Here is a 60,948-nt window from a genome sequence, read left to right as displayed (position 1 = left end):
CCTCCCATTGCCTCAGCCTTCACCCTGGGTACCCACGACCCAGCTGTGGCAATTCTCAACAGCACATGGTACATCTTGTTTCATCTGCGTCCCATTCACTAACTCCCTCTAATCCCTCTGCCCCTTGGGTTATTTCTTGTTATCTATTTATCTATTTTGAGAGAGATCGAGAGCGTAAGCAGGGGAGGGGCAGAGAAAGAGAGAGAAGAGAGAGTCCCAAGCAGGTTCCATGCTGTCAGCTCAGAGCCTGAAGTGGGGCTCAAACTCATGAACCGCAAGATCGTGAACTGAGCCGAAATCAAGAGTTGGATATCTAATGGACTGAGCCATCCAGGCACCCTTGCCCCTTGGATTATTTTGAAGTGAATCTAAGACATGTTTCATCTGTAAAGATTTCAGTATGTCCAGGCTAAATTTTAAAAGTTGCCTAATTATTGCTACAAGGCTAACTGGTAATGGTGTTATTTTTGTAACAAGGTCAGGGATTTTTAAGCAAAAGTTACTCTTCTAGAGGTTACAAAGCCAACAAAAAATATAAATTTATCTCAACTGTACCATGAAAGTAAAAATGAGTAGTAAGTAGAGAAGTTACCAAAAACTTGGGGGGTGGGGGGGAAGGCCTTCTTCTGAGCTTATTTATACATTTATATATAATTCTACCAAACTTGATTATGGCTTCTCAGTCACAGTAATGACAAGGCACTAAGAAAGGAGACCACAGGACTCAATTATGTTCAAGCCCCAGTACCAATGCCATGCATCTCTTTGGTTCATTATTTCCAGTGTTGTTACAGCACAATGCAGTAGTTGGTCATTATGATGATTCTCAAGACATCCAGGAAAGGACATAATTTATTTAGTCAAACATTTTAAGGAGGCAGAGAAATGTATGACATTTTATATTCCTATACCAAGAAGTTAACATAGAAATGTTTGGGAGTTTAAAGGATACAATTTATCATTTACTGTTTTCTCTGTCAAGTCCTATGCCAGAAACTTGGAGAGTTAATGACATACTAATGACTGGGAGATAGGTTATTTCCCTTTTACAAAGAAGTTAGGACTCAGAAAAGCCAAACAAGCTTGTTTAAGGGTATCTCATGAGTAAGAAGAAAACCACTGATTCAAATTCAGGTCCCCTTTATACTAAGATTTTTGTGTTTTCTCCTACTGTGCTTCAGGTATGTCGGATTATGTTGGGAATAGCTTGTTTACCTCCTATGAAACCCTGAAGTAACCCGAGGCCTTCTGATACTGTTATTTTCTAAGGGGGTTTTCCTAAAAGTCTTTAACCAGATATGCCAATATTGAATAACTGAGAAGTAACTCAAGAAGTACAGAATATAAACTCCTCTAAGCCAGTTTTTAAAAAAATTTTTATTTAGTTTTTGAAACAGAGCATGAGCGGGGGAGGGGCAGAGAGAGAGGGAGACACGGAATCTGAAACAGGCTCCAAGTTCTGAGCTGCCTGCACAGAACCCGATGTGGGGCTCCAACCCACAAACCCACAAACCGGGAGACCGTGAACTGAGCCGAATTCCTATGCTTAACTGACCAAGCCACCGAGGCGCCCCACCGCTAAGCCAGTTTTATTTCTTGATTAACTTTATTACACAGTTAAATTGATCTAATTTTCTGCCATTTTCATTTTATTTACTGACATTTTTAATGAAATTAACAAAAATGAGCATTCCATTAAAACAGTTTTAACCATGTCATATTTTATTAATTATAGCTACTGCCTTGTGAATTGCCATTGGTTGCTATTATTTCTATCATACCTAATTCTCCTGTGTCAAATTTTGTAGATCTAAATTTTATCAAAGATTTTCTGTCACTCTTTGGTCAATAACAAATTTTGTGTGCTATTTTAGTCTTGGTCAGTTTTCGGTCTGATAGTTTTACTAGTAATATGCGTCATAGGCTGGACAAAGTCGTATTTATTTACAAGTGGGCATAGTTTTGTCAGCATGAATAAAGCATCCAGGTTTATTGTCTATCATTTCTTCCTTGCTACCTACACCCTAGTCCCAATATCTGATAAGGACAATGCTCCTTCCGAGGTCTCACCCCAAAAAATCATAAAATGCAGATCACATAATATTTTAATACTATGATTCTACACCACAAAATGAGGAACGTGTGAAGGCAGGGCTCTCTCTCTCTCTCTCTCTCTCTCTCTCTCTCTCGTGCTGAGCACAGCCCCCAGTAAGTTAGAGGCTTCAAAAAGACCTCAGAATTCACATGCAGAGACAAACTAGCCGCTTTAAGATGCCAGGCAAACAAGGTGCTACCAAACAACGGAAGACTGCCCCCAAAGAGCATGCTTGGATACACTTGTAAACTTGGATAAAGTTCGCTCTCTTCTCCCCATAAAATATGGCTGTGTGCGGAAAGAACTGCCTGATCCTTAAAACCCTGACCTTGTAAGTATACGGCGGTAGTTCTGGCTTCCGCCCCTTGCTCTGCCTTCCTCAGTGACAGCACGTTTCTCGTACCAAATGAACTGNTCTGATTCGTCGGCTTCCGACGCTCGGTCCTCGGCCGGCTGCAGGTCCACGTCTCGGCCTTCCTCCGGCTCCTGCTCCGTCCTCATGGCGGGCGCCCCTGGGCAGGGGCCGGAGACGGTGAAGATCTGCTCGCTGTCGCCGCCGCCGAGCTGTAGCAATTCCACCATGTCACTGCTGTCTCCCCTGGGCCACCAGAGCTTCCCGTTTGACTACGACGATGGCGACGGGGAGGATGAGGAAGAGGTGGAGGAAGATGCTCAGGATTCAGAAGCTGAGGTGGCGAACCAGAGAGGAGTGGAGTTACAGGGGTGCGCCAGGTAACCCCCGGGCCACAGGCCGATACAGCCCCTCTCAAGATTCCTTAAACCCTTGCAAGTGCCTTCTTCTGGCGGCCAAACACCCTCCTGGCGCCCGCCTCAGGCAGGCACCTGCATTCTGAGGTGCCCCTGCTTTTTACACGTAGAGTTGTGGGCCAGTTCTCACACGTGCCTGCAGATTTTCTAGGATTCTTAATCTCTTTTCCTGAGAATATGATCGTTCCAGTCTCCCTGTCCAGAAAAACGTACGTAGTCTCAAAAACACAAAATTTTACTACCATTTCAGGAAGTTTCCCTAATATTCAAAAGTCAGATTGTGGACAGCAGAACTCTTGTTCCAACCCATAACACCAAAAATTGTTTCCCGCACCTTGGTAGCGCCTGTGGTTATTTTGAAAAGATCTGATTGCCCGTGAAGGAAGGTGTAGGAAGCAGTATTACTTTGGGGCGGGGGGTGCATAAATGAGGAGCTGAACCAAAGCTTAGCAATGTCCATCTCCGCATCCACAGACAAGGCTGGGTCTGGTCTGATCACTCACTGAACAGAATAGAAATCACTGAGTCAGAGAGTGTTCAAACCAAAGAGATTGTTAAAATCATCTAAAATTCTTTTTTTTCCCTACAATTACTCAGAAAACATAGTTGGTGCTACATACTAATCTAGACACTGGGGACCATAAACAAGATAGACATGGCCTCTATTCTTATGAAATTAGTTTATTAATAAATGAATTTATTTTACACATTTGACAGATAACAAAACTGTGGCTCAGGATACAAATACAAAGTGGGATTCAGAGGCACATACCTAACTGTTAGAGCTGGGCCTAGCACTGAGCTATACCGATTAGGTTCTCTCTTGCCTGTGTGACATGCCTATTATTGGGTATATAGAAGTAAGATCAAAGGGCCTATCCCTGCAGGAATAACTTTCTGAGACAGGCTGAGTAATGCAGATTCCCTCTGGAGTAGGCTTATACATCATCTTCGGAAAGCACTTACACGTCTGATTGTCAAGCTGTGTAAGGCACAGTACAGGAGATCTCAGAAATACAGACCAGAGACCCTATGCTTTAGGTGTAATCAGCAAGGGAGCCTACTTGAGGGTAAGGCCTTCATACCCAGAGTGCATGAATGGAGTATGGAATCATGTGAGATGACTCCTGTACACAGTCACAGCAGCGAGAAAGTAAAAGTAAGTACATCGATGGGAATGGAGATCAGTTAAGTGTAACCAAGCAAGCCACTTGTCCAGACTGGTCGTAGCAACAAGAAACAGGCCTCTGATCAGCCTGATAGTAGTGCCTGATGATAGAGTTTCAGGAGTCCATTTTCATGTGGGTCATCATAGGCATTCTTCAGGATTGAGTTGGTCCCAAAGAATTTTAAAATAATTTTAAGGCTTTGGAAAAGACCGTCTTGAGTTGAATCAACAGCACTGAGCAGTGTCGACACAGTTTAGCAACCGGTGGAGGAGTGATGGCCATCAAAGCACAGAGTAGCTCCTGAGACCTTGTGTTGGCTTCTAAGAGCCAGACCCCTAATCACGTGGAGCTCAGGAGAGGAGGCAGACGTGTTTTATGTCTTACTTTCACCAAGGCCCAAGCAAGCTGGTAGTATCCCCAGGACTAAGGCTTCCCTCCTTATCGCTGCTGTATCACAGCTCGCTCCCTATGAACCAAAGGGAATAGGTGGGATATGGCCTAGAAGGAATACACGAGTTGCCAGGCCTTGTGGATTGCAAAGGGTAGATGCCCATTAGCGTTCAATACATGTGTGCTGAATGAATGCCTAATTCCCACTCCTAGAGAACAGGTAGATGCAGTGGTTGTCTGCAAGTGCTTCAGAAAACCTAGATTTTTCCCTTCAGGAAAGTAAGTGTTTACAAAATTTTCTCATTCGTCCTCCCTACCTCCAACCTTTAGTTGGTTCCTGGACAGTTTGGAGGTGAGGAGATGAGGAGCGCAGGCAGCCCGAGCGATAGCCCCAGCCCCAGCAGTGAGCATTCTCTCCAGGGACCAGGGAGTAAACCCAGAGCTATGCGAGATTGTATGCCGTGTGCCCATTGTTCATCTGCCATAGGGATAGACTGAGGTGTCCGGTGTGCTTGGTGCTTAGCTCAGCTAGACTGAGCTCCGGGTATTTTAGGTGTGCATAGAGGATGGCTTCAAGCATGTTGGACAGGACTGAGATGAAGCTCACAGTTGACTTCAGACAAGATGAGAAGTATTTTCCTTTCACAATATGCCTTGGGCCTTCTATTTATTCACCTTTATCCTGGTTTTTATATCACTCTCTGCATTAGGAAAACCATGCCTTAACAAATGTGTTTAGTCATACAAAGCTGCTTAGTAAGCCTCTCTTGATCATGGGTAGAGCTGTAGTGTATATGCTGTACATTTTGTAGTGTATATGCTATCATTTGTTAAAAATGTTAAGGCAAGAAATTTAATATTTTAAGTGTCATTTAAAAACAGCATCAACAACACTGATCTTNTATGCTGTACATTTTGTAGTGTATATGCTATCATTTGTTAAAAATGTTAAGGCAAGAAATCTATATTTTAAGTGTCATTTAAAAACAGCATCAACAACACTGATCTCACTCTTTCAACAAACATTTCTTAGGAGCTTACTCTATGCTAGGCCCTAAGCTAGACTCTTGAAATAAAAAATGAGTTAAAACATGCTTCCTGTTTGTAAGGAATTCATAGCCTATGGCAGAGGTGGACAAGTGACAGGAAGCCCAAGGTGCTCGGCCCAGAGTTTTTGCAGAGTTTTACTGTGAGGGAATAACGATTAATGCCTGAGTTAAATATTGTGGGTTTTATTATGTTTATTTTTTATTTTGAGAGAGACAGAGCGAGAGGAGGAGAGGGAGAGAGAGAGAATCCCAAGCGGGCTCCGCGCTGCCAGTGTGGGGGCAGACACAGCACTTTATCCCACGAACCTGGAGATCATGACCTAAGCTGAAACCAAGAGTTGGATGCTTAACTGACCGAGCCACCCAGGCGCTCCCGCTGAGTGGAATCTTGAACGGAGCGTAGGAATTAGCCGGACTCCTCCTCCTCCTATGAAATGACATGTACCAAATGCCTACTGAGTGCCCAGTGTCTGTGTTAAGTGGTATAGGATAGATTTTCTCATGCAGGGATGCCTGTGAGGGAGTCTCTGCTCTTATCTCCATCTGATAGTTGAGAACAGAGGATTCAGGGTTCAGAAATGGACTTAGCTAGGAGGAAGCAGGTAGAGATTCTTTATGTTTTACTCCCAGATCTAAGCTCTTGCATGGTCCCCCATGTAGAGGTGGAGGCATTTCAGTTTTAGACAAAACCACGGAGCACGGGGCATGGCACATCCATCGGTGCTTCAGTGCAGCAAGACTGTACAGTCCAGAGCAGCCCCTGGCAGAAGAGGCTGGGAAGACAGGCAGGAGCCAGTCCCTGGGTGTCAGGCTGTGGAGTTTGGATTTCATCCTGTGGGCAGGAGCCACAGAAGAGCCTTGAGGTAGGGAGGGACCGGATAGGAGGATGCATTGGAAGGATGAATCTGGCAAGAGTTGTGGAAAATGGTTTGAAACGGAGGCAGAAAGGCCGCTTATGTCCACACAGTGGTTGTAAGGTTGGAGAAGAGGAAAATGGCTTGAGAAAATTGAAAGAAGTAGAAGAGGCATGACTAGGTAATGATGTAGGTGTGGGTGGTGGGGGCACTAATGTGGACGGGGCCAGGAGGAGGAGACACAGGTCTGGGTTCTGGCACGGCTACCTGGGCCACTGTTGGTGCTTGTCACTGAGGTTGGGTTTTAAGAGGAGAAGTAAAATTTTCCTGGTGGAGAGGGTAATGGGTAGGGGGGTAGAAGAGGGTTAGACGTGTTTGTTACTGATTGACATTTAAGTGGCATTGTCTGTCAAACAGTTGGACCGAGGTGTGGAGCTGAGGAGAAAGATCTGGCCTGGAGTGACTGATGTGGGCACCATCAGCACCTGGTAATAGTTGAGACTGTGGGAACAGATGAGGTCTTTCTTCAAGACGGAGAAGGAAAGGTTCATATGAGAAATAAACAGCACATCAACAATGTCTCTTTCCTGCCAGAATACAAATTGTGTGAGGACATGGATCAATGAAGAAATAGCAGGAAAAAATTGAGTAAGCTGAAGCTCCGAGGTAGAAGTTGTGCAGAGGGGTGGGCAAGGCAGTTGGTTGCCTGAAGCAGGAATGTTAAAGAGACAGAGGTACGGAGTCTATAAACACCTAGTCTTTAGAACTGCCCTTGGGTCCTGAGCAACCTTCCTTTCCTTGAGTCCTAATGATTCCACTTTTGCTAAGTTTTATGAGGCTTGTGTATCTGGCTGAGGCCCAGTATTTCTCCTCCCTCCTCTCTTCTCTTCAGCTTGAATGACTACTTATTTTTCCATGTACCTAAAAGAGACAGACTGACAGAGGTGCATAGTGGAGATGGAGGTCGCCAAACTGGGGAGTCATAAACACTCTGTCTGAAGAATTGGCAAAAGAGAGTCAACCAGAACATTAAAGAATATAAGAACCATATTTTTTTTTATAACTTTAACAGAAAAGTTGAGAATTTCTAGGGTACCTGGCTGGCTCACTGGGTAGAGCATGGGACTCTTGATCTTGGGTTTCAAGTTTGAGTCCTACTTTGGGTGTAGAGATTACTTTAAAATCTTAAAAAAAAAAAAAATTCTGCTTATCCTTCACCCAAATAAAATCCTTAATTTAAAAAAAAAAAACAGCTTTTTGGTGTTTTTTTTTTTTTTATGTTTATTTTGAAAGAGAAACAGAGCTTGAGGGAGGGGCAGTGAGAGAAGGAGACACAGAACCCGAAGCAGGCCCCAGGCTCTGAGCTGTCAGCACAGAGCCTGACATGGGGCTGGAACCCACGAACCTTGAAATCATGACCTGAGCCGAAGNGGCTCTGAGCTGTCAGCACAGAGCCTGACATGGGGCTGGAACCCACGAACCTTGAGATCTTGGTTGCTTAACTGATGGAGCCACCCAGGCGCCCCCAAAATCCTTAATTGTTAACACATTTGGTTTATTATTTGTGTGTGTGTGTGTGTGTGTGTGTGTGTGTGTGTATACATAGTCTTTTTTTTTTTTCCTGGGACTATTTAAGGGAGGAAAAGGGGCAAGTCTGCTCCAGGATCTAATTAGGATCATGTGTTATAATTGTCCAGATGAGAGATGTTTTCTTTATGTTTTTTTAATTTTTGAGAGAGAGAGAGAGAAAGACAGCGTGAACAGGGGAGGGGCAGAGAGAGAGGGAAACACAGAATCTGAAGCAGGTTCAGGCTCTGAGCTGTGAGCAGAGAGCCTGATGCCAGGCTTAAACCCACAAACTGTGAGATCATGACCTGCGCTAAAGTCAGACATTTAACCAACTGCATCACCCAGGAGCCCCTAGAGAGATTTTTAAGAATTAAAAAAAAAAGTTTTCATTAAGGCAAATGGATTGGTATTCTTATCCTAATGGGTTTTTAAATAATGTGATTTTTAGATGATGAATTCAAAGGCAGTTTGATAGATAACTAATTCAAATATTGGATATCCTGTTTATGATTTTTCAAGTACATATTTATATATAAGTAAATTCATATATGTGTATTTATAAAAATCACAGTATTGTAATTAATACATAATATCAGTAATATAATAACACATTACATATAATTAATAATATGATACTATTATTAATATAATATAAATATATTATTAAGTTCTGTTTTTGCTGTATAGTTCCAGTGATTTTGACTGTTAAGCCAAAGACTTATGAGTACAGATGCTATAGTGTCCTCTCTCTTGTAGTAGTGTGGTTGCATCGGAAGTTAACCAAGAAGAACAGAAACGGGGGTGCCTACCAGAAAGCCACCTGACACCATGGGAAGTGTGGTTTGTTGGCAAAGAAAAAGAAGAACGTGACCGTCTGCAACAGAAAGCTCTGGAGGTAGGACTAGACAGTTTCCTTTTTACTTAATCTATGAGTTCACAAATTAGAGCTGCTGCCACAATTACAGTGTTAATATTATCCCTCAAAACAAAATTTTTCCATTTGTTTGTATCAGTTTGCTGTATCTGTTTTACCCTCTCTAATTGTAGAAATAATATGTTTATCATAAGAACATTTGGAAAATATAGCTAAGTATAATGAAGAACATTAAAACCCCTAATTTTACCACCTAAGATAACCAGTGTTCATATTATTGCACATAGCTTTCCAGATTTTCTTCAGTGTAAATTAAAAAAAAAAACAAAATAACTACAAGTGTGTATATTAAGACAAATAAAATGGAGCTTCACCATATATACATTTAACTAAAGTAAATGCAACTGCATTTACTTGGTAAAAGTTTTAAGAAAGGAGAGAAACCAAACTGAAATAGAGACAGGAATCTGCCCTCATATCACTCAGAGCATGTGTCCCGGAGTGAGTGTGTGGGGGCAGATGGGAATCTGCTGGGCTTCCTGGGTTTTCAGTTTCTCTGTGCCTCGCTGCCTCGCTTGTGGACGTTTCTGTGTGTGTGATTCTCTCTGAACTCTCACTCTCCAAACTCCTGAAATAACGTGAGATACATTTTCACATGAATCCTTTGGGGTTTTTTTTTGTTTTGNATTATTTAGTGCAGTAACTTTCAAAATATTTGTTCATGATGAGAAATCTACTTTGCTTCATGTCACACACAAATGCATGTATATATATATCTGAAATGATACCTTAATTTTGTGCAAAACCTGGTATTCTGTTCTTTCTTCCCTTTTATTTATTTATTTATTTAAGTTTATTTATTTATTTATCTTGAAAGAGAGAGTGTGAGTAGGGGAGGGGCAGAGAGAGAGGGAGAGAAAGAATCCCAAGCAGGCTCCGCACTGTCAGTGCCGAGCCCGACATAGGGCTCCGTCTCACAAACTGTGAGATCATGACCTGAGCCAAAACCAAGAGTCAGNTCCAGGCTCTGAGCTAGCTGTCAGCACAGAGCCCGACGTGGGGCTCAAAACCATAAACTGTGAGATCATGACCTGAGCCGAAGTGGGACGCTTAACCGACTGAGCCACCCAGGCGTCTCTCACATGAATCCTTTAAACTTCCTGTTTGCTCCTGAAAACCTAGCAACTAACCATATTTGGAGGATTTGGCATCCCCTAGTTACTCGCTATCTGAATCCTCCCTCTCTGAACCTAGAAACCAAGTAGATCTGAGTGGTAAGGGGTATGTCTTAATTTCTAATGAAACAGGATCAAACTCTTTTGTAACCTTTTTTCCACCTGTCATATTGTTAATATATTTCTGTATCATTCAGTGTGTTTATAACATCATTCCTAAATGGCTGGCTGAGATTATTAAAATGTATTTTAAATGTATTAGGTATATACTAGAATATAGTTAACTGGTTCACTATTGTCATATATTTAAATTTAATCTATTAGTAACTATGTTGCCATAAAAATCCTTGGATCTAAAGCGTTGATCCCTGTGATCTTCTTGCAGTAAATTTTCCATATCAATTTTGTAGCTAGTTATTTCTGTGATGGATTTTGAACCATGTAGGCAGTCACGTATTCAGGAGTCTTGGCATGATTCAATGATTGTAGAAACCAGTGCATTCTGCTATTTCCCTGTTGCATATTTGTATTTTAAAACACAAATCTATTCCTGGAGAAGTGCACAGTAGTACTTGTTTCCTCTTAGAATGCCCCAGGACTTGATAAAAGACCTTAAATTTGATGCCTGGCAGGCTTGTTTAAACTTTTTTTGCTTCAATTTCCTATCTATACAATAGGAATAAAAATAATACCCATGTCACAGGATTTTTGTGAGGTTTAAATGAGACAATATTATGGTGACTGGTATTGTTTTATTGGTGTTGTTACTGGTATCATTGCTATATTCATAGCCTTCCTAAAGCTTTTTTAATTTATTTTCAGAATTAGGATGTATTATTAAGACCCCAGACTCTTAGCTTCAAGTTTTAACATTACTAATGCCATTATTTAGTGCAGTAACTTTCAAAATATTTGTTCATGATGAGAAATCTACTTTGCTTCATGTCACACACAAATGCATGTATATATATATCTGAAATGATAGCTTAATTTTGTGCAAAACCTGGTATTCTGTTCTTTCTTCCCTTTTTTTATTTATTTATTTAAGTTTATTTATTTATCTTGAAAGAGAGAGTGTGAGTAGGGGAGGGGCAGAGAGAGAGGGAGAGAAAGAATCCCAAGCAGGCTCCGCACTGTCAGTGCTGAGCCCGACATAGGGCTCCTGTCTCACAAACTGTGAGATCGTGACCTGAGCCAAAACCAAGAGTCAGATGCTTAACTGACTGAGCCGCCGAGGCACTGCTTTATTTTTTTGTTTTTAAAGGCCAGTCATAACCCACTAGATTGGTTTTGGAATCAGTTTGGAAAACACTGAGCTAGTGAACCATTGTTAAAGTAGAGTTCGGTTTATAGTATTTAGCTTTATCTCTAACCTGGAGACTCACTTGTTACATTAAGGAAAGATGGATTACTTCAAGTTATTTTCAGAGTCAGTGTACAGTAAAAGAAGTTAATTAAATTACAAAAAATTCATAAGGGAGCCTAAGCTTTAGAGTCACATAGAACAAGGCTGAAGTTTTAGCCTTGCCATTCTAACTGTGACCTTGGGAAAGTTACCCAATTTCTCTGAGCCCCAGTTTCTTTATTTGTAAACCAGATGTTAGAGAGGCAGTAACAGAGCAATTAAAAGCATAAATTCTTGAACTGTATTTCCTGGATTAAAAACTTGGATCTTGGGCATATCCTTAACCTCTCACTGCCTCAATTTCTTTATCAATGAAAGGGAGGGAATAATATTTACCTCATAGTGTTGTTATGAGGACAAAGCAAACATAACGAGATACCCTGGTATATAGGAAGGATTCAGTAAAAGTTAGGTGTTATTATGTGTTAAAACAGATGATTATAACAACTGCTGAAGATTTGTTTTGAGAACAGATGAAAATAATGAATATGAAGTCCATACCACAACGATCAAAAATGTAGCAGGGTGTGCTTAGTTGAAAGATTAAAATCTCTTCATGTATTTAGTAGTTTGAAATTTCTTATGGCTACATCATTAACTCTAAAGCAATTAAAATATTTTAGCATGAATCTTGGTGTATCACTCATGCCAGCGATATAGAAAAATATAGGACAACTATTCACTTTATATATTTATTTTGTGCTTTTGTGGTATTCACATTTGTTTTCCTTGTTTTGGTTTTCTTTTTTCCAAAGATTTTTTTTTAAGGAATCTCTACATCTAACATGGGGCTCAAACTCACATCCCTGAGATCAAGAGTCGCATGCTCCGCTGACTGAGCCAGCCAGGCGCTCCATTCCATGTTCTATTTTCTAAGTGATGCTTTTCTTTTTTTGTCCTACTTAATTGCATTCTCTAATTTGTTTACAAGTCATATCATTAAAAGCACAGATTATTAGCCGTAAGGAACAATTCATTTCAGATTCCTGTTGAGGGCCAGAAAGTAACTTTGCCAGCATTTCAGTTCATGGCAAAGCTGAGACTGAGTCCTCATTCTTTCAACTTCCAATTTCATAAGTGTTCTTTCCATAGTATCAGGTGTATTGTACAAATGAATAGGTCAGACTTGGTATTTAATTTTGAACTTATCCTAGTGGTTTTATTTTCTTCCTTGAAATCTTAAAGGAAAATTTAAAGGATAATTGGGGCATTAAGAATCATATCTTCGCATAAATTTTATTTTAGCAACAGACATTTGTTTCAGACATGTCTCAAGACTGAGTTAAAAAATTATTTTAAAATTAAAAAAGTTTTCTTTTTCTAATGTTTATTTTTGAGAGAAAAAGAAAGAGAGAGAGAGAGAGAGAGAGTGCACACGCACACAGGAGAGGGGCAGAGAGAGAGGGTGATAGAGAATCTCAAGCAGTCTCCACACTGTCAGTGCAGAGTCCAATGCAGGGGTCAAACCCACAAAGTGAGATCATGACCTGAGCAGAAATCAGGAGTCAGATGCTCAAACAACTGAGCCACCCAGGTGCCCCTAAACATTTTTTAAAATTTAAAAAGAAATAGTTTTAATCTATCAAAATTACCTGCTTATAAAATTTGTTACTTTTGTAACTAATGTTGAATGAAAATATAGTAAATGTTAAACATTAGTATTATAGCAAACTAGCGTACTAGTTTTATAGATCATATACATTTTTTAAAAATTTTTTAATGTTTTATTTATTTTTTGAGAGAGAGACAGAGTATGAGCAGGGGAGGTACAGAGAGAGAGGGAGACACAGAAGCAGGCTCTGGGCTCTGAGCTGTCAGCAGAGAGCCTGACACCAGCCTGAACCCACAAACTGTGAGATCATGACCTGAGGCAAAGTTGAACGCTTAACTGACTGAGCCACCCTGGTGCCCCCATTTTATATTTAAATTTTTATTATTTAAAAAACTTACTTAACAGACTGTCCTAAATTCTCTATAACCTTTAGTTAATTCTAATTTTTAACATTTGCTTAAACATTTTAATATAATCTGTCCTAAATTATAAAAATGATCGTTTGTCAATAATCCAGGTGCTTTTTTTTTTCCCCCATCTTGCCTATGGCCGTTTCATTCATTAGCCCATAATGAAATAGGGCAGGATTTATTTAGAGTTGGTGAAACTCAAAACTGTGACTTTTCCAGATTCTTACCTTCAGTGGTCAAAAGTTTTCTGAAAGTCAGCAGAAGCTATTAAATAAAAATGTAACATTTAGGATCCTTTGTGGATTTTGTTTTTCCATATCAAGTGTTCACTCTGTGGGAAAATAACTATAATTCTGTTGAAACTCAGTGGTCTCCCAAAAGGCGTCCTAGGGTCCGGGTTGGAGAGGATGCTGGCTGTGTCTGGTTTAAAAGGAATGGCCTAGTAGTAAACTAAGGTGGGAGACTGTCCCACTGGGAATTCTGAGAGGGGGCTGCCTTTGTGTCTGTCGTGTGTTGGGGTGGTGTCTCAGAAAGGGATGTGTATTCTGGGGTAGCCGATGAGCACTATTTGAGTCAGTTACAGCGTTTTCTAGGTACTTTTGACCCTTCATCTTTAATTCTTACATCAGCTAAAATCTGTGAAGGCTAAGTCTGCTCTTTTTCTCTGATTTTTTTAACATAATTACATGAAGAATCTTAAAAGGGTACATAAATATAATCAATCATAATCACTCATATTATTAGTTGTATGTTTAAATAACTACTTTCCTTAAAAATAAAATAAGACTATTTTGGAAAATTGTGGATATATGGATGTCAGATCTGTATCTAGCCTGACACACACACACACACACACACACACACACACACACACACACTTCTCAGACCTTCTTCCCCTCACAACTCCTGTACTGTGGCAGTCTCCGAGTCAGCGCCCTCAAAGTAGCTTTCCTCCCTTCAGATGCAGTCTGCAACCTTGAAGGGTTCAGAATCATTTCCTTTCCCATGTGTTCCTGCTTTGTAGTGTTCAATTTACTGTGCCTGTCTCAAAAGACCTTTTACTATCTAGTTAGTACCACACTCTAATTTTCTATTCTCCCCGCCCTTGTCAAGCCATCTCCTCACTGGCCCTCTTTTGGTACTCATTTCCAACTACCCTGGTCCACACTGGTTGTTTCTTCTTCCCTTCCCTTCTTTTCTACTTTCTGAATTGTTAAATGCAGCCCCTCACAATATGGTGCTTTAATTCTTTTGTGTATGTAGATTCACATAAGATTGGAGGTATCTCAAATTTCATCTGTATCTCAGTTTTTGCTGTCTTTATAGTAGGCACTACATAAAAAAAGTATTAGGTGGAAAATCAAGGCATAGCAGCTATAGAGGTAATGAAGAATCCCTTTAAAATCAGCATGGATATTTTACTTTTGGGAGTGGTTAGGGGTGTATAGTGTTTAAAAGTTGGAAGACTTCCTGAATGAGTGAGGGCAGCTATTTTCTATGCAGCAGAATTTTAGAAGGAGAGGTCATGGAAGACAGGTATCCTGAGACCAGTTGTTCCAGAGTCCAAAAGATATATTCTTTGGTGTCCAGTTTTATCTTCATTTCATTTAACACACTGGAATTGTCTGATAGTTGAGAAATTGGCCTTCCCACTAGCACCCACGCTCAGGTAGGTAGGTCTTTGGGAAAGGGAGGGCTGGGGATGAGGAGTGAGGTCCACTGAAAGAGGTATAAAAGTATCTGATTATTAGTATCTAAGGAGAGAGAAGAAAAATAACCAGCAATTATGGCAGTAGAGTCCTAGGAGTCTAGTTTGAACAGCATTCTCAACTAATGCAGTAATTTAACTGATGAGTGACAGAGTGGTGGCATTCAGCTCGAAGTTTTATTTGGCCATACCTTCTACATTCTTTCTTCTGAGGAAATGCCCAAACGTGTAGATTCGAGTGACAGCAAGGCAGTTAAATAATCTGGGATATGAATGTGGTTTTGTTTTACACTCCGGCAGCTATAAAATCAGTGAAGAAAAATCTAGATTCATTTTTTTTCTTCAAGAAAATTGAATCACTTCTCTACATTTCTTCTTTTGGTTTAACTATGAATTAAAATTTTAATTTAGGGATTATTTAACTCCTGTCCTTTATCTGCATTAAGAATCTGGAAGCTTTTTATAACTAAAAAAGTTTCAATTCTCTTGAGCTTCTGCCAAAAGCGTACAGTGATGCCAGAATTTATGTGTGGGAAAGTTGATTTCAATGAGGGTAATTTAGCTGAAGTTTAGTCTAAGAAACTAGTGTTTTGCTGCCAAGCAATTATTTGCATTTCTAAAAAATGACTTATAGTTTTTACCAATGCTTTCTTTTCATCATAGACTAGTTACTGAAGTAAGTTATTGTCACTAATGGTGTACTTTTTATAAAGGAAATTATATTCTTGTTTAATTTGGTTAATGTCAGACTTGTTTTTAATATGTGATTCAAATACTTTTATTAAATGTTGCCTTTGTTTGAATAAAAATCTGTAGGAATTAAATCAACAGATAGAAAAAAGAAAAAAAATGGAAGAACGTGAAAAAAGGAAGGTAATTGCTGAAGAAAAGCACAAGGAATGGGTTCAGAAGAAGAATGAACAGGTAGGGAGAAAAAAATGCACATCCACATATTGACCGCTCTTTTTGCAAAGTCTTCTTTTCATTACTCCTCATAACCTAGGTTTTTGTTATTTTCTCTCAGTTTCTTTCTTCTCTGACCTGATTTTTTTGTCCACTACCTTCGTGGATATTTATTGAGTCACTGTGTTCCACACTTTGTTCTCTACTTCTCTCCCTTTTCCCTCATGTGGCTTCCTTGTGTCTTGCTTCAGGTAGTCATGAAGTCTGTAACTCTAGGCCTGACTTGCTGGAGCCTTGGATTTCCATCTGTCAGCTTGGCAGGCACCTCTGAGCCTGCGAATCTAAAGCAGCCCACTTGTGCCCACTCCGTTGATTTCTGTTATGAGTACTACTGTCAGCTCAGTCACATCAGAATTATTCTTTTGTTCGTGACCTCGCCCCGCCGGCCACCTTTCCTGTAGAGTCTCTACTCTCCTGTTTGTGATCTCTTCCTATCTGGTCCCATTGTGTCTTTAAACCTACTTACTGTTTATGCCCCAGTACTGGATGTGAGCTCTGTAAGACCAGAGATTTTTGCCTCTCTTATTCTGTTCTCTAGCAGCTAGATTAGTGCCTGGCACATAATAGATGCCCAAAAATGTTTGTTGAGTGAATGAATCCATCCTCTCTGTCTTTGCCAGACTGATCTTGCTAAAAAAGCAAATGTCATTCCCCAATTGAAAATACATTTTTATGATTCCCTACTGTCCTCTGAATAATGTTTTCACAATTCCAGCCTGGCTGGTTAGAAATCTACTCTCTGCCCTCTGAGCGGTATCTTTCTTCTATGGTTCCCTTCCTTTTATGCTGTTACTTCTTACTAGCATTTTTCTGGGAGCACACATAGGATAATCATGGCCCATCTTCTTAGAGTATTAGTTTTACTGAAAATTTTTGAGAGGAAAAATGTTATTTTCATATTAAAGCAAGCATAGATACTTAATGGGGTAGAATATAACTTTTGTTTATGTTTAAGATACACAATAGATTTCAAAGAAATCTGAAGCATTGGACCTTGCTCCCCACTTTGCAGGGATATATAGTCATGAGAAGTTTTGAGAAAGCTTCCATTATGTTTCTCACTTCCTTTTTTTTTTTTTATATATATATTATACTTCATCAACATGGAATCACATCATATCCTCCGCTCTACCTTTCCCTTTATTTTCCAACTCAAAGTGTTTCCTACATGAATCACTCACTGGTTACATGCTTGAAATAGAAATTATTTTCTTCTCTGAATCCTTGTTCAATTTATATCACTTTGTCATATACTGCCTTTTATTATGTATATATTTTGTTGCTATTTTGTATTATGCATATATCTTCACTTCTTTGTCATTTTAAGACACTTAAGGATAGTAATTATTTTTGATATTATAACTTTTTAATCCATTATAAGATCTAGCATCATGCTTTGTAATATAGTAAGCATTTGTTACTGGAGTGTATGAATAAATCTATTATCTTTCAGCTTTATTTTATTATTTTTTGTTTCAAATTTTTATTTAAATTCTAGTTAGTTAGTATATAGTGTAATATTGGTTTCAGGAGTGGAATTTAGTGACTCATCACTTACATACAACACGCAGTGCTCATCCCAACAGGTGCCCTCCTCAGTGCTCATCACCCATCTAGCCCGTCCCCTCTACCTCCCCTTCATCAACCATGAGTTTGTTCTCTGTAGTTAAGAGTCTCTTATGGTTTGCTTTCCTCTTTCTTTTGTTCCCCTTCCCCTGTGTTCATCTGCCATCTTCCAGTTTTAATACATTCTTATATTGGATCATAAGTTAGAAATTTTGAAAATACTTATCTTTTGTTTGTTTCCTATTGTGATTTTTACATATTTAGAATGGTACTGCTTTTCTTATTTGATCCAATTTTATGAATTTTGCAAGCTCTGGGTGATATTTTGTGAAGTTTATAGCTATAAAACAAAACGGTTTTACATGTATAAAATAGTATGCTCTCTCCTCTAAAAGCTTCTCTTATCTTCTGGCTCCATTAGGCTCATTTTACCATGCCAGTCAAACATAGTTGTTGTTTGTCTAAGAATGTAAGATACTGCTGAGAGATGATATATTCTCTATTTTAATTAGTGTCAGTAGATCTAATCCAGTTATTTGAGAAAAAAGTTTTTTTTCTTTTGGAGGGAAATGACTTGTCCTAACATAAATCACCAGTTATTGAAAGCAAGATTCCATAAGTATGAGAATGGTTCAGAAATGAGCCCTGAGAAATTAAATTTATTTATTCTGCAGAACTCTTGTTCAAGTTAAGGAATAACTGATTACTCTAATTTTTTTGTTTTTCTTTCAGACCTGTCAGATTTCCTACTTCAGTCTTAGTTAGATTTACCTCTATTTGTAAAGACTGCTCTCCTGGTTCTTCTCTTCCCGTCTGGCATCTAGCTTTTTTCTCCCCTGTTTACATTGCATGGTGTGTGGTCCCCCACTGCCTCTAGCTTCATTCACATTTTAGCTGTATCTGTGGTGTAATTTTCTCTAAGTCATTTTCACTGTGTTCTATCAAAAGATCAGACAAAAAGAATTTATGTATCCATTAGCAAAGTTGGTTTCTTCTAATATGACTGTAAATTGTCAAATCCTTTTCAAATAAATAGCTTATCTCATCTGGTACTCTTAAATTTGTCCAGCCATACTAATTCATATTTTTAGATTTATTTTTTTTACACCGTGTTATCACATATTTTGTAAAAGTGCTTTATTTACCCTTCATTGTTTTAAAAAGATTATTTAAAAATAAAGTTACTTTTAATTCTTAAAACATGGAACTGATATTTCAATGTAAAAAATTAAGTCAGATCAGTAAAGTGTATGATTGATAACTCTTGTTATTCAGGGCATGATTCATGCATTAACACTTATGATGTGGCAGATACTACTAAAATAGAAATTTAGAAACTTTAAGTAACCAGTTATTTTGTTAGTTTCTGTTAGTTACAAAAAACAAAGGTTCTCTCAGGGCCCCATCTTAAAAAAGGGAAGATTTATTATTGTGCTCTATGTGATATAGAACTGGAACGCCAGAAAATCTGAAGCCACTCAGTAACTGGCTGCTCTCTCTTAGTACACCTCTCTGAGAGCCTGCTCTATTCTCCTTTTGCTAACTAAAGGCATTCCATTCTTTCTTCTCTGGCGTAAATTCTACAGAAAGTCTTTTTGATGTTTTAAAAGAAACGTCATTGAGCTGTAATTTACATACAAGAAGATAACACCTTTCTTAATTTTGATGAGCCTCTGCTACCCACCCCCAAAGGGCCCCAGCTCCAAGGAAACCTTTAGCCTCCTTTCTGTCCCTTTGGATTAGATTTACCTTTTCTAGAATTTCATATAAATGGAATCATAGAATATATATTGTTTTGCATTGGGTCTCTTTTGTTTTTAAAATTCCCTGGTATTGATTTTGCCTTATTATTATTTCAACAATAAGTATTATATTCTACGCAATACCACAGATTTTTCATCCATTTGCTAGTAAGTGGAAAATTGGGTTATTTCCAATTTTGGGGTATTATGAATAAAATTATCTGATCATTTATGTACAAGTCTCTTTTTTTTTTTAAGTTTATTTATTTTGAGAGACAGAGAGAGAGAAAGCCCAACTGGGGGAGGGCAGAGAGAGAATCCCAAGCAGGCTCCATGCTGTCAGCGCAGAGCCCAATACAGGACTTGCACTCACAAACCGTGAGATCATGACCTGAGCCAAAAGCAAAATTTGGACACTTAACCAACCGAGCCAGCAAAGGCACTCAGTTTTTGTGGACATTTGTTTTCATTTCTTGGGCAAATGCTCAGGAATTGAATTGCCAGGTTGTATGGTAAGTATGTGTTTAAAATAAATTGCTGAACTGTTTTTTTTTTAAGTTTATTTTTTGAGAGAGAGAGAGACAGAGCATGAGTTGGGGAGGAGAAGAGAGAGAGGGAGACACAGAATTCGAAGCAGGCTTCAGGCTCTGAGCTGCCAGCACAAAGCCTGATGTGGGGCTCGAACTCACCAACCATGAGTTCATAACCTGTGCCGAAGTCGGACGCTCAGCTGACTGAGCCACCCAGGTGCCCCATGAAGTCATTTTTTCATACGCTTGTATCATTTTACATTTTGACCACTATTGTATAAAAGTTCTAGTTGCACCACATCCTTGCCAAACTTGATATTGTCAGTCTTTTTCATTTTAAGTCATTCTAGTGAGTATGTAGTGCTGTGTCCTTGTTTCAATTTTCATTTCCCTAAGATCTGATATTTAGCATCTTTTCAGAAGCTTATTATATTAGTCTACTTGGCTGCCATAACAAAATACCGTAGAGTGGGTAGCTCAAACTACAGAAATTTATTTTCTTACAGTTCTGGAGGCTGGAGGTCTAAAATGAAGGTTATCAATAAGGTTTGGTTTCTCCTGGCTTGCAAGATGGATGCCTTCTCTCCACACCATCACATGCCCTTTTCTCTGCATGAATATCTCTGATGTCTCTTTCTCCTCGTATAAGGACATTAGTCCTACTCGATTAGGACTCTACCTTTATGATTTTAATCACCTTCATTACCTCTTTAAAGGTTCTGTCTCCAAATACAGTCACTTAGAGGGTTAAAGCTTAAACATAAGAATTTTGGGGGACACAAACACTATAGTTTCAGTCTATAACACTACCAACCATTTCGACATCTCTTGTCCTGTTTTTGTTTTGTACTTACATTTTTGCCCATTTTGTGGAAGGATTATATGTCTTATTCATAAGTTATAAGAGTTCTTTATATGTTCCTTTAAGTTCTGTTACATATATATATATTAAAAATTAAATGGGAAAAATATTTGATATATATATGTATATATATAGCAAATATAGCAAATATTTTTCCCATTTAATTTTTCTCAGTGGTATTTTTTTAAAGAGAAGTTTTAACTTTTCATGAAGTTGGTATTTTATTTTTTTATAGCTTGTGGTTTTTGTATCCTATTTAAGAAACATTTGCCTAACACCAAGGTGTAAAAAAATCATCCATTGTTTTCTTCAGNACCAAGGGTGTAAAAATATCCTCCATTGTTTTCTTCAGGAAGTTGTATAACCTTAGTTTTTATCTATATGTTTATTTGGAGTTAATTTTAATGTGTGGTAAGAGTTAAGTGTCAAGGATAATTTTTTTGCATGTGGATGCTAAATTGTTCTAACACTATTTGTTGAAAAGGTCATCTTTTCCCTATTTCATTACCTTGGCACTTTGGTTTAAAATCAATTAACTGTGTAAGTATCGGTCTATTTTTGGACTCTATTCTCTCCCATTGTTCTAATCCTATGCCAGTACCACACAAGCCTGTCCTAAAGCTTTATAATTCTTGAGTTTACAGTTCTTTTAATCAAAAAGTGTAAGACCTCCATCTTTCTCCTTATTTTTCAAAATTGTTTTAGTTACTCTGCATCTTTCCATATACAATTTAGAATTCAGCTTATAAATTTCTCCAGTCATGTTTGCTTTAATAATGCCTGACACAGTTAGGATTGCATTAAATATATAGGTCATCTTGGGGGAAATTGCCATCTTAGTAATATCAAATTTGAAATCTGTAAACATGATTTTTCTTTCTATTTATTTTGGTCATCTTTAATTTCTTAGTTTTCAAGGTACAATGGTATTACACATTTTTAATTAAATGTATCCCTAAGAATTTTATGTTTCGATGATGAGAACAGTTATCTTGTTTATTCCTGATAGTATATTAATGACTTCCATGCCTGGTTTTGATATCAGAGTACGACTGGGCTCTTAAAATGAGTTTGAATATGTTTGCTTTTTTTCTGTTTTCTGAAATAATTTGTGTGATGATTGGTATTATTTCTTTCTTAAATGTGTGATGGAATCTGGCAGTGAAGCTATTCAAGGCTTGAGTTTTCTTTGTGGGAAAGTTTTAAATTCTGAATTACTTTACAGATAGATAGAAGGCTATTTAGAGCCTCTCTTTTCTTTTTGAATCAGTTTTAGAAAATGGAATATTTTAAGGAGTTTGACATTTCATTTTAGTGGAATTAATTGACATAGAATGTTTTTAACATTCACTCATTTTGGTGTCTTTATGATCTGTGTGACCTTAGCCAAATGGCTTACCCTCTTTGTGCCTTCGTTTCGCGTTTGTAAGGTAAGATCATAATAGTGCTTACCTATAAGCACTGTAAGAATTGATGTAGTACAAACGTAGAAAGTATATAGAAAAGTAACAGGAAGAGTCAGCACTCCATAAAGGTCAGCTGTTATAATTGGAGACAGTATAGGGACTGGATGATCCCTTGATGAGGTTGTGGAAGAGTCTCCTGAGTCAGATAGTGAGCCAGATACACCACAAGATCCTTTTTAATCTTGTAGCTTTTCTGACAATAGAGTAGTTAAAATCCAGTATTGTTTCAGTGGAAATTGGATTCTCAGCAAGATCCTTTTTGGATCTTTTGTCTGGCCAGCAGGACAGAAGTACACTTAGCATCTTGAGGAATGACTCAGGCTTTGATTTTTAAGACCTCCCTTTCCTGCATAACATTTGGCATACATTGTATGTAACTAATGTTTGTTATTTGGATGTTAATTGAATTGCTTATATTAAAGTATTCTACAAGATGCTTTTAGTGGAAGAATTTTTTTTCCTAGCCCATATTTCTTTGCTCCATGAAGGGTGGTGCATATGGCATTTGTATTGCCTTGCAAGTTGTTTTCTGAACCTTTGATAAAGAGAGCTAGCCATGTCATTGGCTTATTTAGAATGTAGCTGTGTTGGTAAATTGTGTTCTGAATGAAAAAGGAAAAAAAAACCATTGAGTTAAAGGCCAATTTTTTCTGTAAAAAGCCCAATAAATAGTTTAGGCTTTGCAGACTATACACTCTCTGTTGTAACTATTTAACTTTGCTATTGTGGTTCAAAAGCAGTGATAGACAACAAGTATATAAATAAATTCGTATGGCCATGTTTGAATACGACTTTATTTATGAGTATTGGTGGCTAGTGGACCAAATTCGGCTTGGGGGCCATAGTTGGCCAACCTCTGATCTGTGTAAGACTTATAAGAATTATATAGTTAGAGATTTGTCTGTATGTTCCCTTATAGCAGTATCTAAGGGTACAAAATATTATTTTTTTGTTCTCTGTAACTCACTGATGGGAGAAGATTTTACCTAAGTGTTCATATTGGCAGACTCTCCAGGAAATGTAGGTATATCACTCCTATTTTAGAGTGAAGGTCAACATCTATTAAAAAATACAAAATTCAGGACAGTCTAACTGGTTTTAATTTCTGTTCACTAATCAATAAATCTGTATTGACCATTTACTGTTTACTTACCACTGTCACAGGCTCAGAGTATACTTTGGTGAGCAAGGTCTTTGTTACTGTTATCAGGAAACTTATAGCCCAGCTGGTAGACTAAAATTGAGCAGGTATGTTACATATTTTCATAAGCCACATTGTCAGCCACTATGTTGCCACCTATTTTAAAAAATAACTGAAGTTTAAAAAATTACTTCATGTAACACTCATTGCTTGTATGAACATAATTATAAACATTCCAATTAAAACTCCTTCATTTTTATTTAAGAAAAGAAAAGAAAGGGAACAAAAAATTAATAAAGAACTGGAGGAAAAAGCAGCAAAGGAGCTGGCAAAAGAACATTTGCAAGAAAAGGCAAAAGAAAAATATCAGGAATGGTTGAAGAAAAAAAATGCTGAAGAATGTGAGAAGAAGAAGAAAGAAAAGGTATTTTTATTAAAGTGACCAGTTGGAATGTATGGCTTTGGTGTTCATACATACTAACGATATTGTATAAAAAGTTGCTCATGAAGGGGTGCCTGGGCGGCTCTGTCAGGTAAGTGTCTGACTTCGGCTCAGGTCATGATCTCGTAGTCCATGGGTTCGAGTCCTGTGTCAGGCTCTGTGCTGACAGCTCAGAGCCTGGAGGCTGTTTCAGATTCTGTGTCTCCCTCTCTTTCTGCCCCTTTCCTGCTCATGTTCTGTTTCTCTCTGTCTCTCAAAAATAAATAAAATTTTTTTAAAAAATTTAATAAAAAAATTTTTTAAAGTTTCTCACGGAAAATTGTCACCATCTTAGCATAAACTAAGTACATGAAGCTATCCCTACTTATCTATACTATGAGTAAGTTTCAGAAATGAATATGCATTGTGGTTTTCTCAGGTTGACAAATACTAATAAGCCTTTGATATATTTTCAGTCAAGTTCAAACTTTATCATTGTTTATGTTTTAAATATTTTTAATGTACTTTTATGAAAGACTTATTACATTATTATAAATTACTGTTCTATTTTAAAACAGCAAATTGCTGGGGTGCCCGAGTGGCTCAGTTGTTAAACATCCAACTCTTAGTTTCTACTCAGGTCATGGTCTCAGGGTTCCTGAGTTCGAGCCATGTGCTCAGCTCTGCGCTGACAGCACGGAGCCTCCCCTGGGATTCTCTCTGTCTCCCTCTCTCACTGCCCCTCCCTGCCTCTCCCTCCCCCCAAAAGTAAATAAATAAACATTAAAAAACACAGCAAATTGCTTTATTCTTCTTGGGTTTGATGTCTTATGGTTGTTTAGAGGCAGCCACCTTTAGGTCAGATCCCTGATCATGTTACATTTTGCTCTCAAATTATAGAAGTATGACTTAGTATTTATGATCCGTGAGCCATTGGGGTGGGAAGCTCCTGGGGAAAAGAGTCAGTGGAATTTGAATAGAATTTTTAGTTACAGAATATGCTAGAGATTCTTTGTCTTGTCATTTTAAGGAAAAAGAAAAACAACAGCAAGCTGAATTACAGGAAAAAAAGGAAATAGCAGAGAAAAAGTTTAAGGAATGGTTGGAAAATGCAAAAAATAAACCTCGTCCAGCTGCAAAGGGCTATGGTTATGCCAACGGAAAACTTACAGGTTGGTTTTACTGTTATGTGGCTTACATAAATATGGCTTGCAGGAGCAAATATTATACATTATGTTTCCTTTTGACAGAAATAGAAATTTGTAAAAATCATTTTTCTTTCAAATTACTATTTTCTGGAAGACTCTAACACACTGTGTTCCTATAGAGATACCATAAATGTATTGTCATTCTCTATAAGTCCGGTATATTTTAAAGGCAGTAGTTGGAAAAGTAATGATTTCTAACGTTAAGAAACGCATTAAAACTTTCTTACATTTTGGTTTTTGAAGCCTTAAGGAGGATGTATTTAAGGGGCCGTTCTTCCTCCCCTTCTTGTAACCCTCCCAGAGGCAGAACCTGCAGCGTCTTTGGCACATTTGTTTTGCAGGGCAGAGTTGGGCGCAGCATGTGACCCCAGCACAGAACCGGTGGGTCTTCGGGCTTGCTCGCATTAGAAATGGCACGGCGTGTTTTTCTTTGTGCTTCATGTTGGAAGCTCAGGCCTTGCTGACAGCTGCCTTCACTTGTTTAAGTGATTTATTATTAAAAAATACTCCCATTCTGTTCTGTTCACACAATAGAACATATTCCAGACTTTGTTTTGACCATCTCGGTGAAGTGTGTGTTGACATATCTCTGCAGTCAAAGTGGGTTGCCAGTGTCTGAAGGACGCATTCCTGCTGTCAGGGTTCAGGCCTCTCCCACATGTCACAGAAGTCATCCATTACAGCTACTAGGCCCTAGGTGTGGTTTACCCCCTTTGCTTCTTTTTCTGTCTGAAAAAAATAGTAATACACAGTGGTTTTGACCAAATGATTGGATAGTAAAGTTAAAACTTTAGGTGGGAATATACATATTTACTAGAAGTTATTTGCTAAAATAATGGATTATTTTATTAAACTTTTTGCAATTTAAATGAGATTTGTTCAAGTATACTTTTGTCTGCAAGTGCTCTACTGCTCTTAATAATCAAAATTATAGTGATATTATGAAATCTGACCAATTTGGTAGTAATTTAGAATTGTCATGAACAAGAGTTTTGTTCACTTTAGCTAAATATGCAATATTGCAATATACTTTTTTTTTTCCTCTAAAGTTTCGTATCTGATTAGGGAAAACTAGTACAGAATCAGTGGTTTCCCAGACTGAGTTAAGAAAATAAAGATTTTGTTCAATTTAAGACTTCAAAAAGGGATTTCTTAGTAAAATTTTTATATGAGGTTTTATTTATATAGATATTAAGAACACTCTGGACTTCTAGAATTATCATTTATATTTTAATTTTTACTGCAACACTTACTGTGTTTGAAAAATGTTACTTATTTGAAAATATTTTTGTGGATTAAATTGGCTTGTCAGTGATATTTTTGCCCTTTTTATACTGTAAAATTTCTCTAGGAATTTAAAAATAAGTAGTTTCTTTGATCTCAAGAAGTTTTTTCTTGTTTTGTTCTGACTTTTTAATAATTTTAGATTTTTACAGTGGAAATTCTTATCCGGAACCAGCCTTTTATAACCCAATTCCGTGGAAACCCATTCATATGCCTCCTTCCAAAGAAGCTAAGGACCCATCAGGAAAGAAGACTAAAAGGCCTGTGATAAGTCAGCCACACAGGTCATCGTCTCTTGTGGTTCAGAAAGCCAGAAACAATCTTTGCCTTGGAACTCTGTGCAGAATACAAAGATAGTGGATATGGGAAATTGCATGTTTTTACCTGGAGCTATTTAATTTTAAAATTAGAATAGTTTTTTACTGCTTAGCAACAGCTCAAGATTTGATGTGATTATGAACAGGTTCATGTTTTTGCATTTGTATATGTTGTCCTTAGAGTTAATTGAGGAAGATGTTTTATACATTTTCATTTTTATAAGTGCTTCAAGGTTGATCTTATAACCTTGAAGTTATAAGGTTATAACTTATAACCTTAAGTTATGTGTTTATATTACAGCTTATATTAAAACTACATTGTAATACCAGTAAAACCAATAATTTGTGTTGTGTTCTTTCATACTCTGTGTTTGTGTTTATGTTTATGAACATAGTAAGATTAAGCTTAAATTGTTCAAATAAGCATTTCTAAACTGCATGCTCAAAATAACTCTAGAAGAATCTAAATGGGTTAGACTCTTAGAGTAATCAAAAACAATCTTTGTCGATAGCTTTTGGTGTATTTTTCCTTATGTAAATATTTTTAAATAACTAGAGGCATGTTTTCTGTAACAAAGAAGTGAGAGTTGAGTTTTTAAAAGGGAAATTTAAAAATATTGTTATAGGCTCTGGATCTTAGGTTAATACGTAGCAATCTTGAGACAGTAATATTTTGCTAACTTCATACAAATACTTAGACATTTATTATGATTAGGTAGTTAATTTTGGAATTAAGATTAGCAGTACATTATTTTTTAATGTTAAAGGTTAAGTGATATTTATTGAAGCTAAGATCTTATTAATAAATACATAATAAGGAAAATAGTTCAGAGATTCAGATTATTGAAATAGCACTCAGCACTTTTTACTAAATTTTAAAAGTCTGTCTTTTTTTGGGACCATTAAGAAATGTAGAATTGTTGTGGCAATATAAAGTTCAGTAAATTCATTTAAAAGTGATTCCTATTTAGAATATTCACATTCCCGGGCGCCTAGGTGGCTCAGTCAGTTAAGCGTCTGACTTCTGCTCAGGTCATGATCTCACGGTTCGTGGGTTCAAGCCCTGCGTTGGGCTCTGTGCTGACAGCTAGCTCAGAGCCTGGAGCCTGTTTCAGATTCTGTATCTCCCTCTCTCTCTGACCCTCCCCTGCTTATGCTGTCTCTCCTCCCCTGCTCATGCTGTCTCTCTCTCTCTCTCTGTATGTCTCTGTCTGTCTCTCTCTCAAATAAATAAAACATTTAAAAAAAAATAGAATATGCATATTCCATATTTCTGGTAGGTTAGTAATTTGCCAAGTTTCTAGTGACTAATGTACAGTTGGTGTTGACCAACGCAAAGAAACGGCAGTAGGATCTCTGAAGGGTATTCATGTCATCAGAGATCTACGAAAATTCGTTTCTAAGCGGAAAACAGTTTGGGAGGCATCAGTAGGGTTTTTTGGGGCAGAACAGTGGTGAAATTTATAAGCCTGACCATTCTTCTCAGAACCTCTTAGACACAGTGATATTTCCAGACGACCATTCCACTTGAGCAAATTCACCTCTGTGGGGAGAATGTACAGTTTGCCAGCGTAGCGATAAATTTGTGTGATGCTTATTGCTAAGTATACATAGGCCTGAATTCCTGGGGGCTTAGATATATGTTATATTCAAGAAACCTTCAGTTTCACACGGTAGATTCAGGTATTTAGGTAACTTCTAGCTATAACTGTAATCTAATAAGACTTTTTGTTCAATCAGTAATTAATTAGTTTGACCAATATTACAGCAGTCCCCCCTAATCTGGTTTCACTTTCCACGGCTTTAGTTACCTGTGGTCAACCGCTGCCCCAAAGAAGAGTAACTGTAGTACAATAAGGTATTTTGAAAGAGAGACCACATTCATATAGTTTATTACAGTATATTGTTATAATTTGTTCTATATTGTTAATCTATCACTGTGCCTAATTTATAAGTTAAACTTCGTCAGAGGTATGTATGTAGAGTATAGGGAAAACCAGTATATCTGGGGCTTGGTACTTAACTATCTGTGGTTTCAGACATCCACTAGGGAAGGGTCTTGGAACACATCCCCACAGATAAGAGGAGGTCTACTGTAATGCAACATCTACTCTGTGACAGATGATTTGCATACTGATTTAGGAATTTAAATGACATGTTTCTTTAATTCAGTCAACATTTTTGGCCTAGCCACGAAAACCTATAACAGACCAAATGCTATAATACAACTGCTTAAAAATCAAGTTCAGGGGCACCTAGGTGGCTCGGTTGGTTAAGCATCTGACTTAAGCTCAGATCATGATCTCACAGTTTGTGGGTTTGAGCCCTGAATCGGGCTTTGTGTTGAGTGCTCAGAGCCTAAAGCCTGCTTCACATTCTGTGTCTCCCTCTCTCTTTGCTCCTCCCTCACTTACTCTCTCTTTCAAACACTAAAAAAAAAATCAAGTTCAAAGATCATGTGGGAGCATAGAGGAGAGTAATTCAGCCTATGAAGGGATTAAGAAAGGCTACAAAGAAGAGGTGACATTTGAGCTGGTAAAAAATACGCAGGAGTTTTCTGGATGGTCATGAGGCTGACCATCCTCATTAACATGCGGCAAGAAGTAGCTGAGAGAGAAGCAGGGGTCAGAGTAAAAAGGCTCTGTGTGCTGCAGAATTTGGACTTGATCCCAAGGACGTGTGATGTCCTGTTTTACTGCTCCAGTGATACATTGTAAAAAGATTTTGATTACCAGACTTATTTACTATTAAAATCCCATTTTTATTCACTGGAAACTTAAAATATCTGATCACCAGGAGGTTAGTGTTTTTAACCCGAATCCATTGTTCTTGATGTCTGGATACTTGATATTTTAGGCATTACAAACGACACTATAACATTTGAAATTTCTGTTGAGGTTTTAAAAATCTGACTTTTACTACCACTTTGATTTGCAGCGCTCTAAATATCTAGGTAACCTATAATGTCAACAAATTCATGATCCGATGGAAAGAATACAGGTATTGTAGACCTAAGTCTGTGAGTCCTGGTTTTATGTCTGCTTATCTGGAAGATGCCTCATTCTTTTCAATGTTCAATACCTTATCTAATTTAGAAGCTTATCATGGGGTTATAAAATAATAAGTGGAAGTACCTAGAAATGTAAGTTTATTTCTTTTTTTGTATGATGATACTGATAAGATATACCAATATTCTTTGTCTTTAGTGAGAATTGATTTACATAATAACTGACTTCAGTTAACAGACTGGTCCTGACTGAGAATACACCAACAGTAAGTTAACTGCTCAGTGCTTGGGATGGACTCTCATTTACTCCTATGCTAAAAAATAGAAAGGGAATACTGTATTCATTTCTTTCAAATCGCTTCAGTAAATACTTGTTGAATATCTAATATGTGCTAGTAAGTATTCTAGAGACTGGAAGTTCATCTGTACATAAGAGAGCCCCTGCCTGCTACCCCCATGGAATCTTTTGTGACAGGGATGGAAAGCATACTAAACATGTAAACAAATAGCATTTTATTTGGCTGTAAAGAAAATAAGACAGAATATTGTGATAAATAGTAACAGTGGAGGACGGAGTCCACTACTTTAGATGGATGGGCTTCTCTGAGCTGGTAACGTATAGCTGAGTTAGCCATGCTAAAACCTGGGGAAAGAGATACCCAGTCAGAGGGAACAGCCAGTACAGAGGCCCTAGAGCAAAAATGAGTTTGCTATATTTGACAAAAGGCCAGTGTGGCTGGAGAGGAGCCAGTGATGGGGAAAATAGTAGGAGTTAAGGTTGGAGGGTCAGAGTATATATAATCCTGAGTTCCCTAGATCAGATTTTATTCTAATTATATTGAGAAGCCTCTGGAAGATTTTAAGAAGGGAATTGATATCATCTGGTTTATACTTTGAGATTACTCTGGCTGCTGTTAAGGAAATTGGCTTGTTGAGGACAAAGAATCAAGGCAGGGAGACTCATGGGGAGGATTTTGCAGCATCCAGGAAAAGAAATCATGATAGTTTGGAGTAAGGTGGCAGCAGCAGCATGGTAAGATGTAGAAATGGACTTGGAATATATTTTGGCAGTTGAACAAACAGGACTGCTAACATTTGGATGTCAGGTTGAGGGAAGGAGGAAAAATCAGATATGGCTTCTGGTTTTTATGCCTGATCAGCTGGGTGAATTTCATATTACAGAAATCAGAAGATGCGGTAGGAGCAGGTTCATTGCTGAGATGGGGAGAGAGGAATCCTTAAGTATTCTGACCTAGATCTCTTAGGTTTGCAGTACCAACTTAATAGCCTAGCGAGATGGCAGTTAGATATTTGTGTCTGATGCTCAGAAAACAGCCAAGTTCGAGAGAGAAATTTAAGCAACATCAGTATACAAGTGGTATTTAGAAGCATAGGACTGATCACATTACCTAGGGAGAGTTCGGACAATAAAAAGAGAGGGCTCAGTATACCAGTATTTAGAAATTGAGCAGCCAGCAAGGATCCTGAGAAGGAGCATTCTGTGAGGTCAAAGGAGACCCAGTGGGGTGTGATCCAGAAGCAAGGAGTTGTGATGTCTGTCCATTGCTGCTTAAGAGAGCTGGAAGAGCTGGAAAGAGCCTTCATAACTGGATGTGGTAAGATGAAGGAAGGTTATTCTTGACCCCGCTATTATCTTTCTCAAAATAAGTAAACTTAAAAGAAAAATGAAAAACTGGTATGAAGCTGCAGTCAAAGTTGAAGAGAGAATGCAGGTGAGAACATAGAGACTCTATGTGAAGACAGCTCTTGGGAGAAGTTTTATTGTGGCAAGGAGGACTTATGGGATGGGAGCTAGAAGAGGACATAAGGTCAAGGACAGTTTTTGTTTCACTTCAGCGTGGGTGATACGAAACATATTTCTGTGCCGATGTTAATAATCAAGGTAAAAGAGGGGACGTGAAGAGTTAGGAGAGATCAAGGATGGTTTTAGGAATACTTACGTAGAAGCAAGGGAATTTCCTCCACGTTGACAGGAGAGAACGCAGCGTGTGTCGGTTTAGCTGTAGCTGAGTTAAAAACATCGGTGGTAGGAAGATGAGAGAGGTAGTTCTTGTGTGGGAGCTCTGGGTTCTCAAGTGTGAAGGGAGGCAAGTAGAGGGATAGAAGTTGTTACAAGTAGGAGAGAAAAGGGAAAGGTAAGAGAAAATGAGCATCTTGCTGGGGGTAGGGGGGAAAACAAATTTACCAGAGAAATTAATGGGATTTACTGATGAGCAATGCTATTGCCATTTGATATTTTTGGTCCCAAATGGGACCAATGAGCAGAACTCTCATGTTTTACTCCATTTCTGGAGAAAAGCTTAGCGGCTTGGGATTAGGAGCAGAGTTGGGCTTAATTGGGGTTGGACAAGGAGGGCAAGTAGGATGGAGGGAGAACAGAATAAAGCATTTGGAGAGTGTTTTCCGGGAGTGATTAGAGCACTGAAACATGGCATCTAAGAGGGATGATGGTGGATGGTGAGGAAGGTTTTCAGCTGGAGAGTACCTCCAGTGCTCTTGCAGAATGCTGGGTTGGAGATGCTGGAGGGAAGCTGGAGAGCTAGGAGCAGATGGCGGTGATGCTGAGATCAAACTATGACCATGGCAGTGGATGGCCGAGATGGAGTCTATTGATGGAATTGAGGAAATTAAGAAACCAACAGGCCAGGATTCGGGGGGATTTTTTATATATGGTTGTTACAGTTGTCAAGAATTATGACAGTAATGTTAGAAGATGGTGAGCTCAGTGGTAGACTTTCGGTAACCAGGATGACTTGGCCATGAGGCAGTCGGAAAGAGCAGTGTTGGCTAGTGTGGTCAGCTGACATCCTTCAGAAGAACTGAGTCTTGAGGGGGTAGGAGATGAAGCGATTTGAAAGTGGCAGCAGTGATCAGAGCTACCCACTAATCCCAAGCCTTGAGGTACACCGTTGAAAGTTGGAGGGGCCGTAAAGGAAGAGCATTTTCAGGAGTCCGCTCAGGCATGGCAATAGCAGAATGCTTGGGGGGTGGGGGCTGGGCAGGGAGTAGAGACTAAAGACAGAGCCACTGGTAATGGTATTATGTAACCAGTCCCTGGAGAGGTGTCAGGATCAGAAGGGAACAGTAGAATAGAGAGGAGGCATGTGTGAAAAACCTATCCAAAGTAGAACTTGGGAAGGGTCGTATCAGAGGTAACTGACACTGATATTAGTGGAGAGAGGGAATACAGAAAAGAACACATTTGGTACAGAGGGGTTTTCTCTCCTATTAAATTGCTAATGAATAATGAAGGCAGTATATATACACGGCTTCAATATCAAATCATACTAAAATTTTTTTTATGGAAAACCAGTTTGCCTCACTTCTCTGTCCCTTCCGGGCCCTGCTCCCTGGGGGACATTTACTTGTATTATTTCTTTGATAATTTCCTTCCCACAATATCCTCTGTTCCCTTTTTTCCTGCAGTTTGTTCAGGCAGTTATTAGTGTTCCTGAATCAGTTCTCTATTTTTTTTTTTTTTTAATTTGTCCCTTCAATCCCCACCTCCTCTCTAGGATGAGAGACCGAGATTTCTTTGATGTCATCTAATTTTTTCTTCTAAGTTTTTTACGGCTACCTCATTTTAAATACCAAACATGCTCTCTTTTTTCTGTTTATTCCTTTTTCATACCATTCTATACTTATTTTATGGTTGTAATATCTTTTCTTACTAATTGCATTTTCTTGCCTTTCTTAATTGCCTGTGTTTCCTCCAGGTGCCCTTTTTTTCTTTCTTTTTCTCTCTTTTTGTTTTTGGTCCTCAAACATTTGTTAATCCCTGTCTGACATTTATGTTCATACTATGAATCCCTGTCTGTTCATACTTAAGAAAGGGGCATTAAAAAGCTGAGTGGAAGCTGTGTGGGCACAGGCAGGCTTGTTGATGGTGGATTTTGTTTGTTGTTGAGGAAGCCTCCAAATACTTGGAAGTCTTCTTCTGAGGCCTAGAGAAGAATCTTCTAATCTTCCTGGGGGATATAAGCCAGCAGCTGGTTTTCCTGAGTAGAGTCTGGAAGGTGGCTCCACGTATCACCGTTCATAATGTAAGCTATCACGTCACAGTGTTCCAGCCCAGCCAGTTCATGAGCTCTGACTCCTCGGTAGCTGGGGTCTCCATGTGCAATTTCTGTAGGCTGAATCAGTTCCCTCCCTACCCCAGGTTTTAGAAACCTTTAAACAGTAAAAGAAAAAGGAAGGAAAACAAGCACCTGGAGGAACCAGAGTCAATTTAAAAAGAAGGAAAAACTGCAACTATCATTAGTATTCTTAGAGATGAGGAAAAAAAATGCTACATCCATACTGTCCCAACACAGTTATTTTACCTCCATCCACTTTCTACCTTCCAGATTTGAAATCTTCAATTAGCTATTGTATTCTGTTCTCCTTGCCCTTGTGGATTTGTACCTTTTTTTTCTTTAAGAAATTCCTTTGCCACTTTAGCAGAGGTTGGAGAGGGAAAGGAGATAATTGCATTTGATTAATCTGCTTCTTAATTGGAAATCCTAAGTGTAGTTGTCAGCAGACTGACATACGGGTGCCTGCGGAGACACAGGTTTGTTGCCCAGGTGAGGAATTTAGTTTAGGGGTAGATTTTTAGACTTCCTCAGTTTAACATAATTATCAAAACTATGGAGATGGATAACGTTTCCCCAGGGGAGTTTGAAGCATGGCATCCTTTGATTCATTCGACACATATTTTATCAAGTGTCTACTGCATGCTGGCAGGGAGGAGATGGACTAGTCTAGAATGTAGGGAACTGATAGAGAAATAAGGCAGAAGGAAAGAAGCCACTGGAAGAGCAAAGGAAAAGGAGGAAGGGGATGAGAGGAGAGCACTCCTACTGGGGAGGGAATTCTAGGGAAGGGAGCAAAGAGAGGTTTTGCATAATGTCAAGTACTAGTGCTACGTAAGAGTTCAGATGGGATGAATGAAACCTTCTTTTGATTATTCCACGCCTACTTACTATTTGGCACAGTGCTAGATTCTGCAGTTAGAGTGGTCAACTAGACTGACCTGACATGGACCTGTTAGAGCTTACATTCTAGCCAAGACAGAGAGTTAAAGCAGGCCCTGTCTTAAAGTATGAGCTATAGGGGCACATCAGGAGGAAGCTAACTTTGTTGGGGGGTCAAGAAATGTTTCCAAGTAGAAGTGATTAAACTAGCACCCAGTTTTGAGTACCTGAAGAAGTGAAACTTAGCATTTAATCATTTTGGAGGCTGGAGAGGAAGGAATAACTTAGAACAGGAATGGTTCCACGTGTAACTTTTCTTTTAAAGACCAAGGATCGGTAATATGACAGCTTCTAAACATCAAAGAGCCTTTCAGATGGCTTGTATATGTTAACACGTTCTACAAAGTTACAAGGGAAATTTCTAAAATCTTAGTCATTTCTACAGAAAGATCTTTAATATTCCACAGGAAAGTAAACCTTGAAGTTTGATGAATAAAAATAGACCATCTGTGGCTTCAGGTTCTGAAGTAATACAGATGGGTCTATTTATTTAAAAAATAAATCACTAGTGATCTAATTAGCAATTCAAAGGTTGGCCTCTCACAGACATGCTTAGTGTGATGTCCAGGGCCCAGATGAAGAGCAAAGTATGGAGTAGTTTACATTACAGCGGCAAATTACACTTTATGACTTAAACTAAAAACTAATTTTTCTTTATTCAAAAAAGAAAACAGAGCAAATAATATTCAAGTGTTTACTGTGCCCATTAGTATTCTAAATTAAATTCATATGTTGGCTTGACAAAAAATAAAACACACGAAGTTACTTTGCAGTGAATATTTACCTACTGTTGATAATGGCAGTCTGCCTGAGGGAAAATTTTTCAGAAAGGGCAGTGGTATCCTGAAATTCCTCTTAAAACTGGAAGGTGGTCAGAACACTCCAGAAGGGAAAATTTTCAATTATCTGTCAACAGGGAGAAAGTTGTACCCTATGTGCGAGAGAAAGAAGTTGGCCAGGAACAGTGCCCTCCTCTTTCCCAGAAACCACAGAGCCTCCTCCTTTCCCTTTCTCATTCATGTGCTCCTGGCTGATGGAACTAGCACAGAACTTGGGAAAAAGGGGGAGCCTCTCCCTTCCCACCAGCTTCATGGTCCTAGGAACCACCTGAGAGCCAGAGGGAGATGGAAGCAATCTTGGTTTTTCTTTAGTGGCGTGGGAGTGGAGTGTTTTCAGCTTTAGTTTGAATACATTTACCACCACAACTGTCCAGCACTTCCCAGTCTGGGACTTCCACCTCCCTCACCCCAGGGCTTTGCTCTGTTAGTGTGTGCTGAGATGCAAAGTGCTCACAGAGGTAAATCTAAAAGGCAAACCTCAAAAGATGTCTGTCTCTCAATAAAACAGAGTGAATTCTTGCCAATTTATTTAGCTATCTGATGAAGACATTAGACTAGATGATTGCAAAGGCCCTGTTCTGCACTGTTTCTGTTCTTCTTTGCGGTTCATTTTTGCATTAGTAGGATGAGGACTTTGTCACTGCTTATCCCTAGTAGGGATGGTGAGGACAACATCATCTCCCTCTTAGAATGTGGCATAAAAATAATTGACTTCAGAAACGCTTCCTCTGGTCCATGCCCAGATTCTGCCAGGAGGCAGCCTGGCTCAGGGGAGCAGGAGACTTGTTGAGCTTGACTATGTGCTCTGCTACCTACACTGTAGGAACTAGACAAGTCTCCACCTCTCCACATCTCAGTTTACTCTACAAAATTAACTTAACAATACTTTCTCCACAAAATGGTTGCAAAGATTTACATACCATGTAAAGTACCCAGCATAATATGTGACACATAGAAGATGCTTTATATATCATTTTGTGTAATTTTTGATAATGGAAGTAGCATTTTATATCCTGGCCGTAGATTATATGAGGATACACATTTGCCAACAAGTCGTATAGTTAAAAAGAAATACGCATGCACCTGTTATGTTTTCTTCATTGTGACGCCAGTTTGTAAGTGTTTCATAAAACATTTGGCCATTGAAAATTGCAGTAGCATTTTCAGATAGGTGTATGCTTTATGGGGGCTTTTAATGTAATGGGTTTCTTTGTTAGGATTGAGCAGAAATCTTCCATATGAATATGATGAGGGAAATGCAGGCATATCTTGGCTTTCAATTTGAAGCTTTGCTAATATGTTTCTTGGAAGCTCATTTAAGTTATCTTTGGCTAAAATAATGGAGAGTTTCCCATATTTCATACAAATCAGATGGAAAAATTAATTTTAAAAAAGTTAAAACTTTGTTATGTTAGTTTGGATCCTCAGAGCAATAGACTCCAAAACAGGATAAGTCATGCAAAAGATTGAGTAGTAGCTTGTAAGGGGAATGGGGACGGAGCCAGAGGGACCAGGAGAGCCATCAGACCATGATGTAGATCCGATGCATGTGGAGAAGAGAGGGAGGGAAGAAAGGCTGCTTGAAAGGCCTTAGGTTGTGGTAAAGTTCTAAGAAAAATTCAGCATGGCCAGTGAGGCCCCCCAACCCAAGTTGCCCATCAGAGGAGAGAGGAGTCCACATCTTATGGATCTATGCTCAGTCCCTGGATGGGAGCAGTATGTGGGAAGCGTGGCCTTGGCTCAAACACAGGGGTGGATTCAGAGCACAGCATCTGGGGCCCTTGGTCAATTATGCTTCTGACAGTTAATCTGATGAGCCATTTCCATGGCCTCCAAACTTCCAGGCACTTCCATCGCCTGTGTTATAAGGTCTCATGACCTACGTAGTTAATATTTTCCTCAAGTATTAGTGTCACAAAATGATTGAAAAGGAACATGTAATGCCACACCGAGATACACCTGACAGTATTGTCCAGTGCTAGAAACCCAGGCTTCATCCATCCTTGACATCCTTCCACATTTTCAACTCCAGCCAATCAGCAACTGAGTTCTGCTGATTTCTCTCCCTAACCCAGTGTCTGCACATTAGAACCATCTGGGGATCTTTTAAAAATTTCAAAGTCTAGGCCACATCCAGATCAATTAAATCACAGCTTTTTTTTGTTTGTTTGTTTGTTTTAAGCTTCTCAAACGATTCCAGACAAATTTGGAAATCAGTGTCTTCAATATTTTCAAATCAGACCTCTCCATCCCTACCATGGCCCTAGTCCTTCTCACTTGGATGGCTGACCAGCTTCCTACTTGGTCACTGTGCTTCTAGTCTTCTCTCCCTCATTTTTATCCTGTCCGCAGAAACCCATTGACCTCCCAGAAATGTCACTTCCAGCTGTCCCATGGCCCCCCACATCTAAAGCATTGCTTCTCAACTCTTTCTTCCCCCTGCCCCCATGGCAAACACCAGCATAACACATGTCCTCAGTGAGTCTTATACATGGTGATTTTCAATCCTGGGGGAGGAGCGTCTGAATATTGGAGAAGGACCCACAGCCTGTGCCAATTGTAAAACACTGCTTCTTTCCCTCTTCCCCCATTCTGATGTGTGCTCTCTAGCCAAGGGTCTTAAATCTTAAGATGGAATACAGGACCCCCTTTTGACCTGCCCTATCTCCATGATCTCATCCTTTGCCTTGTTACTTTTCCTACTTAGGCTCCCAACTTCTGGAAGTTCCTGGTATAAACCATGTTGTTCCAATCTTTTATGCTTTTTCCTTATTTCTGTCTTTTCTTTCTGGAATGCCTCTCCTTTAATCTTTTTCTGCAGTGCTTTCCCTTAAACTAACTTGACATTTTGAAACCAACTATTAAGTCAACCCCGTGGTTACCTCTGCAAAGCCTTCTCTGACTCACTACGCCAGCCAGGTTAGGACCGACCCTTCTTTCATCATTGAAGACTCTGTGTACTTTTTTTTGAATTAATTTTGCAATGTTGTACTGGCAACAGCTGTTTTAAGGGATCCAGGTTCACCATTCTCTTTTTCTAAAATTGCAATTTTTATAATACTTTGATTTCATTTACTCTGAAATTTTGAACTCAAGCAGTTTGGAGCAGGGCTGTGTGATTACCAGAAGCTTGAATCATGAAATATCAATATTGATAGGGGGCTTTTAAAGATAATTTTGTTCATCACAAAGGTTTTGTTTATTTTACATTTATTTAGTATATTTGAGGAGGGTTCTATTATCCAAATGGCAATATCCCAACATATTTTGGGAATACAAAATTCTAGTACATGATGGAGAAATTAACAGTAAAGGGTAGATGAAGTCTCCAAGGGAAAGAGTTTAGACGGAAAACAAAGGACAGACACACTCATCATTAGACCATACCTGCCTTCAGAAAACATGAAGCGATTAAGAGATACCAGCTCAGAAGACAGAAGATTTGCAGAAGGAGAACCAGTGTACTGTTATAAAAACCAGAGAAAGGAGTGTTTTAAGAAGAAAGGAGTGACTGTGGGGCCAGTAGTCCAAGAAGCTCAGACAGCAGTGGTCCCATAAAGTTCCTTTTAGATGCAATGTCTACTCCTAGGAAACAGTATCCACTGAGGAAGAATATGAGCCTCCAAGAAATCAGACTGGACAAATTTACGGAAACTCCAGTCTCTCCAGCCAGAACCTAAACCCAAGTAGTTCTTGCCATTTTTGGGGACTCAGAAACTTGTGGCAATCGTCAAAAATCTATGGACTCTGTCCTCAGAAAAATGCGTATAAGTGCATATACACATAACAATTTCACGTACAATTTCTCATAGTTCATTCTACTATCCACCCCAAACCATCTCTACTCAAGCTTCTACATTGACCCCCACATTAGCACACGTTGTTCTACTGTCAGTACCAAAGCTTGCTTCAGTGATGAGGACAGGTGATCTCCTTGAGGATTAAGAACTATTTCTTCCTGCTCAAATCTTAGGTGGACTAAACCTGTAGAGGCCTTAGTAATTCTCTGTAGAGCTTTACTCAGCGCTAGACTGAGTAGATATATTCCCAAGTGTTCCCAAGACTGCCCAGTCTGCAGACTGAACATTTTCCTAGATTCCTGTCTGTTGAGTAACCACATCACTCAGACTTGATAACCACTGTGCTTCGTTGTGACTCGGCTTCTGAAAAGGCTTCTTTCCAAATTTTAACCAGGACCGTAACTTACCTCATGTCCACCTGTCTGCCTTCTGCCTTCCACGTCTTTTAAATGACTCATCCTCATTTATTCCTCTTTCAAATTATAGAATTTAGAGAGGCAATAAAAATATTCTGGTTTGCAGAAATAGAAAAATGGTTGTTTAAATTTTTATGGGAAAGGGAGCAGAGTTACAGTCAAACTTTGTCAATCTCAGCCCAGTAGAATTTCAGTGGCATGGAAAATTCAAAGCATTGGACAATTCTTTTTTTTTTTAAGCTTTATTTTTGTTTATCTATTTATTTATCTATTTATTTTTCCTTTATAGTTTATTGTTAGGTTGGTTTCCATATAACACCCAGTGCTCATCCCCACAAGTACCCTCCTCCGTGCCCATCACCCCTTTTCCCCTCTCCCCAACCCCCATCAATCAGTATTTAAGAGTCATATGGTTTGTCTCCCTCCCACTCCTTAACTATTTCTCCCCTTCCCCTCCCCCTTGGTCCTCTGTTAAGTTTCTTCTATTCCACATATGAGTGAAAACATATGGTATCTGTCCTCTGCCTGACTTATTTCACTTAGCATAACACCTTCGAGTTCCATCCACATTGCTATACATGGCCAGATTTCATTCTTTCTCATTGCCATGTAGTATTCTATTGTATAGATAAACCACATCTTCTTGATCCATTCGTCAGTTGATGGACATTTAGGCTCTTTCCATGATTTGGCTATTGTTGAGAGTGCTGCTATGAACATGTGCCCCTATGCATCAGCACTCCTGTATCCCTTGGGTAAATTCCTAGCAGTGCTATTGCTGGGTCATAAAGGAGTTCTATTGTTAATTTTTTGAGGAACCTCCACACTTTTCCAGAGGGGCTGCACCAGTTTACATTCCCACCAACAGTGTAGAAGGGTGCCCATTTCTCCACATCCTCGCCAGCATCTGTAGTCTCCTGATTTGTTCATTTTAGCCACTCTCACCAGCGTGAGGTGGTATCTCAGTGTGGTTTTGATTTGTATTTCCCTGATGAGGAGGGACGCTGATCATCATTTCATGTGTCTGTTGGCCATCTGGATGTCCTCTTTGGAGAAGTATCTGTTCATGTCTTCTGCCCATTTCTTCACTGGATTATTTGTTTTTTGGGTGTGGCGTTTGGTGAGTTCCTTATAGATTTTGGATATTAGCCCTTTATCTGATATGTCATTTGCAACTAAAATTTTCCATTCTGTCAGTTGCCTATTAGTTTCCTTGATTGTTTCCTTTGCCATGCAGAAGCTTTTTATCTTGACAAGGTCCCAATAGTTCATTTTTGCACTTGATTCCCTTGCCTGTACAATTCTTAAATATACTAAATTTGTGATTTCTATTGTGAAGTTATTCTGTCCTTCTGATTCTCTTAGGAATATTTTCCCAATAGCTAGATGGAGAATGAAAGTGGACATGTTGGGAAACTGCCCTGGGATACAGCATGTACTTTGGTCCATGCATGTTGTTAGTAATAAGAACCGGATTTTTCTTCAAGAGAGAATTTTAGAGTTTGATAAATAATAACGATTTCTGGGGTGCCTGGGTAGCTCAGTCAGTCGAGTGTCTGACTTTAGTTCAGGTCATGATCTCACGGCTTGTGGGTTTGAGCCTGCATAGGGCTCTGTGCTGACTGCTGGGAGCCAAAGCCTGCTTTGGATTCTGTGTCTCCCTCTCTCTCTGCCCCTTTCACAACTTACACTCTGTCTCTCTCTCTCAAAATATAAATAAACATAAAAAAATAATAGTGATTTCTTAAAGGGGGAAACAAAGGGCACCTGGGTGGTTCAGTTGGTTAATTGTCCAACTTCAGCTCCAGTAATCATCTCATGGTTCATGAGTTTGAGCCATGCATCAGGCTCTGTGCTGATAGCTCAGAGCCTGGAGTCTGCTTCAGATTCTGTGTCTCCCTCTGTCTTTGCTCCACTCTCACTCACACTCTCTCTTTCTCTCTCTCTCTCTCAAAAATAAATAAACATTAAAAAATAAAAAAAAATAAAGTGGAACATGAGCTTTGGGTAAAAAAAAGTAAAAATGTGAGTATGAAAAAATATTAGTCTAGAAATGATTATTTTAGTCACTTGTATGTTTCATTTTTAAAGGGGTATGAGTCTGCATAAAGAATTAAAACTGCCGCTGCTGCAACACAATGAGATTTTTAGGGTGATCACTCTGAGCTATCTGGTCCTGTGGTGTTGGATTACAAAACTCTATACATTTTTCAAAACTTAGTGAATTGTATACCATGAGAATAACTTTTACTGTCTGCAAAACACAAAACAGCCCGGATGTCGGGGGGATTCAGGATGGAATGCAGACTGTGACAAATGAATCTAACTATATTATAAATATAGGGCATAGTCTCCCTGAAGGGTGTGGGAAAGAAAGGAGTTGACCCAAATAATTCAGGAAAATCGTGTTTTGCCTAGATTCTGTAAGGATAGAGGCAAAAAGAACTGTACAAAAACACTGGTAAATTTGTTTCTCTCAGGGGGTACAGTTCAGCAACTCTGACACCATTTTACATGTTTGCTAGGGTGAACAAATAAGTAAATATATTTTAGATGTTAAGAATCGAGTGGCAGGTTATTTACTGCTAGAGAATGAAAGTGACAAATCCGTGGGATGGGGCAGGGGTTAGGGTTTCCCATAGGAACAGGTCAGTACAGATATAATAACAGATATGTGTGTTTACAGTGGCTACTGTGGTGCACAGATTTCCCAGCTCTGTTCCTTGGGAGGGTTGAGAAGTAATGGCATACCCATGATCTTGTTTTCTTAGTGCTAGTCTTCAATAAAAGGAGCCAGGATTCTTTGGAGAAATGGTTGATGGTTTTTTAGGACTGGGGCAGGAAAGATAGAAGATGAGCCTGGAGTGTCTTATAGTATCACAAAGTAAGGGAGTGAGGAGGACGTGAGGGCTTATCAGAAGGACACAGGCCAACCAGAAGGCGTTGCTGATGGCCAAAGCTGGAATAATTTGAGTAACAAATGACAGTCATTGGATTATCTACAAAATAAAACAAATATCCATAGATTCGTGTCCGTAATAGTCTGAATAAATAAGTAAATAAATAAATGTGCTAAATGTGCATGATGGGGAGGGCAAATATTATCTACAAGGAATGAGAGAAATAGAAATCAACAGAAATCGCCATTAGAACACCATCGTGGTAAGTGCTGCAGCCAAGATCCCCAATGAATGCCAAAGTAAGCCAAAAAGCTTTAAGAGAAGCCAGGATATTGGCATAGTTTCAAACTATCTCCCCGCCAAAGAGTCATTCCCTGCTGTAGTGGTTTTCATATAGTTTTTTTTTTTTTTATGAATTTTTTTAATAGTTTATTGTCAAATTAGTTTCCACATAACACTCAGTTCTCATCCCCACAAGTGTCCTCCTCCATGCCCATCCCCCCCTCCCCCCACATCCATCAGTCCTCAGTTTTTGTCAGCATTCAAGAGTCTCTCATGGTTTGCTTCTCTCCCTTTCCCCCACCATTTCTGCCCTTCTTCTCCCCCTTGTTCCTCCGTCAAGTTCCTCCTAATCCTCCTATACGTGCAAACATATGATATTTGTCCTTCTCTGCCTGACTTATTTCGCTCAGCATAACACCCTCAAGGTCCATCCATGTTGCTACACATGGCCAGATTTCATTGTTTTTCATTGCCATAGTTTTAAATATTTTGTTTAAATGTTCCCGGGGAGGTGGAGATTAATTCCTCTCCCAATGACTGTGGGCTGTTCTTCGTGTCTCACTTCTAGGGAAGAGACTATAGAGAAAGCTGGTAGACAGCACCTGAACCAAGTGGTCACGGTTAATATTACAGATTGATACGGACTCCCTGGTATGATGCAGCAGGAACTGCAGCCTCACCTCTGTGGGAGTCTTCCCTCCGACCCATAACCTCAGTCTAATCATGAGAAAACACCAGACAAGCCTGAATGGAAAGTCATGATACAAAAAAAAACGAATCACTCCTCTTCAAAACAGTCAAAGCTATAAAAGAAAAGGAAAGACTGAGAAACCATCACAGGTTGAACCTAGGGAAAGAAACCAAATGCAACGAGGTATCCTGGATTGGACCCTGCAAGAGAAACCTGAATAAAATCTACAGTGTGGTTAATAGTATTGTACCAGTGTTAATTTCTTATTTTTGATACATGTACCATGCTTATACAAATGTTTATAAATGGTTGTGTAAATATACTAGAGTTATATCTAAGCGAGTGAAAGGGTGAAAGGTATATGGAAACTCTTAATACTATATTTTTTACTTTTTTTGTAATTCTAAAGTTATTTTAATATAAAAAGTTAAAAAAATATATGCTGGTCCTGAAATTCATACTTATAAATTCAGAGGTGTTAGGTTTTTTGTTTATTTTTATAACTATTTTATATTTTGTTATTTTTCTATTTTAACATGATAACTTGTCATTTGGTAGAAGAGTATTTAAACATAGTTATTAGTATCTGGAATTTATTTAAAGTAAGGGCTTTATCCCACTTTACTTTAGGTCTTAAAAACAGAACTAAAGTCAAAATGAATAATGATCAAGACTAAGGCAAGTTAGGTTATGAATGTGCAGAGACAGCTACATTTCATTCAGTATAAAGATTTTTGCTGAGCAGAGAAGAACTTGTGTTTGGAATATTTCCAACAGAGTATCATCCACAGAAAAAAAAGCATAATTTCAAATTAAATACATGAAAGGAAACTGTAATTTCATGGTGTCATTTGGGGAGAGGAACAACCTATTTTTTGTCATAGTGTCTTGTATTTTTTTTTAATGTTTATTTATTTATTTTTTAGAGTGAGAGAGAGAGAGAGCACAAGCAGAGAGAAAGCGGGAGACACAGAATCCAAAGCAGGGTCCAGACTCTCAGCTATCAGCACAGAGCCTGATGTGTGGCTCAAACCCATGAACCATGAGATCATGACCTGAGCAGAAGTTTGATGGTTAACCGACTAAGCCACCCAGGTACCCCTAGTGTTTTCTATTTTTTAAAAAAAGTGTCTATATAATATATATTTTTAGATCAACCGAATTGTTCTTTTGATTGACCCATCTGTAGTGATTTGAAGTCATGAAACAATATAGTGAGCTTATAGACTATTGAAAACATTCTCATTTAAGTTGGAATGGGCTTTGCCAGAATTTACAAATTGGTGGTCTATGAGCTGCATTTAGCCCTTGGATATACTTTCATTGGCTGCCATAGTTTAAATTTTTTGAATTAGTTGCCAGTATTTAAAAAATAGCGAATTTTACACAAAAACCTGAGTCTTCATTCTCTCTCAAACGATAAGATCCGGCAACACAGAGCATCCATTCTGACACGTCAGCCCTTGCCAGGACTGGCTGATGGATGCCTCTTATATATGAGATCTGCCCTTTACAGTTTGCCACACTTCCTTTGTTGTTGTTGTATATCGATTTTTAAAAACTGGAGGTGAAATTCACGTAAGAATTAACTATTTCAAAGTGAACAATTCACTGGCATTTAGTATGTGCACAATGTTATGCAACCATTGACCCTAGTTCTGAAACTTTCGTCCCTCCAAAATAAACTCTGTTCTAATTAAGCGATCACTCCCCATTGCTCCCTTCTGGCAGCCCCTGGCACCCACCTAACTGCTCTTTGTCTCTTTGGATTTAGCTGATCTGGATATTTCATATAAATGGAATCATACAATGCGACCTTTTGTGTCTGGCTTCTTTCAGCATAATGTTTTCAAGGTTCATCAGTGTTATAACATTTATCAGTACTCCTTTTATGGCTAAAAAATATTCCACTGTTATGGATATACCCATTTTGTTTATCCATTCGTAGGTTGTTTATCCATTCATAGGACAATTGGTTGTTTCTACCTTTTTTTTTTAAGTTTATATATTTATTGTGAGAGACAGATAGAGAGTGAGTGGGGGAGAGACAGAGAAAGAGGGAGAGAGAGAATCTTAAACAGGCTCTGTGCTGTCAGCACAGAGCCCTGTGCAGGGCTTGAACTTACAAAATGCAAGATCATGACCTGAGGTGAAACCAAGAGTCAGACACTTAACCGACTGAGCTACCCAGGCACACCGGCTGTTTCTACATTTTGAATATTATGAATAGTACTGCCATCAACATCTGTGTGCAAGGTTTTGTTTGAATAAATATAATTTTAATACTTTTATGGATATTAACGTTGTTTTGGCCACCTTCTTGACACTGACAATTGCCTCCCACCCTGGCCTGTTTTATTCACTTGCTTTTTCATCCTGTTTCCATTGCCGTTTTATATTTACACATTCTGGTATGTAATGGGGGTGATGCATTTCCTCCATCCTTGTACTTTATTCCAGTCCAAAACTTGAACTAATTAACGAAAACCTTTCTTCATTTTCTTAAAAAATATACCTTTACACTAGATTTCTTTGTCTTTTCTTCCTCAAGTTTGGTCATTGTCTATAAGTACTGATTGTAGATGAGGATTGTTCTATGTTCTTCCATTTCTCACATTAAAAAATTGGATAGTTTTAGAAGATCTAAACTTGGGGATAGAGTTCTGCCCCGTTTATAGTAAGCAGTGCCTTTATGTATGCATCTGGGTTTAATTATAGTTGGCATCTCTGAACTCTGAAGGAAAATATGCATTGCTGACATGTCATGTGTTTCTAGCAGTCTAAGAGTATAATCACTCAAATGTAAAGTCACTCCTCTGGCTTTCTTTAACCTGGCCTCAAGGGCTGTCTTACCCCCCTCTCCCTGGCTCTGAACTCCTGGGAGGGCCTTTTTTCACGTCAATCCCTATCTGCTCCTCCTCTGATTTGCCCTTATTTGCCATTTAATCATTCACTCTAAGTAATATGACTTAACTTCTTTATAGTTGTATCTTGCCTCCCTAACTAGATTATAAAGCTCTGCTGAACAGACTCTAGTTGTGTTTATTTTTTATATGCTTCACTGCTCAGCATATATAACAGGCATGCAATAAATATTGCACTAGTGACTCACCAAACCAAAAAAAATGCCCTTTTAAATATACCTAACTACTCAGTATTATTAAGTTGAACAAGTTTAAAAGTGTTCACATTCATTTTTTTGTTCGTGTCCTTTTTTTATTGAAGTATAATTAACATACAGTGTTTTATTAGTTTCAGATGCACAACACATCAGTTTGACAGTTCTGTACATCACTCCATGCTCACCACAGCAAGCATAGTAAATACCCAGAGTGCATTTGCTGGGGGTATGGTAGTCACATGTTGATTTCTTTCTTTCTTTCTTTTCTTTCTTCCTTCCTTCCTTCCTTCTTAAAGAAACTGCCAAACTCTTTTCCAAAGTGGCCATACAACAACACAATGTTATTACAGTATTATGTCAGATTCGTTTTTTGTATAATGCTTATCATTAGGACTAATAGCAAATTTGGAAAAGAGTTTTCTGTGATAGCCATGGCAACTAAATTCCTTTTCAAATCTAATTAATAATAGTATTGTAAGTTGGTGATTCTAAAAATATGTGCTTCAAATCATGTACATCAGAACTCTATGGTGTTGGTTAAAAATGAATATCCTTGAACCTACCATTGAATTTATACACTAATGCATTCTGATGGTTGAGCCCAGGAATCTGCATTAAAAAGAAAAGAAAGAAAAGAAAAACTCTCCTGAGCTTCTAAATTTTGAGAACCACTGGGATTGTTTCAGAAGAAATTGATAACTTCATTCAGGATATTTCTTTTTTTTTCTATTAAAAATTTTAAAGCTTTATTTATTTTTGGGAGAGAGAGAGAGAGAGAGAAAATGAGTAGGGGAGGGGCAAAGAGAGGGAGAAAGAGAATCCCAAGCAGGCTCCGCGCTGCCAGTGTGGAGCCCAACCAAGGGCTGGAACTCAAACCGTGAGATCATGACCTGAGCTGAAATCAAGAGTCAGACATTTAACTGACTGAGCCACCCAGGTGCCCCCCTTCATTTGGGATATTTCAGGTAGACTGAAGTTCAACTTAAGTTAAAAACAGGGACAATAGACAATGAAAGTATATACTTAATAAAATTTATTATTTTTTTGAGCTTTTAAAAAACTTTTTATTTTGAAACAATTATATATTCACAGGAAAAACAGTGCTGAGAGGTCCTGTGTGCCCTTCACCCAGTTTCTCCTAATGTTCCATTTTACATTCTGCAGTGTAATAGCAAAAGCAGGGAACTGTCATTGCTATAATACGTGTGCATAGTGCCATGTCATTTTGTAAACATGTATAGACTCCCAGAGCCACCACCCCACTGCATCAGAACACAGAACTGCTCCATCACCACAAAGATCTCTGCTGTGTGCCTCCTTTGTAGTCATGCCCGCCTCCTTCCAACTACATCACAACCACGCATCTGTTCTCTTTCGCTGTGATTTGTCATTTTGAGAATGTTGTATAAATGGAATCATGCAGTATGTGACCTTCTGAGATTGGCTTTTCGCCTTCAGCACAATCCCTTGAGACCCATCCAGGATGTTGCCTGTATCAATAGCCTTTTTATTGCTGAGCTGTATTCCATGGTGAGGATGCACGATGTTTTGTCTAACTGTTCACCTATCAAAGGACATTTGCATTGTTTACAGTTTGGGGATATTACAAGGAAAGCTTCTATGAACAATTGTGTACAAGTTTTTGTGTGGACATAAGTTTTCATTTCTCTGGAGTAAATGCCCAGGAATGCATTTGCTAGGTCATATGGTAGTTGCATGTTGATGTTGTTTTTTTTTTTTTTTTTTGTAAGAAACAAACTCTTTTCCAGAGTGGTCAGTCATACATGTTACATTTGCACCAGCAATGTAGGAGAGATCCAGTTTCTCTACATCTTTGCTAGCATTTGGTATTGTCATTATTTTTTATTTTAGCTATTCAGATAGGCATATAGTGACATCTCAGCTTGGTTTTAACTTGCATTTCCCTAATGGCTCATGATGTGGAGCATCTTTTAATGTTCTTATGTGCTGTGTGGATGTGTTCTTCATTGAAATGTCTGTTCATCTAGTTTGTCCTTTTTTTAGGTGGAATTTTCATTATTGTTTTGAGAGTTCTTTATGTACATGAGCTACAAGTCCTTTGTTGGGCATGTGGTTTGCAAATATTTTCTCCCAGTCTACAGCTCATGTTTTTCATTCTCTTAACAGAATCTTTCACAGAAAAAAGGGTTTAGATTCTGATGAAGTCTAATTTATCAATTTTTAACATTCTATATCTTCCTTTTGGTCTGTCTAAGAATGCTTTGCTAAACCTAGTTCCTGAAAGTTTCCTCCTGTCTTCTAAAAGTTTTATAATCGTGCCTTTAAATCTTTGATCCATTTTGAATTAATTTTGGTGTAGGTGTGAGGTTTAGGTCAAGGTCCATTTTGTTTCGTTTTTGTTTTGGTTGATGGTTATCCACTTGCTCCTGCACCATGCGTTGAGAAGACGGTCCTGTCTCTATTAAACTGCCTTTGCTCCTTTGTCATCTCTATGTCTTGGTTTTCTGTTCTGTGTCATTGATTGTATGTGTATATCTTTCTGCCGATACCTCACTTTTCTTTTTAACATACAATATTTTATTAGTTTCAGGTGTACAATATAGTGATTCAACAATTCTTTTTTTTTTTTTTTTAATTTTTAATGTTTATTTATTTTAGAGAGAGAGACACAATGAGTGCCGGGGCGGCAGGGTTGGGGGGAAGGGACAGAGAGAGACGGAGACACAGAAACACAGAATCCGAAGCAGGCTCCAGGCTCTGAGCTATCAGCACAGAGTCTGATACAGGGCTTGAACCCACGAACCATGAGATCATGACCTGAGCCAAAACCGACTGAGCCACCCAGGAGCCCCTCAAGAATTTTTTTCTTTTCTTTTCTTTTCTTTCTTTCTTTTTTTTTTTTTTTTGGAGAGAGAGAGTGTGTGAGTAGGGGAAGGGCAAAAAGAGGGAGACACAGAATCTGAAGCAGGTTTCAGGCTCTGGGCTGTCAGCACAGAGCCCAATGCGGGGCTCAAACCCAAGAACCACAAGATCATGACCTGAGCCAATTGGTCTGACACTTAATGGAACTGAGCCACTGAGGTGCCCCATCAACAATTCTTTATATAACTTAGTGCTCATCACAATAAGTGTGCGTTTAATACTCATTATAATTTTTAAAAAATTTTTAAAGTTATTTATTTTTGAGAGAGAGAGAGAGACAGAGTGTGAGCAGGGGAGAAGCAGAAAGAGAGGGAGACACAGAATCCCAGAGCAGGCTCCAGACTCCGAGCTGTCAGCACAAAGCCTGACATGGGGCTCGAACCCACAAGAGTGATGACCTTTGGCATGATCTGAGCCAAAGTCTGGCGCTTAACCAACTGATCCACTCAGTTGCCCCTATACTCATTATAATCTTAATTCGATATTTGGGAAGTTAAATTTTTTGACATGAGTCTACAAATGAATGTTACTGATGTTGCATAGTTTTAATGACATGGAGCCAAAGTCCTAGAAACTTAACAAATCCCAACTAACCTGAGAATTGCTGAGGTGAAACAGAATAAAATCACTTAGAAACACGGCTGAGTATGATTCACACTCAAGTTACTCCTAGGATATAATTATGTAACAACATGCTACTCTCTCATCTAAAAGTTGCAAATACGGTTGAAAAATAATCACTGCACGACACTCTCGGAGTTATAGTTAGTGTTTACCGATATTTTGAAAATCCTGCATCATTTATTGCTGTTATGAAGACGTTCTGGAATGTGTTAAGCAGAGGCTTTTCAAGGTATTGCATTTGGATAATACAGACTTTTGTGTTCTAGGAGTTAAATAAACAAAGCACTAATAAGTCATCCAGCAGTATAATGGAATGATCACGAAATGAAAGTGACACCGAAAGTTGCTTGCTGGTAGCAAGTAATTGAAATGGAACAAGTTTGTTGTATTTTGTGTAATATGAGGGAATAATAGCAAGCAAGTGAACGAAGGCTTTTATTTTTTAGGAAAATCAGGAGTATTGTGGCTGTGCTTTTCACCCACCTTACAGATGTTTTTCTCCCTCTTGACCTTTTAACATGTTGCCCTTCTTAAATGTATCACTTTTGTGGGCTCTGATTGGTGGTGGAGCAATGATGTGTTTCATTTACTCTGCAAAAATGTCTACAATGTATTTCTCTTGAGGAATTACATTTAAATCTCTCTAGACATTGATAATTCCCCTTGTGACTCAGCAGAAGTGAGGCTGCTTTTACCTGCAAGCAGATCAAATGACCAGTCATTTACACAGAACTAAATATGCACAAGGATGAGGCTGACACTCTGTCACACATCACAGCCAGCCTCACTGGAATCAGCTTGTGCAGAAAGGAAAATGAGAGGACAGAGTGCAGTAGCTTCATTAAGATCATCCAATATCTGTTTGTTTCTCTTATTTCATACATTGTGTGGTCCTGTTGGTGCTGGAAAGGCACAATTTTCTCCCTCACTTAATGGAAGATCTAAGTCACAGACACTGCTGGCTGAAAAAGGGAAAGGTCTACGTAAATTGGTAATCCTGGAAAGGAAACCTTTTTTTTTGTTGTCGCTCGTTCATTTATTTTTGAGACAGAGACAGACAAAGCACAAGCAGGGAGCGGCAGAGAGAAGGAGAGGCGGGGGGAAGGGAGAGAGAGAGGGAGGGAGACACAGAACCTGAAGCACTGAGCTGTCAGCACAGAGCCCGACATAGGGCTCAAACTCATGACCGAGAGATCATGACCTGAGCCAAAGTCTGATGCTTAACAGACTGAGCCACCTAGGTGCCCCATGGAAATCTTAACTTCGGCAAAATTGAAAGCAGAAAGAGCTGTGGACAAGTTCCAGGTCAAGAATCTGGGCTGTTTACCTGGTTCTTTAAGTCAAACAGCGTGATATCATTATGTTGTGTCCATTTTCAATCCCAAGAACTCCAGATTACCCAGGACTAAATGTAAATACCAAAACATATTTCTTTCAAAATTATGTAAATGATTTTTGGATTATCTGGGTCACTGGATCCCCTCCACTAATGTGTATAATAAAGAGCTGATGATGCCACACATCATAAGCAATTCTTTGATGAAAGATTTGGTGTATAACTCCTTATAGGAATTTATTTTTTTTTTTTACAAGTTTTAGTTTTGACACACTTATTTTTGAAGAATGCTCTGTTCAGTCGTCTGGATTTTAGAACGTCATTTGAAATACTTAGCTATTTAAGAAAATTAAAAAAGAGAGAGAGAGTCCAAGTGGGAGTAACAACTTAAGTCAGGTTGGACAACATAAAGTATTAACTATGGATTTTGAAATAACAGTTTGTAATCATAAATTAGACTCCCATTGACACAAAGAGTAACTCTTTTCTTGCTCCCCCACTTTATTCTTTTTCTCTTACATACAACTTTTTATAATGCACATGTCAAGCTAGTCGTTAAATTTACATTTGTATGTTGACCATGAGGACTGTTTTGGCTTCCAAGTTGGTCAAGTTGAACTGCTTTGAAGCTAATAATCTGCTGAATTAGCAGGCTTCTTTCATAGTATTCCAGAACAAACAGATCCCCTTTAAAAAATCCCCACTTTTGTTATTTCAGGTGGTTTGAGTCTGTTATTTTTACATAAAGATGTTAGGGTTCTTCCAAGAGAGGTTCAAAGAGAAATGTAGGAATAAAATGTTAAGCAGATTAAAAGGACCTTTAGTATAATAATCATGTCACTGGGTGAAAGATGAGGTTAAAATTGGTCATCACTTTACTGTGTAGCTAGTCATGTGTTTTTTGTTTTTTGTTTTTCTTTCTTAACTTGCATAGGAGGTCTTAAAAGAGACCTAGGTTTTAGAAAGCAACGTCATTGCTAGGACAGACATCAGAATGATATTTATGTGAGTGCTTACTCTAACTAAATGCTGGCAAGTAGGCACTATTATATTTCCATTTTATAGATAAGGAACTGAGGCACAGAGGGAGTAAGATCATGCCCAAGGTAAGAATGAAAAGTTGGCATGTTGAGGAGCCAGTTTAGCATAATGTAGAACATGACCTTCAGAAATGTGCAGAAATGGGTTCAAATTGCAGCTGTGATGCTTATTAGCTGAGTAACTTTGAGCACATTCTTAGGCCCTGAGCCTCACTGTTCTCATCTGTAAAATGAGATTATAATATCTATTTCAAAGGGTGGTTTTGAGGATTAATTTAAAAATAGTAAATAATAATAATACTGTACATTATTGTATGTTTATTATGTACCAGGCATTATTCTAAGCACTATATGTTAATTTTTACTACTCCATTATGTATGTATTTTATAATCAAGATTTTTAAAGTTTATGTATTTATTTTGAAAGAGAGAGCATGAGCAGGAGAAGGGTATAGAGAGAGAGACAGAGGATCCGAAGCAGGCTATGTGCTGACAGCAGAGAGCCTGATGTGGGGCTCAAACTCACAAAGGATGAGATCATGACCTGAGCTGACGTTGGATGCTTAACCAACTGAGCCACCCAGGCACCCCTGTAATCAAGATTTTTATGCTCAAGAAAACGTTAATGTAAATCAAACCAGAAAATAGATCAATGGAACAGAATAGAGAGTTTAGAAACTATAAAAACTAGAGAGTCTAAAACCATGCTTTTATAGTCAATTAATCTTTGATAAAGGAGGCAAGAATATGCAATGAGAAAAAGTCTCTTCAACAAATGGTGTTGGGAAAACTGGACAAAAGAATGAAACTGGACCACTTTCTTATACCATAAAAAGTTCAAAATAGATTAAAGATCTAAATGAGAGATGTGACACCATAAAATTCTTAGAATAAAACGTAGACAGTAATTTCTCTGACATTGGCAACATTTTTCTAGATGTCTTCTCTGGCAAGGGAAACTGGCAAAATTAAACTACTAGGACTTCACCAACAAAACAAAACAAAACAAAAACTTTGCACAGCAAAAACGAAAACAACCCCCCCCCAAATCCCCATCAATAGAACAAAAAGACAACCTACTGAAGAAGATATTTGCAAATCCAATAAGGGATTAATATGTAATATATATAACGAACCTACTAAACACTAAAAAAAAAAAATCCAATTAAAAATGGGCAGGGGATCTGAATAGACATTTTTCCAAAGAAGACATACAGATAGCCAACAGACAAATGAAAAAAAAAAAGCTTAATCACTAATTATGAGGGAGATGCAAATTAAAACCACAATGAGGTATAATATTACACCTATCAAAATAGCTAAAATTAAAAAGACAAGGAATAACAAGATTTGGCAAGTATGCAGAGAAAAAGGAACACTTGTGTGTGTACTGTTGGTGGGAATTCAAACTGGTATGGCTACTGTGGAAGATGGTATAGAGGTTTCTCAAAAAATTAAAAATAAGATTACCATATGACACTACTGGGTATATGCACCCCTATGTTTATTGAAGCATTATTTACAGTAACCAAAATATGAAAGCAACCCAAGTATCTATCCATAGTTGCATGAATAAATAAAATGGTGTGTGTGTGTGTGTGTGTGTGTGTGTAGCCATAAAAACAATGAGAGTATGCCATTTGTAACAACGTGGATGGACCTAGAGGTATAATGTTAAGTGAAATAAATAAGTCAGAGAAAGACAGATAGATACTAAATGATTTCACTCATATGGAATTTAAGAAACAAAACAAAAGCACAAAGAAAAAAGACAAACAAAAAACCAGACTCTTAAAGTCAGAGAACAAACTGATGGTTTCCACAGGGGAGGTGGGTGTGGGAACAGTTGAAATAGATTAAGAGAATTAAGAGTATACTTACCTTGATGACCACTGAGAAATATATACAAGGGTTGAATCATTATATTGTACACCTGAAACTAATATAGCATTGTAAATTATACTTGAATTAAAAAATAAATAAAAAAGAAAATATTAGTGTAAAGATGATAACTTGCTAGTTAGTAATAGAACTGGGTTTCAAAATACGTCACAGAACACCTGACACATAATAGGCATTGATAATAGTAACTATGTTATGGTACCTAAAGAAAAGGAAATATATCAGAATAACAGGAATTCTTCCCCTTTCTCATGAATACTAATAAATATTGGAAAGGGACAATAGTAGAAAAAATACCAGGTTTATAGGGCTTAGTTAGGAAGATCTAAACCAATGCATCAGAATGAAATAAAAAATGAATAAACTAAGTTTTATGAATTCAATTTCAACTCTGTTTCATGGGATGCATTAAAACAGTGCTGCTACTTTTTCATCTTTGGGACCAGTCAAGTACATTGTGCTTAATAGGCAGAGCAAGAAGAATAGTAGACAATCGTGTCTAGATATGTACCCCATGTTGGTGTGTTATGAGGTTTTTTCATCACCTAAATGAATTTATTAAGAATTCTAAACTTCTGTTTGGGGACTGTTTTTCTTTGCAAGTTTTGTCATCTTGTTTTAATGTGAATGGTTGCTGTATGAGTTTACTTTTAAAACATAGTTCTCCAAACCCCACTTACTCCTTCTTTCTCCTGTATCCCAGCCCTATCCATGGCCCCAACACACACACACACACACACACACACACACACACACACACACACAGCAGAGTTATACAAAGCATAGCTTTTAAAATGCTATCATTAAGCATAAAAAGACCAAAGAATATTTGTGACCAGGATGCGGGAGCCAAAAAGATTTCTCACATTCTATAAAAGAATCTTTGACATTAATGGAGAAACCAAAACCAATTGTAAAGCATAATTCCTGCACAAACACACAGTATGTGTGAAGCTACGATCATTCCTTTAATCTCTCATACCAGAGAAAACCTAGACAATGTGTCCGTTGTTTCATTTCCCACGCACACTCCTCCTAGATCCTGCTAAAACATTGCTTTGTTTACACATTTATATAAAATGCAAGCAAATACCCAAGCTCAACTTCTTGGAAATCTGGTTTGAGTTCTTGAAGGAGATTCAGAGTTTTGGCTCTTCATGCAGGTTAAAAAAAAAAAAAGAAAAAAGCAGGTCACACAGCTAGCTTTATGGCTCCAGTTTCAGCGACCAAATGGTCTCATGTAAATAAGTGGCTATCATCCACTCCTAAGCAATAACCACCACTTCAGGAAGCTATGTAGTGAGCTCATTTTTAGTGAGGAAACCCCTCTTTTATTACTTCTGTGGAACTATTTTCCCAGCAGTCTATAAAAGTGTTTAGAGGCCTTCCTACCACATGAGGATTTCTGAAACATTCATAACCTTTATTTTGTGCTCTGTGACACAATTACACATTAAAAATAATCATAATCATGATAACTAAGACTGTTGGGGAGTTAACTATGTTCCAAGCACCTCACTAAGCCCTTTATGAGCACAGCTTACAGAATTCATTCAGTATCACCACTGGGTTGATATTACTAATAGACTCCTTTTTCTGGTGACTTTTGGTCTGTATCAAATTTGTCAAAACACTATTAAAAACTCTTCCATTTTTAGAGAAAACATTCTTTCTTGAAAATCATCATAATTTTTATGCCTCATTAATTTCTACTTAATTTTCATAAAACATAATTTTATTTATTCAGGACCTAGTTTTCCATATATATAATGAGCTAGGAACCCCACTCTGCTATTTGTTGGGCATGCAGAGATCAGTAAGATATCTCTCCATCCTCAGAGCTCATAGCGTAGGAGGGAAGGCAAAAATGTAAACAAAAATTATTGCATAATAAATTCAGTGATGGAAATATGTGCAAGATATAGATGCCAGAGAGGAAGAAACACAGGAAAGGGATGGGAAACATCAAAGACTAGCTGGTATATGAATAGGAAATTCAAGGACAAAAAGAGATCAACGAAAGGAGAAAGGCATCACATGGAAAACAGGCAATGTGTGCAAAGACATACAAGCATGAAACCATTTGGTATGTTTAATAAATAAGAACCCATGATATGAGATATATTATTGGCAGTAGGATTTGAGGTGGGGGGCACCTGAAGGGTTCAGTCAGTTAAACGTCCAACTCTTCATTTCTGCTTAGCTCATGATCTCACAGTTCATGGGTTCGAGCCCAGCATTGGGCTCTGCGCTAGCAGTGTGGAGTGTGTTTGGGATTCTCTCTCTCTCCCCCTCTCTTCCTCGTCTGCTCTCTCTCTCTCTCAAAATAAATAAACTTAAGAAAAAATATTTGAAGTGGAAGAGAAGGAAAAAAAGGTAGGTATCTGACAGGGAAGGGCCAAGGAAGCAATGGTAAGGGGTTTACACTTTATTCCATAGGTAATCTGCATGTGTAGGTTTCAAATGGTTGAGAGACAAGATAGGCTTATGTTTAAGAAAACTACTTCAATGGTCTAAGCAAAAAACATTGAGACCTTGAAATTAACTTGAATAGCATGAAGTGAGAGGTAAGGGAAGATTTGAGAGATATTTAGGGGTCAGAGTCAGCACGATTTGTTTGATGTGGGAGGCAAGGAGAAGAAAAGAATCTAGTATGACCAAGTTTTCAGCCTGGACCTGCTGTTCATAACACTCCACTGTCCTCCAGAATAACACAGAGGTTCACTCCTCTCCTATAAAAGAAGTCCAGAGGTAAATGGTTTAGGCTGATATGGCTCCATGGGGTCAGTGGAGAACCAGGCTTCTACCTTTCTGCTTTATCATCTTACTACACAGCTTCCAACTTCAAAGTCACCTGTTTTTCAAGATGGAGCTCCAGTTCTCATGTCCGTGTTGCAGGACAGAAGATGGAAGGAAGACAGGAGCACAGAGAAGAGCTTCTCCCAGCTGAATCAGCTTCCTTTAAGTAGTCTTCCTGAAAACCCCATATAACATCTCTACATGGTTGGCCATGACTCAGTCACGTGGCTCTATTTAAATGCTAGTTAGTCTGGAGAATAAGTCATTCTGGGCAACATTTGTGCCAGATAAAAATGGGGTTTTTACTATGGAGGGAAAAAGGATGAATAGTTCTGGGGTTGGCAGCTGGTAGTATATGGTTCACGAGCCTTGGTGAAAAATAATGGCACAAAGAGAAAATCAGGGAAAAATCTTTGCAGAGCTTCAAGAAGAAATAAACAGAAGAAGAGGATCCAGTGAGAAGAAATTGGAGGCAGAAGTAGAATTAAAAAGAATGATGTTAAAAGAATCCAAAGAGAAGAGAATGATCGAAAGTGCCAGATACTGCAGATTATTTAAGTAAGATGAGAAACAAGACGTGTTCGTTGGATTTGGTAGAAGGAAGTCATCATTGTTGATTTTCTGAAGACCAGTTTTATTGGAGACCTAGAGGGAGACACAGGTTACAGTGGGTTAGAACATAAATTAAACATTAGAAAACAGAGAAAACTGTAGACAGCACATCTTAAAAACTTGTCAGGTATGAGAGAAGGCTGTATCCAAGAAAGAGAATCCAAAATTGAGTGAGTGTTCAGAATCTGAACACTGTGTTATTGGCTGATGAGAGGGAGTTAGAAATGAAGAGGTACAAATGGCAGTCCTGATCCTGTCAGCATATCAGAATTAGCATGTCTGAATTCTGGTGATGATGAGCTTTCCTTTCCATAGCTGTATGGAGTGAGGGGGACAAGACCTAACACCTAAGTCCTGTTAACGTAGTATTTCCAATAGAGAAAACATGCACAAAATTGGGACTCCAAATGTATAAAGGTGAACGATAAATGAACTTTGCCATGCAGAAGTGGGTAGTAGGAAAGCTTTCCTTTCTCAACAGTGGTGTTGAGTGGTGATAGGGAATACCTCTTGTGAATTTCTTGTTTGCACTACTCAAGGGAAGAATTTAATTTTAAAGTGGTCCTTAACTGATCATGTTTTCAAGTCACTGACAAAAGCTAATGAAAGTCCTTTCTAAAGGAAATCAATTCTAAACCAAGCTTCAAGGAGTGACCCCAAAGTTCTAGGGAAAATTGGCAGCTCACAGTTAAAAGGCACAAATACATAAGGACACTGTTCAGTACTTTTGCTTCCAGCCAAGAGGGAGTGGAGTGACAGGAACCTGATACATCCTGCCACTTGGAATAACTAATTAACAAATAGGGGAAAAATACATGAAACAACAATTTTTTTGGACTTTGGCTATCAGGCAATGGGCAGTGATCTCCAAGTGATGGGAAACAAACCAGGTGAGTCCTACAATTGCTCTACTCAACTGCCTGGAGAGAATGTCCAGCTCAAGTGCAAGGTGGTGGATCCCAGGCCAGAGTTAAACAGATGGGGCTGGACATCTGGGGAAGTCAAGGTGATAGACATTACAGGGAGGCATACTGGAGATGGTAGAACTGAACAGAAGGAAGTATCTGGAGATCTGCAGAGCCCCTCTCAAATTTTCAGCTAAGTACTGATCAATTCCTGCCTATGAAGAAACTACCTGAGGCTGGGGGAAAGAAACACCCCAAAGGATTACAGGATACAATTCTCAAGGCCCATATAGTGTTGGTAATAGTTCCTGCTTCCACCAGCCAGAGTCCAAAACCTCATAATCATAGGCATCCAGTAGAGTACTCAGAAGAGCTTTGACTCAGTAGTGGGTCAAATTTAGTCTGAGAATAAATGCTTCTGTGGTCCAACATAACAAAGCTTAAAAGCGAGACCAACAAAATCAAATCGTTTCCAAGTAATTTAACTGTAACTGCACTGTAAAAGAAAGCTTAGGGACATTTAATAGCCAAAACCTGGAAAGAACTCAATGTCCATCATTGTATGATAAACAAATAGTTGTATTACACAATGGAACACTACTCAGCAATTTTAAGAAATAATGTACTATAGGCATACAATTTGGATGAACCTCAGTGTAATTTTATACTGAGTAAAGGAAGCCAGACTAAAAAGAATATATACTATATAATTTCATCTATGCAAATTTCTAGAAAATGCAAGCTAATCTATACTGACAAAAGTGGTGGTTGCTTGAGGGCAGGGGTGTTGGGATTGGCAGGGGAGTTCTTGAGGGAGGATTCACAAAAAGCTCGGAGCAAATTTGGGAGGCAGTAATGCATATGTCCATTATTTTGATGGTGGTGATGTTTCACAGATGTATACATATGTCAAAATGTATCAAATTATACATCTTAAATATGTACAGTTTACTCAAGCTGAACAACTTCTGAACGACTTCAATAGTGTCTTAAAATTTTTAAAAAAGACACAAGGAGAGTTCAAAAGTAGATCAGAAACTTACAAAGAACAAGGTGTGGAGGGGCTCGTCTTACCAAGATTTAGGACTCTTACAAAGCCATAATGATTCAGACCTTGTATTTATACAGAGGTAGACAAATAGATCCATGGATTGGAATAGAGAGCATGGAAACAAACCCAACTATGCATGCAAAATTGGTTCATGATAAAGTCTTTGGAGATTACTGAAAAAAAGACCATCCATTTCATAAATGGCACTGGCAAGATCCATGTAGATTTTTTTAAAAAATGGATCCCTACCTTGTACCATACATAAGGATCAATTTTTGGTCAATGAAAGACTTAACTATGAAAGCATAAGCATAACCCTTTCAGAAGACTATGTAGTTTAATACAGCCTTCTGATACAGAAGGAGTTTTTAAGACATTAAACAACAAACAATATGTAAATCATAAGGGAAAAGATTGATACATTCAACTATATTACATAACTTCAGTTTATCAAAAACCACATTCAACAAAGTGAAAAGACAAGCCATGAAGTGGGAGATAATATTTATAACTCATTTTCAATAAAGGATCAGCACCTCAAAAATTTAAAGGACTTTTATGAGTATATAAGATGTAGATATCATAATAGAAAAATGGCCAAAAGATACAAACTTGCGTTTCAGGGAGGAGGAAACACAAATGGTCCATAACAGGAAAATATGCTTCATCTTAATAGTAACCATAACAGTGCAACCACAATGAGTTACCTACTCTGCAATATCAACAAATTAGAAACAAATTTTAGAGTTAATTTATCACCAGATTAGCAAGGCCATGAAACAATGTAACTTACGTGTCCTGGTGGTGGGAGTATAAGCTGAGAGAGTGCCATTGGAACATGGCTTATCAGTTAAAGCCTATTCATGCTTTGCAACCTAACAATGTTACTTCTAGGTATATGTCATGGAGCAGTTTTACCTTCTCCCTTCCTCCCTTCTTTCCTCCCTCCCACCCTCTCTTTCTCTCTTCCTCCCTCCTTCCCTCCCTCCCTCCCTCCCTCCCTCCCTTCCTTCCTTCCTTCCTTCCTTCCTTTCCTCTTTCGAGAGAACATGCAAACAGGGGAAGGCGGAGGGAAAAGGAGAGAGAGAGAGAGAGAGAGAGAATCCTAAGCAGGCCCATGATCAGTGCAGAGCCCAATGCAGAACTCAATTTCATGACTGTGAGA

At 38.4% G+C, this 60,948-nt stretch overlaps 1 protein-coding gene across 1 annotated transcript; it reads left to right on the top strand.

Moving 5' to 3' along the window:
• Window positions 1-2,501: 2,501 nt before the first annotated feature.
• CCDC34 (coiled-coil domain containing 34) lies at window positions 2,502-43,730 on the top strand. Its single transcript, XM_077761418.1, has 9 exons — window positions 2,502-2,827; window positions 8,651-8,789; window positions 15,835-15,942; window positions 23,554-23,712; window positions 24,740-24,881; window positions 26,344-26,485; window positions 28,326-28,376; window positions 29,725-29,791; window positions 43,367-43,730. Exons 1-8 carry the CDS (start codon window positions 2,502-2,504, stop codon window positions 29,732-29,734), a joined length of 1,077 nt encoding a protein of 358 aa, XP_077617544.1. The 3' UTR covers window positions 29,735-29,791; window positions 43,367-43,730.
• The last annotated feature ends 17,218 nt before the right edge of the window (window positions 43,731-60,948 follow it).

Source organism: Crocuta crocuta, unplaced genomic scaffold (assembly GCF_008692635.1).
Source record: "Crocuta crocuta isolate KB4526 unplaced genomic scaffold, BGI_CrCroc_1.0 scaffold884, whole genome shotgun sequence".
NCBI lineage: Eukaryota > Metazoa > Chordata > Mammalia > Carnivora > Hyaenidae > Crocuta > Crocuta crocuta.
This window is presented reverse-complemented; position numbering and strand designations above follow the sequence as displayed.